The sequence below is a fragment of the Paramormyrops kingsleyae genome, chromosome 17 (assembly GCF_048594095.1).
Source record: "Paramormyrops kingsleyae isolate MSU_618 chromosome 17, PKINGS_0.4, whole genome shotgun sequence".
Lineage (NCBI taxonomy): Eukaryota > Metazoa > Chordata > Actinopteri > Osteoglossiformes > Mormyridae > Paramormyrops > Paramormyrops kingsleyae.
Window position 1 is genome coordinate 13,547,850 of NC_132813.1, and position 70,166 is coordinate 13,618,015.

Sequence of the window (70,166 nt, forward strand, 5' to 3'; positions counted from 1 at the left end):
GCCCCCTCCACCAGAGGGCGCACAGACCCATTAGCAATCGGAGAGGGGGCTCTATCAGAAGGCACTTTATGTTGATGTTGTTATAGCCCCTGCCACCAGTGGCACACTGCTCTGCTAACACTCGCAGAGAGAGCACTCTGCCTCATGATGCTTTTGAACTCTGGTGGTACAAAAACAGCGCTCCAGGTCATCATACGAGACTTGTGTAAATAGACACTTCTGTGGGTGGGTGGGGGGGGGGGGGACTGTCAAAGACCCCTCTGCTACTTCACAGTCACCAACCTCTTTGCCCCGTTGAAGAGCCTGGTGAGGGTGAGAATCCATGACAGCAATTTCAGTTGAATTCTGACTGACATGTGGGGGACAGAGTGTAGAAAAAGGCTATCTGAGACCCCTCCCTCTGCACGGTGTCTTCAGGGATGTCACAACACTGACCTCTAGTGGATAGTTAGCACACTGCATTTTTCCTATATTTTTACCCCGCTTCCCAAATCGATGGGTATGACTGCATTCTGTTAAAAAACATTGGGGGACTGGGGGGGGGGGGGGTCATTGCTTGTTTAACCCTACAAACTGCGAAAAATCCTGCACATATCTGAGAAGGTGTTTTCGAAGAGCATCTTCTAAAGGCTGCCACGGATGAGGCATGCTGGGATTTGCACTGCAGTCTCGAGCAGCGCTAGCCACAGCCTGGAGCTCAGACCTCAGTTTCAGTTAGAATCGCGTCCGGCGGGGACTGTGGCCAGCAGATCTGAACAGGCTGAACATAATTGGAGCTATGCAGCCGCGGAAGACCAGGGATATCTGCCGGGGCTTCTATAAGTGGCCCCCTAGCAGCCCTGTGGGGCTGTCAGCAGACACCACCAGTGCTTGATGAGGTCATGTGACCCACGCTTTGTAAAGACAGTCGTCTCTCGGTCGCTAAACAAGGCTTTGGGTGCAATTATCCCACTGTCAATCAGTAGATAGTTTAACTTGACTCCCACGGGCAGCATTACTAGTTCTTGTTGGGTTATGCTAGGCAGAGATGGGTAACGCGTGGCATTCCCAGCCACAACGCCTTACCATACACCTCCTCTGACATTACGGGAGGAACGGGGGCGGAGAGCTGGCAGCAAAACGAGGATGGGAACTGGACACACCTTGGAGACCAAAACAATCACTACTGAGCTGAAACTCCAGAAAGAAAGCGAGCCACACAAGGGTCCAGAGGTGCTCTCCATGTGTTCACCCGACCAACATGCATCCAACCTTGGCAGACCCCCTTCTGGAAGCCAGAACCTCTCATGACCACAGTGTGACCTGCTATGCCAGCACAGAGGACAGAGTCTCTAACCGTCTCCCTGCGACAAGCTTGAAGCTGCCCTTTTGCCTGGAGGATGTAGGGCCTTGATTGTGGGTATTAGCACAACATAAACAGATAAAGAAGCAAGCAATCCAGAGCGAGACTGAATCAGAAGCAGGGGAAATCTCAGGCCCATGTTTCCTGTGTAAAGATCGGCAGATAGGTGGGAACTCAGATAAAATTGGAAGGGGTTTGCAAGGCTGCTCGTGTTAGCTTTGCGGGAGAGTTACTGGGAAGTCAGCCAGGAGTTTGTCGTGGGGTGTGCCTGACTGTGACATCATTGCCGTGTTCACTTTTCTGGTCGGAATATGTCCCAGTTCATCAACAGACAGCCATGACTCCCTAAGGAAGGCTGCCCACATCAGGGTCCAGAGGTTTTCTCTGTGTTCACCCCACCCACATGCATCCAACCTTGGCAGACCCCCTTCTAGAAGCCAGCACCCCCAGCTCCGGATTGAGCTACGCGTCTGATCGTCCCACTTCCCCGGGCTGGGGGTCCATCCCCATTCGATGAAGCGAAAAAGCAGCAGATGCCCAAACATGTACAGAGAGCATCTTGAGACGTCCAGTCACGTTCTCAGGCATAGTCAGCGGAAGATGATTAATCCCACCGTTATAAAGGAAGCAAACGCAGAAGCAGTGACGTAGGCGCGTTGGGATAAACGGGTCGACGCTGCTTTTATAATACAGCTTGTTCTTTGAGGTTTACTCGGTAAGTGCGTACTCCGAGCCAGATAATAACCCCCCCCCCCCATAGTGGTCCTTTTTAGCTTTGTGGCCCCCAGCAGTCAGAATACAGCCTATCCCAGGATGTGTGTGACATTCACAGACAGCGGGAGGGCTTGACCCTCACTTGCGGCAACAGCAGGCGTCTCTGCTAAAAATCCCCAACGATTTTGCTACTGTTTTCTGGTCTTCACCTTGGATTTTTTACCTCCAGCTTATAAAGGTCTATTTGTTCCATAATCTCTCTTAAAATAAAATTATAATGCAGTGTATGTTTGCTTTCTGCTTTTTACAGAGTTTTATTTATTCATGCTCCAAACTGTGCCCATCCCATAATATTACATCAACCAGCAGCTTTCACTGACCTGCTAGTTATACGGGTGCAGTGGTTGAATGAATTCAGGTGATACAACAGACCCGTGACATCATTGTTAGGCAGGGAAGCCATGGACTCACCACTCTGTGCTCGTTTAGTCATGCTTCACAATCAGTATTGGGGAAGTTACTCACAAAAATCCATTTAAGACTTCAAGTAGAAATCTAAGGTTTTGTTTCAACCCACCAGTTGAGCATGAAGAATCACAGTCACGGAGAACTCGACCAGCTGGTTGAAACAAAACCCTGGTCTGGATTTGTACTTTCTGGAACTTTTTAGCAAAAACAGGTCCATACCACAAAGGACCAGCAGTGTCCTTCACATCCAAACCCCATCAGAAGCACACAGAATCTCACTCGCACTCTCCAACCACACATCCATCTTAATTAAACAAAGGCCACTTACGTTCATTATGAATCCTGTCCTGCAATAAACCATCATGAAGAGTTCCTTTTCAGGCAGTAATTAATAACAGGTCCAAACACGCCTGTGAGCGGAGACTGACATTCGATGCGCAGCTTGCGCAGGGAGAGAAATTACAGTGGGCTTCATTTTATAAGGATCCCACAGAACTCAGGTAAAATATCAGAGATAAAATTGATGAGAAATGCATTATTTTACAGCCAAAGCACACAATGAAAATTAGAATAAAGATCACAGTGGCTGTTTATATGGAACAAGAAGGACACTAGCCTCTTAATTTTATATAGGACCAACTTCAGAGATGAATATACTGTTTTGGACAAAGTGCCTATTATATAGTAAGTGAATGTCAATCTTCTGTGAATTAAATGCCAGTTTTCTTTGTTAATTTGCAGTGTGGTATGTAATTGGCATTGAAATCCAAGCCTGATCCCGGGCGCAAAGCAAAGGCGGACTTTCAGCTTCCGTTATCTTTAGATATTACTGTTCTTTCAGGCAAAGTAAATAAAGAACGAAAGAAAAGCGAGGGGTCAGAGCAGCCCCGCACACTGCGGTCACGGTGACCGGGAACAGCGAGAGCGCCCCCCCTACCCCCCACCCCCTGGGCAGAACAGAGCGTGAAACTCGTCATCTATTTATCAGGACTAAGGTGCATGAAATTGGCTCTTAACCTCACAGTTAGGAGGTTTAATTGGAAATCACGGCTATACAGAGTCGGGGGAGGGGGAGTGTTACCCAAACTGCATGATGAATGAGGGAGGGGCCCAGCAGGATCCTCGGACCAGCCAATGTGAGAACATGGAGGGTGGCTGAATTTATAGCCGGGGGAGGAACAGGCAGCCCCCCCCCCCCCACCCCCATCGCCATCTCTTGGTGTTCTCTGGCACCCCGTTGCGATCTGCCACCAACCAGAGGGCAGGACAGAAACAGAGGAGCTCTGGGCACAGATGGGCCCAGCAGATGGGGGGGGGGGCATCTGATCAATGGATTCGGATGGGAGGGGAACCCGAATGAGTCGGTGGGGTGAGAGGGGCACCCGAATGAGGCAGCGGGGTGGGAGGGGCACCCCAATGAGGCAGCGGGGTGGGAGGGGCACCCGAATGAGGCAGTGGGGTGGGAGGGGCACCTGAATGAGACAGCGGGGTGGGAGGGGCACCCGAATGAGGCAGTGGGGTGGGAGGGGCACCCGAATGAGACAGCGGGGTGGGAGGGGCACCTGAATGAGACAGCGGGGTGGGAGGGGCACCCCAATGAGGCAGCGGGGTGGGAGGGGCACCCCAATGAGGCAGTGGGGTGGGAGGGGCACCCCAATGAGGCAGTGGGGTGGGAGGGGCACCCCAATGAGGCAGTGGGGTGGGAGGGGTACCTGAATGAGCCAGTAGGGTGGGACGGGCACCCGAATGAGGCAGTGGGGTGGGAGGGGCACCTGAATGAGCCAGTAGGGTGGGACGGGCACCCGAATGAGGCAGCGGGGTGGGAGGGGCACCTGAATGAGACAGCGGGGTGGGAGGGGCACCCCAATGAGGCAGTGGGGTGGGAGGGGCACCTGAATGAGCCAGTAGGGTGGGACGGGCACCCGAATGAGGCAGCGGGGTGGGAGGAGCCACTATTTCAAATGCTGCTCGAATCTCTGTTCAGCATCCAATAAATGGAAAGAGGAAGTCGATTCATCCTCTGACAAAGAAGCTTAGGAAGATGCCGGTTCTCGGTTCTCGGTGGCATTCACACTAAAAGCTGACAGACAGAACCCCCTGTGCACCCCACAGACATACCTGGAAATGACTGATCCACCATATTGTTGTTGACATAGAGGACACAGCCTTCAATCACTTACAATGCAAACCTGCGGGGTTGCTATAAGCAGGAGGAAGACCTCGGGGACGGGCAGGCCTGTGATTTTGATATAAATATCTGACCTCCTGTATCTGTCAGCTCTCTAATTACATTAGGATTAATTGGGCCGAGTCTGAGGGACTGATGTAAAGGGAATTGCAATATTAATGTGCGGGCGGCCCTGTTGCAGGAACACTCTGGGGCTCTCTCATACTGCCCCGTTAATTAGGCCTTTATTTAAAAGCAATAAACAAGAGGGGAAGGCCATTAACACACCTGTGCATTAGAGGGCGCTGTTTCCATCCCAAGAAGTGCAGTGTCCCTTTATTGCTACTATACAAATTTGTTATTAACTTTTTGTGCGAAAATCTGCTCCAGTAGCAGTCCGAAGAGATACGCACCAGGGAACGGAAAAAAGCAGCCACATTCGTGATGAGCAGATGACGCCGGCGGTCTCCGCCAGGCGTCGCCATGAACACAGCCTCGGAACTGTGACGCTCTGCTCCCCGTACTGCGCCATTAGCCGGATATCTCCGTAATCACAGCAGGTGGTCCTCAGATATCGGCCCCTGTGGATCTGTTTTCTGCAGAGCGTCGCCGGACCGCCCTTTCCTTTATTAATCTGCGTGTGACATAAACGCTGGAAGCGCTGGGCGTGCTGCGTTCCATTTGTCCCTTATTGGAGCAGTGGGTCTGTCTGTTAGGATAACAGCAGCCCGGGAAGCGGCGATGGGCAGCAATTTCCCCGGCGCCGTAAACAAGTCACAAGTAATCTGAGACTTGGGCGGCTTGCAGATATTTCAGCCGGAGGAGGAAGAGGAGGCAAGTGGCAGTGGGAGAAAGGGCATCCAGAATGCACCTGGCAGAACCCTTGCTAATACACCGACCCTTAAATCACTGCATCACAGGATTTTAAAATATTATTACTTGCGTTCAAAGCAGTAAATGGTCTCAGGCCTAAATACATTTCAGATTCATTTGAATGTTATCATGCATCCAGACCCCTGAGGTCAGCTGGCAAAGGTTTACTCCGTTTTCCCAGAATCCAGACCATGCAAAATGAAGCAGTGTTTAGTTTGCATGCCGCCATCTGTCCCGTATTATACAGGATACAGCATGTCCCAGTACGGAATCGTCCCATATCATAAGGGACGGATGGCAACACTGAGGTCCTGCTGAAACTGTCAGCTCCTTTGATTCAGGGCTTAAAACTTTACTGTTTGCTGCACATTTTCAATAAATTAAGTCATTTTAGTCAAAAACTGTCAACAATGTAACTTGTTTTAACTATTTATTTCATTGTGCAGCTTTTAGGTTTTTTTGTCTTTTAAATGTGATTTTAATGTCTTATTTTATGTATCCTTGTACCTTTGTAAAGTACATTGCTTTGCATCTGACTTGTGCTATATAAATCAACTTGCTTTGCCTTGCAAACTCACAGCATGAGCAGCGACTCTGCCGGTGCCTTTAGGGATGTGGTGGACCTCAGGTCTGTGTCCCTACACCATACAGCCTTACCTTTAACTCCTCTGGTCTTCGTCTTTAATACTGAGAGATACTACGAGGTTCTGCCATAAAATACCATGACTCTGGTGTTCTGACCACGTCGTATTTACCCATCTTACTGCAGCATTAATCTGTGTGTATTGGGTGACATGGACCTGTGATATTTATACAACTGATCTTTATCCCAGGTTAAGGTCGACAGTGAAAACCATTGTGGTCATGTGACACATTTGGGTGATTTTATAGGCAGTGTGGTGAAGATATACACAATGGAGATGTGTTTCTGCTTTCAGACTGTGACCGACCTGCAGATCAACACCAACAATATTAAAAAGGAAAACTTGTCAAGTAAAGAATCAAAAACAGAACCACCCTTTTTGCTGGAATGCAGTCTAAATAAAGCAGATTACTTCTGAGGTCTGATTCTTGGTTGGTATTTGACGGAAGAGTGAGCAATTTTTAACAGAGAATATTCTAGAGACTCTGGGGCCCCTAGGCGGGGAAAAAGAACTCTATGGGGCCCTCCAAATCACCTTCCCACGACATAGTAAAATTTAGTAGCATTACTTTAACGTGAATTCTAAACTAATATCAACAAAGAATTTAATAAACACTAGTCCTATGTTTTAACTTTGATGAACAGCAGAATACATAATTAAAGCAGATTTGTTGCTGCGGTGTGCTGTGTAATCCCCTCCCAGTAGTGTTAACGTTGACAGCATATTTTGATTTAGTTTTAGTCTAAGTCCTTTAACGAAAATGCAACTTAGTTCTAGACATAGACATCCGATTTTTTTTTTGTTGTTTTAGTTTATTTTTATTTTATTTTTTTAGTTTCACAGGATATTTAGTCGGCTAAACCTACTTTAGATTTAGTCGACTGAATCTAAAGTGCATGCAGTCAAATGAAACTGACAGGTTTAGCTGTAGTCTAATACATACATGTACATACGCTCATGCACAGGTTGGCCTACATCTATCCACTTTAGCTTCCTGACGGAAGCATCTATAGATCTGTCATTATAGCGTGCCAGTAGGTTTCATCGTGCTATATTTAAGGACATAGATTTAACTATTGAAATGTGAAACTGTGTAATTCTTTGCAATGTTAAACTGGCTTTATATGAATTTCATTTATCATTAAATGAAGTGTAATTAAAACCAAAATTTAGTCTCAAACAAAATACTTGCATTAACAAATCTTCATTCATATTATATAAAAAAAACTTGTGTCCTCTCTCAAAAACATTATCAAGTATCAGACTGTCACGAAATAGGGGATGAAGGGTGAGGGAGAAGGAGATGGGGCAAGCAAATGGGGTTTTATTCAACTAATACACCAAAACAGAAAGGAACAGGATCACGGCAGGGCTGCCAACTCTGGTCAGTTGGCTGGTGTGCATTGCAAGAGTTCCACACATTGCATGTAAGAGTTTTATTACCTTGTAAATAGGCTCTGGGGTTAGGAAACTACCCCAATGCTTTAGATATAGGTAATTTGAAGTTTATAATGGAATAATATAGATTTGCCGTAATATTTCTTGCGTGAGAGTGAGAAAGCGCGAGTGTTACGCCAGATGACAGCCCTAGATCATGGAAGATCAAAACCAGGAGCATGGAACCCTATGAACGGGCTGGGCCACACACAGGATCGATCTTAATGCCAGGACTGGGGAGAACTTTAATACAAGGACTAACAAGGGAGCAAGACGAGAGGCAGCTGGAGTGAATCACACAGGGGCAGGAACAAGAGGTAAGACAAACGCATAACAGTCAGAATCATGCTGACACAGCGGAGAAGAACAGAGCAAGATTTTGCCTTGATGATTTCCTGACGTGTCAAAACTAGTGTTATCCATTTACAAGCATGCATACAATTGGCGGACCATGTCATGTGTAATAGAAATGTGCACAGAGCATCACATCACTCATTGTCCAGTTGTCTGTTTGTAACATTTTCGTTTGGTTTCTTTTTCATCAACAATGATTTTAAAAACATTCATCTTTATTAATCATTAAAGGCGCTTTTTTTAGTTTTTGTTCCATCTTCATCACAGAAAAAATGTCGTTGGTGAGTATTTTTCGTCTTAGTTTTTATCAATAACCAGCTCCCAGCTCAGGGGCCCCCTCCCAGCTCAGGGGCCCCCTCCCAGCTTGGGACCCCAGGAAATTGCCTGCCTTGCCTGTTCTGCCGCTGTTCCTATGACTCTGAAGCTAAGAGGAGGGTATTTCATGCCATAAGGGACCTGCTGCGAGGAGCCCGTACTGCCAGATTGACTGCCTGTTGAGTTTACACCCCATTTACACATTATATGAGCACTTCACGGCATCTAAACCCAGCCTTTTGCTTTCAACGTCGTCTGGAGGACAAAGAGCATCGCGATGGTGCCTCTCAGCACGATTCCGATTCATTTCCTGCTAAGAGAACCTCTCAGGATGCATGGCCCCCAAAAGCCACAGCCTGTCCAACCATGTGATGTTCTTTACCAGCACATCAGATCGGGAAATGCTCTGTTATTGTGAGGAATGCGATTATAGAAAAAAAACAACCTCACATAGCTTAACGGAAATTATTCACTATCGAGATGTATCACTGGCTGAAATAAGTTACCAGGGTACTTTCTATTGCTGCACTTGTAACAATTCCAAAGAGTTACTGCGTAACATTAAATTAGGGACTGAGCTGCTAATAGAAGTCAACGTGGCCAGAATAGAGAGCAGGAAAACCCGTACAGGAAACTGGCACCAGGGCGAGACGGACCTCAGGAGGATGGCCCAAAGCACCCAGCTGGGACAGTGAGGATCCCAGGAAGGGATGGTCACGGGCCAGAGTTTGCAGGAGGAGGTGACAAAAAGCAGGCCGGGAATCTGCCGTCAAGTGGCCCCAATCCTGAGGTCCCCCAACGCTCAACCCGTGCCTGGTCTGCAGTGCCATCCAAACAAAGCTGGGCCTCTTGGCTATCGGCACCCATCTCTACAGTCTCTAGATCAACGGGGAGGGTTGTGGTTGTGCAGAAACTCAAAAGCAGAGTCCACAGTCTTGCAGTGCTGGGAATGTATCAATGGAAATGGGCCAATGAAGGGTGTGCAGACCAAGGTGGGGTCCTGCTCAATCGAGCCCCCGCCACTGAGCACATCTTCCCACTGTCTGGCCTTTAATTTAACGAGCGACGGGGCACAGCCAAATAACAAAAAAGAGTTCAGCTGAATTACGACGACGTTATCTTCCAAAAAGGGTGGATCTGGGCACTGTGGGAACATTTGACGGAACCGGATAAGAATGAATATGGAAATCCTGAAAAATGGGTCTGGCAAATAGCTCCATCAGACTCTAACTGCAATCACCACATCTTCTTCGTTGTCGTTTTAACGGAATCTCTGTGGTACAGGAGGGCGCAGCAGCCCTCTTCAGGGCCGAAGGGCAGGAAAGTCGAGGGGCCGTCTGCTCTCAGCCACACGCGGCACTCAGACACCAACACGCATACACACATGTACATGCAAGGGACGCACACGCAAGCGAAATCGTCTCTGATGAAAACAGCACTTTCCCTGAACCCGTCCTGAATTATTCATCAGTGCGGATAATGTTGGTAAATTATTCTTATATTGCAGGAAAAGATTCATCTCTTGAGCGGGCCTTGGTAGGAGGCGGACGGTAATATATTTATTATGCTAAAATAATGGCTGGAAATGGAGGGCGAGGTGGCCGTTTGCTGTGTGTTTGTAATTTAAAACTCCCCGGAGGGAGCAACGAACGAGCCGGGGGGGACGGCGTCTGGTGACTCGCCAGATCCCAGAAGCTGATAAATGGAGCCCATCCACCTGAAGAGGAAATTGGGCAGCCCCTCCCCCAGTAGCGAAGGAAGGTGTATCCCCATCCCTAAACAGCTTTCCCAGGTCCACAGATCAGGCGTGACTCCCCAGGACTGATTTCTTTATGCTAAAGGATGGTGTCAGAGGCTGGAATTAACCACCTCCCCCCCCCCCCCAACCAGAGCACAGGTTGATTTATAGACTGCCTCGATTCACACTCAGGCTTCTGCATACATTGAATTAGCGGACTGGTTCTCTGAGGTCTGTCACTCTCAGTCAGCATTATCCAATCCAGAGCCCCCCCCCCCCCCGGCCAGCCAGCCATGGCCCCCCAGCCTGTGTTTCAGCTCTGTGGCCTCTGCCGATGGCCCTCATTGAGAACTCGACTGAAGGGGAGTGCTAACGAGCGCTATCAGGCTAATTTGAGAGGGATGCACTTATTCAGTCTTAAATTCCTAAGTTGCGGCTCACACCTTGAAGGAGCCGCAGGGAAGCACAGGCTCGGCAGAACAGCGCCTCGTGTGAAATGAGAGGGAACCATGCTGCACGTTTCTGTTTGCTACGAATTACGGCGTTTTTTTCCCCCCACAATTCTACCAGTATGAAGGTCTCACCCCTGAAGCCTCTCCTTCACAGTTATTATTTGTGCTGATTTTTAATATAAATACTGCAGCTTTAGGCTACAGATTAAGATAAATTTACTACTATTTTTATGGTTTTAAAAGGTCATACAAACCCAGTCCATGGTAAACAAGACTCAGAAAGCATACAGTTTACCCATAACAAACACACAGCTCAACACCAAGAGCACAGCTACAGTTCAGACTGTATGGACAGCACTGTTCAAGCTGGAATCTGATGGAGTCATGATATCCATGACCCTCTGGAAACTTCCAACAATACATGCTTGAATTCCACACAGAGAGCATCAGTGTTCCTCATGTCTTCACACACATAGCACACATATCCACACAGACCACAGGATGGGCTGCCCTATTGGTCACAGTGTCCCTGTCACTGCACTGGGGCACTGGGATCCACACAGACCACAGGATGGGCTTCCCTATTGGTCACAGTGTCCCCGTCACTGCACTGGGGCACTGGGATCCACACAGACCACAGGATGGGCTGCCCTATTGGTCACAGTGTCCCCGTCACTGCACTGGGATCCACACAGACCACAGGATGGGCTGCCCTATTGGTCACAGTGTCCCCGTCACTGCACTGGGGTACTGGGATCCACACAGACCACAGGATGGGCTGCCCTATTGGTCACAGTGTCCCCGTCACTGCACTGGGGCACTGGGATCCACACAGACCACAGGATGGGCTGCCCTATTGGTCACAGAGTCCCCGTCACTGCACAAACTCTACACACCTAGTCATTATACTTTTATCTGCTGTATTAAACATGGGGAGGGCCAAAGGGGCACTGGCCCCAGCTTAAGATTGGCCCCCACAGAGGCCCTTCCCCGTCACTCACTGACTGAAAATTTACCATTGACTAATAAGATTGGCCTTCCTGTATGAATTAGATCCTAGACCGGGGTTATTCAAATCACGGTCCTCAAAGTCCGAGCACTGCTGATTTTCCAGCCTTCCTTTACCTGGGAGTGAGACTCTGACCAATCAGAATCAGTAATTATTAAACTAATTTCCTGGGAGATCTGAAAACAAGGCCTGGATTTGGAATCGAGGGCCAGATTTGAAGATCCATGGCTTAGATTCTTCACTGGTATCAAAACTTAGCAAAGGTTAACTCACTTCTAAGAAAAGACAGGGAACTTAAATCAGAACCGTAACTCGGCTGATGACAGTGACCAAGTTCCTAGGGCCTCCAGCTGCTCACACTGGAGTTTGTTCCACAAACTGCCACGTTGAAATCATTTATGGACAATTAATGCCAGGTTGTGCTGTGCTGGCTACCTGCAACATGGCTAATGTAAGGAGACAGCAGGATGCTTTTTATGGGCCATTCCAGACATTGGAGTGCCTTCCCAGCCACATCTGATCCAACGTTTCGTACTTCCACATTTTAAAATATCTCACAGCTGTCAGAAGTTCCGTCTCACAGACAGAGATAGCGTACACAGCGAGATGGCTAACCCTTAAGTGAGCACACAGCCTGGGCGCCCCGCTTGATGTCCTCCGACATTTTTCTTATGGACGTATTTCTCACAAAATATTTGCATATATATTGATATTTTATCCACACCTAAGCAAGCGGAAGTAACCGAATAGGCACAAGCTCAATTTACTGCGGCGGAGCGGGACACTGTATCTGGGGGAGGGGTCTTTCGTCGGCTGGAATAACAAGACGTAGCGTGGCCTCGAAATGGCAGATCAAATTACTCCAGTGGGGCGAGGGATCGGGGGATCAGAGGGCAGGATGAGAGTGGAGGAGGGACATGGAATCAGGAGCCATAGCCCCACACCACCAGCCACCTCCACCTGGCTTTAGTAAACCGACCACCAGCTTAAAAACATTCTTATACATTCATACCAGTGAGTTTCTGAAGCAGACTGGATCATTAGGCGCCACGCCCCCTGCTGTCTGAGCAGACTCATTACAGCCAAAATTGGGTGTCTAATAGAAAGAGACCACAGCTGCTGCTCCTAGTAACTAAAAGGCAGTGTCTGAGCCAAAGGAAGGCCGATGCTCAGATGTGCTAATGCTGATTAATGTTGACGCGAAATAAAAGCAATTTCCCTCCATGTAATTAGAGTTTGGTTCACGCTCCCACTTTTATATAAACCCTTTCATTGCTCAACAAACACAGCATTCTAATTAGATTGTTTTTTTTTCCCAAATGGATCCACAGCGTACCACAGAAAAAGGGGGGGGGGGGAGCCAGGATCATTACCCCTGGCTGGTTCACAGGACCAGTCCTGTAGAACACAGCATACTTCCCTGGAAGTCAGGTACGATGCAGCGGACCAGGTCTCCACGCAGACGGGGTGCTGAAGAGAGGACGACGGAAGTCTGTGACCACTGTACGCTCCACGATCGGCAAACCCTGGCTAATTTAGACAGAGTCAAACAGGTCTTTTCCACTGGCATACAGGAACCAGGCTGTACCCGACCCGTACCACGAAGACTATTTGCAGCGCGGCTCCATGCTTGTTTTGCTTCTCCACTGCAGAAGGGTCGGCTCGGTAAAGGCGCTGCAGAATTTGGAGTTGCGTAAAACTGCAGAGACAATTAATTACTGTTCATACGATGTACAATCGGTACATCATGATTTACTATGTACAGTTATATATTTTTTCTTTTACTGTGTGCTAATTTCCGCCAGTATGTCTGTGAGAATTGCCTTCTTATTTTAGCATCAATCGCTAGAGGAATTAGCATCCGCTTGCGTAAATTTGCATTACGAGTCCATTCTATTCAGCTGTTCTGTAGTACTTTAAGTAGAAGGTTGGAAATGTACAAGATCCATGCTATTGGAAATGCATAAATACATTGCGATGTGTGATACTACTAACGATGAATAATCTATAAAATATACGCTTTTTCCTACAGATAACCCATGCGCGGTACACTAGTATTTCAATGCTTTTCGTCCAATCAGATGGCGGTGACGCCACCAGCTCAGTTCGGTCAAGCTTTCGGCCCAGCTAAGTACTGTACTAGTATGGCTCGGGTACGGAAAACCGCCAGTTTGCAGTAGAGCTCAGTTCTCGATAGCAGTGGAAAAGCACCAAAAGGAAGACACATCCTCAGCCCTAACAAAAAAAAACTGACGTGTGGGATCCGTGTTGAACGTTCCTGAAAGGCTGACCAGCTCTTAAAGACACAGGACAGGAATAAGATGAGTGTCACTGTCCTCCCCTGCAGTTGGCACATAAAAAAATGAAGCAGAGAGCTTTTAAAACTTAGTCCTACTCTAATAGATGGGGTCACCTGGCTGTTTCCCGGGACACACCAGGACACCCCTTAGCAGAGCTGTGCAGGTGCTCGAGGGACACGGGAAGCCAGAACACAGGGAGAGGAGAGTCAGCGGGCAGCCATGTGAGGTCACCACACACACAGACTCTCACACACACAGGAGAGCCAACGGTCTGAAGGAGAATTTGCTAAAAATAAGACGATGCCTTAATCAAACCTTTCTGCAAGCAGAATACCATCGAAGAAACCAAACAAAAGTATCAGCTGTTGAATTTACCAGGCGTAAAATACATTAATCGTTTTATACATTTTGTAATGCAGTTACCAAGACACCCAGTGAGCGTGGTGGGAGTAACTGTGCGGTGAAATGTGGTCCCAGTTCTGTGCTGAGAGAGACAGAGCCGGAATTCAACTGGACATACCAGAAGCCGAAAATGGCCTAAAATGTCCTCCACTGATAATCACAGTCCGTCATGGAAGCAGAAGCTCCTGGGGAAGCAGCAATCCTGTCACATTCTTCTAAAACACACACGTGCACACACACTTACAGACACAGGCGCGCACAGACACGTGCGCACACACACATACAGACACACATGTAGGGCATACATATCCTTATGGGGACCACTCATTCATTTCAATGGGAAAAATGCTAACGCTAACTATGACAACCTTAACCCCTACCCTGCCCTAACCATAACCATATGTAACCTAACAAAATACAAGAGTTTTTGCATTTTTAGTTTTTTCATAGCAGTCACCGATTTTTATAAAATAGAGTTTTCCCTTATGGGGACCAGGAAACCGGTCCCCATAAGGGAAAAAAAACACATATTTATCATGTTATGGGGACATTATGTAAACCCGCTCTCACACACACACACACACACAGCTAAGAGGAAGAAGCTATGCTGCACGACTTTCACCTGTCCCAGAAGCTCAGCCACCATTTTGCTTGCGGGAACTTTCCAAAACCATCACGCCTGCCGTTAAGCCACAGAACAATCAGTTGCTCCCAGTTCCAAACCAGGAACAGTCCAGTTTCCTCACTTTGCTGTTTAAGTGACACCCCCACCTCCCCAATAAGGATCGACGCTGACTGATTTGTATAGAGAACTGATTCTAATGTTCAAATACCAATTAAAAGACATTAGGATGGACCCCGCCTCTGGGAAGATGGAGCGATAAATTCACCGGCGTTGGTGTTATTTGGTAAAGGATCGAAAAGAAAATCAATGGTATGGCCTACCGCCCCCCCCCCCAGAACTCTGAACTCAACCCAAACCCCACCCTCCCAGCTGAATAACCCTTTAATTGAGAATGATTAGCAGGAGCAGGCCAGGCCATTAGCGCCTCACACGGACGTGAAACTCGCCTCCAAGCTGCGGCTTTAAGAGGCTCATTTTTCTGCTGCTCAGCTGACAGACGATGAAACTCAGTACAGACACACAGGGACTCCGCATTTCTGGCTCCATCTTTGAATCGCCGGCTTCCCTGGCCCCTCTGTGCGCTCCCCGCTCCTGCTCCCCCCACCATGAACTCCTGTCTCCCTCCCTCAGGGACGACTCCATATGCTTCCATCCACCCGGTCCTCCAATACCCTCACATCCTACCCAAAAACTCCCCGGAAGACGATTAATGTTTCACGACCGTCTCGCCGGCCGTCGTCCCCGTTGATGGCCTGGAGATAGCACATTTCCAACTGGCTCCAGAATGATTAATATTTACTGCTGGGGGCGCTCTGGAACATTCTTCCTGACACTCATGTCTCAATGACGTGACTTCGCCCCCCTCCCAGTCTCACCAATGGTGCCATCTACTCGGCTGTGGCAAGGTTGCCCCGCCCCAGGCACCCGTCCTGCAAACAGCCCCACCTCCACGTGACACACGTGTTATGGGCTGCTGTTCACGCCTGAGAGCGGTGCGTGTCATCATTGTCATGTGAAGTGGCCCCCAGTCCCGCCCCCTCACAGCATTACCATGGGCCCCCACGAGGCTTTCCTTGCCTCCAGAGGTTTAAAAAAACAGCGCGGATACAACACAGAAATACGCATCACAGGTGGGACATTCCCATACATTTCAAAACAGTGCAGCATGTTTAACGGAACACCCCCCTTCCAATAAGTGCCTATCAACCGATTATGCCCAGTGTATCAGAGGAAGGCCAAAGGAGGGGTGAATTATTTGAATTACCCCAGCACTGACTGTCATCACCTGGTCAGTCGAGAGAGCCTGTCTCCAAAATATAGTAAACACAGAGCACTGCTGCCACCTAGTGGACAGAAGTGTTACCTGCGGGAGTGATTTCTGAATCTGCTCAACCCCGACAATTCAGATGAATGACGGACAAAGTCCAGCAGGATAAAGTCCACGCGAGGGATGGACTTAATCTCGCACATAATTTCAGCCACTGCATCATACCAGCAGGCAGGTACTTACTCAGAAAACCACATGCGTCTAAGACGAGGAGAAGGGGCTGCTTCAGTCCTGGTATGAGGAACCTAAACTGTAACTAGTACAAGCATCCATATAGCTGCATTTTCCTCATAAGAAATTTACATTTATAGCATTTAGCAGATGCTCTCATCCAGAGTGACTTCCATTTTTCTAAATTCAGGAAGAGTTGGGGTTAAGGGTCTTGCTCAGGGACCCAATGATGGTGCCAGAGGGGTCTGTCTCTGTAGTGCCAGAGGTGGGACTCAAACCTGTGATATCGTGGTCCAGAGGCAAGCGTCCTAACCACTAGATCACCACCATCCTGTGTTTACAAACAAGAGGAGGCCATTTGGCCCATCAAGCTAATTTGGGGAGAACTTAACTAATAGCTGAGTTGTTAAAATTTTATCTAGCTCTGATTTAAAGGAACCCAGGGTTTTAGATTGCGCTTCACTAGCAGGAAGACTATTCCATACTCTAACTATACGCTGTGTAAAGAAGTGCTTCCTCAAATTCATTTTCAAATGTTCTCCCGCTAATTTCCACAAGTTCTAGTTCTAGTGGATCATATCCCCCCTTAGTCTCCTTTGCTCGAGGCTAAACAGATTCAGCTCAGCTAACCTCTCCTCATAACACATTCCTCCAAAGCCAGGAATCATTCTCCTAACCCTACGTTGCACCCTTTCCAAGGCAGCAATGTCCTTCTTAAGGTATGGTGACCAAACCTGCACACAATATTCTAGGTGGGGTCTTACCAAGGAATTATACAATCATAGCATCACCTCTCTTGACTTAAACTTCACAAACCTAGAGATGTAACCCAACATCCTATTGGCCTTTTTTTATTGCTTCCCCACACTGGTGAGAGTGAGACATGGAAGCATCAACATACACACTGAGATCTTTCTCATAGTCAGCTACCTTTATTTCAGTGGAACCCATAAAATATCTGTACTTTATATTTCTGCTCCCTGCATGGATTACTTTACATTTATCTATGTTAAATGTCACCTGCCAGGTATCAGCCCAGTCGCTAATTAAATCAAGATCCCATTGTAGCCTCTATGCTGCTAGATCAGTATCTGCTACACTACCCACCTTGGTGTCATCTGCAAATTTAACCAGTTTATTGTATGTACTGGTGTCAATATCATTAATGTAAATTAGGAACAGTAGTGGTCCTAAAATTGAACCCTGCAGTACCCCACTCTGACCGCAGGCCCTGCTGCTTTGAGCTTAAACAAGAGCCATTTGTGGGGGATAACATTAAAGGCCTTCTGGAATTCTAAGTAGATCACACCATAGGCCTTTTTGTGATCAATTTCTCTTGTAGATTCCTCAAAGAACTCAAGTAAATTAGTTAAACAGGACCTATCTCTCCTAAATCCATGTTGGCTATCCCTCAGAATGTTATCTGAATCCAGGTAATCTGCCATTTTCACTTGGAATATAGCTTTCCATTACATTTCCATTTATGCAAGTTAAACTGATTGGCCTATAGTTTGCTGGATTACATCAATCCCCTTTTTTGAATATGGGCATTATATTAGCATGCTTCCAATCAGAAGGTACCACACCAGCAGATAATTTCTGGAATAGTAAAGGTTGGCTAATAATATCCCTAGTCTCTTTCAAAACTATAGGTAAGATGCCATCAGGGCCCTGCAATTTATTTATTTTCAGCTTAGTTAGGCTTTGTAGCACATCAGCCTCCGTTATACATATATTAGTCATAGACTACGCTGTATTTGTACTAAATGGTGGTAAGTTACTTGTGTTCTCTACTGTGAACACCCGTGTAAAATAATCATTAAACTCATTTACTATATCAATTTATAAGGCCCTTGCTATCCTGCATATTAGTGATTTCAGCATTTAGAGCTCTTTTGGAGTTAAAATATTGGAAGAAACTTTTAATGTCATCCTTAGCCTCGAATGCAGTCTTCCTTTCTACATTCCTCTTGTTATTTTTTTAACTCAACCTGTAGACTTAGATATTCCTGCTTTATTCTGAAATCATTAGTTATTGTCCCCAGGCAATTACAAGCAAGCCTGAAATGCAGAAGAAAATCACACACTAATGGCAGTTTGTGCTACGTCTCTGCAGCTACAGGGCTGGATGAAACAGCCCAGGAGGCTGAAGGATGCCTGGTACAGACAATGAAACACATATGAAGGTCCTGAGCTTCTTTATCTGAAGCAGTGGAAAATATTTACACAGCTGGATCTCCTATTGAAGGGATTGAGGTTAAGATCTTCACCAGAGAGTACAACAGCATTCAAACCGGCAACTCAAAAAGTTGAGTCCACACTCTCAGCCGTCATGTGACCTGTTTCCAGAAACAAGCAAATGAGGAAATTTCTATACATGTCCAATGCATACATTTTCATCTTCTCCCTCTGTGCGGAGGCAGGAAATTCAATAATCAGGAGTCCTGAAGCAGTGAAGTGTTTTTCTAAAGATTGGATTTGATTTCGCAGTCATGCAATGATACTGAATCACAAACACAGTCCTAAGTACCCAGAGAAGCATGATGCACATATAGCCTGCAGAGACAGGAGGGGGGGAGGGGGCAATAACTTCAGATCTGAGAAGCACAGCATTGACACAAACACATGAAGGCCCCTGGCGCCACCCCCCCCCCCCCCTCAACACTACCAGACCCATGACAGCAGGAACCTCACCACACCTGACTCAGATGCCGCAGAGATGCCTCAGGATTAAGGGGATCCAGTTTGCGATTCACTTTGGCAATTTGAAACGCGTCTTGCACACTGCAGAAAATGACTTTTTCTCCCAATCAATATCAGCTCTCAGTGCTGGAGAAGATCATAGCAGGGGCTGTCAGCAGAACCGGGCAACACGGAAGACTTTGGGATGCCGATAAGAAGCTTCCCTGGTGACAGTATCGACGGGCAGCCTTCGCGTCCGGCAAGGTCGGCTGTTCAGACCCATCCTGAGAGGCCACCAGCCACAGGGGGCAGCTGAACGGTCACCACAGGGAGGGGGCAGGTGGAAGAGGGTAGTACAGCTGTGTATGGGTGAGGTATATATAACATTGTGGGGACCAAATATCCACACAATATGGTAAAATCTGTTACCTTTTAGCTTGTAGGGACATTTTTCAGGTACCCACAGTATAAACTTCAATCTTATAAAATATGTGAATGCAATCAAAAAACTAAAAATGTCTAAAATCACGTTTTTGTGTTTGGTTACTTATGGTTAAGGTTAGGGCTGGGTAGGGGTTAAGGTCGTCTTGTTGGGATTAGAGTTTTTTCCCATAGAAGTGAATGGAGAGTCCCCACAAAGAAATAATTACAAGCCTGTGTGTGTGTGTGTGTGCGTGTGTTTTTGGCTGCTCCAATCCATCTGCATGCTGTCACTGCATCCCCACGGTCCAGCCGTATCACCTGGTCACCCGCATCGATTTCACCTTACAGCGCTATTTCTGTGTACCACCATCAGCCTCTGGCACAGAGACCTGGATCGATGCCCCCTTAAGGTCCGATCTGGCATCCAGGGGGAAGACAAATCGGACGAGCAGCCAGTCATTCAGAAAGTACCGCTTGCAGCATTCATGTGGAGCCTAATTGCAATGTATTCATTTTAAATGTGTGTTAGAAGTACAGAGAGATATTCCATCTGGGCTGTTTTCCTCTCACAACAGAGGAACAGGACAGACATCTGCTTGATTTTAGCAGACAAACAGTATTCAGACTGCAACACAAACCATCCTAAATCTATTGGAAAACCTTTAATGCATTCAGGTGGGGGTGGGGGGGTATTACATCCCAAAATCAGTCTTTTGATAGACACTAGTAAGTGGTACACATAATTATTCATGAACTGCACAGTCTGCTATTTGTAAAGATATATTGGACAATTTCAATTAAACCCTTGTGTTCTGAAGGAAACATACAGGTTGGATTACCGTAAAGGAACAGGCTGAAACTGAACCGCAAATTGAGCTTTTGTTAAATGAAACCATTTGTAAAAAACAATTAAATAAAATTACATAACTAAGATTGCATAAATGGAGATGAATTACAAAAAAATCCACATTCACTCGATGTCTGTCTGATTATCTTATTTGTTCTGGATTATCAAAATTCATTAGTATCTCCGATACACTTAAAATTCAGACATTTCTGGACCTCCTTAACAAAATACTTCTTAATAATCATAATGATAATCTTTTAATGGAAGAGGGGAACCCCAGTTAACTTCTCTGTACTGACGTTCCCACATAATCCATACAGTCGGAGCCGAGATGGAGATCGCATCTATTCATAAAGCAAGGTGCTCAGCAAACGAACCTTGCAGAACTCCATTTAAAAGCGCACCGTCACCCAAACACAGAGCTCTATCCATCTTCGGGCGTCTCTTAAAACTTTCTGGACATGTGAGGTCATCGAGAAAAATCGCACTGACGGGTTATAGCAAATCTTTAAATCCTTTATTAAAAATGACAGAAGTCGAGCGGCTCAAATTAAACGTAATGCTCTATTAACTCACCAAAATGGCTGATTAAAGCCGTCAGAAGCGGGCAGCCCCTGGGGGAATGACCTGGAGGTCCCGCCCCACGATTCTGTCTGGCAGAAGCTCACATCGCCATTACCAAGGTCACAAAGAAGAGCCCCAAGGAGATGGAAGGCCTCAAAGAAGGACTTCCAGAGAGCCTGTCACCATAGCGATCCAGCAGCTGCAGAGCCACGCCATTGGTCCATCCAAAACCCAGCTGCAGGAGACCGAGAGGGAGGTAAGGACCTCCACAGAACCACAGCAGCACACGGAACGGGAATGGAATGAACCTTCACCTTACTAACAGGTGCGACCAGACAGTGATAAAATAACAAAGCGTACCACTCTTAATCAGGGACCACAGAGAGTCGTAGTGTATGTTACCCAACCCGGTCCACGGGGACCCCCAAACACTCCACATTTTTGCTCCCTCCCCAGCTCCTGGTAAGGAGCAAAAACGTGGAGTGTCTCAGAGTCCCTGATGATCGGGTTGGGAAACACTGGCATACTGTAGTGAGAAATGGAGCAGAAGCAGCACCTACCTGGACCTCGTACTCTCCTCCACCTCCTGGCTGGCCATCTCCATCGATGTTGTACTAGAGGACACATTTACAAGCAGCTGTTCAGCCAAACAAACCTACCACAATGCAGGTGGCAGTGATACAGGGTCACTACCTTTATCAAAGGTACAAAAAGCCCTCCTAGGAAAAGGCAGCTGTCAGGCCATGACCTCAATCACTGTGCCCCCTGCTGTCCAGAGAGAAACCAAACACGCACACATGGCAGAAATATCATCTAACCCCCCGCCCCCACTCACCTTCTCAAACATGGCGTCATACTTCTTGTACACCACCCAGTTAGTCTTTATCCATCTCTGTGCCAGATCAAATGCCAAATCCTGAGCCTTGGATATGTTCATGTTTGACAGCCCTGACATAACAGAAAGGGAGAAAAAGAAAGATGGGAATGGGGAGGAGAGCCGACCACATCAGCCCCGCCGGACTGCCCGAGCACCACCAGCATGCAGGGGTCACACGGCTTAAAGCCCTACCCTCAATGAGCATGTGCTGTAGCGGGGGCCAAGCGTTAGGAAGGTCCCATTGCTGCCCGCTGTCCACCAGGGACGTCGGAACGCCGTTTGGGAAGAGAAGTGCACCGCTCTCCTGGTGAGACGGGGAGAAGAGGACAGGAAATGACAGGGGACCCTGCTGGAATGGAGGAAGAGCTCCCCCTGGCTGCCAGGTGGCAGAATGGCCAGCTGTCCTCTACGAACCATCACAAGAGGAATGAAACCAGCAGAGTGCATAGTCATTTATTAGGAGTTATCAGGGGCCAAAAGTCAGGAGTGACTGAGTCAGATAATGCGGCGACAGCAGCGAAGCAGGCAGATCAGGGGGGAGTGAATGCAGCCGTCAGAGACAACGGCACACCAACCTCCAAATACCGGAGCGCCGCCTCCGCCATGTCGGGCCTGGAGTAGCACCGAGCCCAGAGGGGGGCCAGGCCGCTGGGGTAGAACGCAGGCCGGCGGGTGCCGCTCGGCAGCTCGTAGTCAAACCAGCAGCCCCTCTGCGGGTCCCACAGCAGCGTCTCCATGGCCCCCAGGCGACGCTCTCGGGCCTTGTCGTATTTGCCCGCCGATGCCCCATCGCCTGTGCCGAGCGGCAATGTTACACACTTGCCCCTCCCCTCCCAACTCCGCCCCCCACAGTCCCCGCCCCCTCCAGCCCATACCACCCCTCACCCACAGCCCGGTGGAAGTTGGCCAGGAGCCCCTCGACGCGGCACAGCACGGAGTTCAGGTCCACGGGGATGATGCGGCTGGTGCCGATGTCCCTCAAGGAGGCCTGTCCGGGGCCAGCCAGGTACCAGCGGGACGAGAAGTCCCAGCCCGACTCAGCACCCGAGTTCAGCTCCATGTACAGCTGCTGCTGTGCATCTACGTGTGGAGGAGATGCAGAAGATGGGGGCAGACACACACACACACACACACACACACACACGCACATGTAGGGTAAACATATCCTTATGGGAACCGCTCATTCATTTCAATGGGAAAAATGCTAACGCTAACTATGACAACCTTAACCCCCACCCTGCCCTAACCAGTAACCAAACAAAATACAAGAGTTTTTGCATTTTTAGTTTTTTCATAGCAGTGACCGATTTTTATAAAATAGAGTTTTCCCTTATGGGGACCAGGAAACCGGCCCCCATAAGGGAAAAAAAAACATTTATCACGTTATGGGGACATTGTGTCCCCATAAGGATAGGTATACCCGCTCACTCACTCACACACACACACACACACACACACACACACACACGGGTACAGGTTGCAGACACACACACAGCTACAGGTAGAGGCTCATCCTTGGTTCACTTTGGTTCCTACTGGAACACAATTCAGGACCTTTACAATCATTAACAGCTGAGGGATTTTGCCCTCCCCCTTAATCACATTCAGATATTAATGCTTTACCTGCAGATAAGCCTTTGGCCAGATCTGCGTCATCTGAGTAGGACTCTGGCCTGTAGGAGAGAGATCTCCATCACTTTTAACACACAGAGCGTGCAGAGAGTGTTTCAGAAGGGGGGGGGTGGCGGTGCTTTGTACCTCGGCTGGCCCACCGGCACAGCGTAACGATTCAGGATGTTCAGGTGTCCTTCTGTAGCCACGTCGAGAGACCGGTTACTCATCCAGAACTCATACTCGCGCTCCAGAACTGGCAGAGCGTTCCTAAGTGGATGGACACCCCAATTACCATCAGGCGGTGGCCTTGGCTGAGGTGTCCCACGCACCCGGCGCCGCGGTCGACGTACCTCAGCAGTTCCTCATCGCCCGTGGCCTGATAGTAGCTCTCTACCATGAGCGCGAGGAAGGGTGGCTGGCTGCGTCGCTCATAGTACCGACGGCTACCGTTAGGGACGAAGCCATACCTGATGGAGAAGAGAGGAAGCTACCCTGTTCCAGGTACGGGACCTCACACATTATCCAGAAACAGTTTGTGGGACAAGCAGGAGGAATGAAGTTCAGAAAAATAGATCTGCCAAGAGGTGCTTGGTGGTCTTACCGATCAACCAGGTACAGAAAGTTCTGGATCATCCCTTTAGCCGTGTCCTGCATCTCAGAGAGAAGCAGCCCGTTGATAACCCAGTAGGAGTCCCTGGGACACACGGTCTCATGTGAAGGTTTCATGACTGAGGATGGTGGGGGGGGGGGGGACAGGCAGTTTGGGGCACTACTCACCAGTAGTATATTTCTCGGAAGCGCCCCCCAGGCACGATGAAGGGGTGGGGAGTGTAGATCAGGGAGTACAGCTCGGGGCGGTCCCTCACGTCCAAACGGATCTGCCCGCACACAGAGAGAAGAGAGAGCTCGCCCACCTCCAGCACAAAGCCCATCCATCAGAACCAGGAGGGGTGTTTAAGCAGAAGCTGAGGGATTACCATGGTAACAGTGAAGTAATACCAGACCCGTGGACAGATATGGCCTGTGGTGAGAGGGCCAGGTCAGTACGGGGGCAGCAGACCCTGTAGAGTAAGGAGTGTCTCACCTTCCGGCCCAGAGACTTCCACAGTTGGTGCAGCTTCCCTGCCCAGCTGCGCAGCTCTGCGTCCGCTATCTTAGAGAGGAACTGCGGCCTGCAAAGCAGGAAGAACCCAAGCGAAGAGCTCCGGCGTCAACATGGAATGGCCACCCCCAGGGTCCCATCCGCTCTATGAGGCTCAGTTGTAGGTCGGCCAGCTGAGAGTCCAGTCATCAGTGGCGTTACCAGTATGCCATGCTGGGGTGGACACCAGTGTTCGAACTGCGTCAAAGTTAGCTAAGGGCATAACTTTGGGTTGAGCATTTGGGGGTCCAGGGGGTTGTATTGGCTGGTTTCGATTATTGGAGGGGTTACATATCACCATTCCCCCCGATAATTTATGTCCCAGGTCCATAGCTACACTTCTGCCAGTCAGCTTCAGTTACAGCATAATGCCAGAAAACAACAGCTCAGATGACAATTTTATATATGAGAACTTGGGACGATACAAACTAATCACCCTAATCAAACTTTCAGTCACATGGAGGTAGATCGCCATGCCAGTTATCTGTGGACAGCTTGATACTTACCCGTCATGCCAGTCAGTCGGAGTCCATGGTTCGAACTCCTGCCCCGGAGGCTCAAAGTACTCCATAATAAAATCCCGCAGAACGGCGGGGTGAACAGAGCCACCCGGCGACACGGACGTCAGATTGCGGAAGGCATCCAGAACCTCACCTGGAGGAGACGGCAGAAATGCAGCTGCAGGACGCGCCCCAGCAGAGCGGAGCCCTCAGGAGCCCCGGCAAACCTACCAGGATCCTTCTGCAGCTTCATGTCCACAAAGTGCTTGTCATCGTCAAACAGTCTGGTCATTTGCACCTGCTTTAGGATTTCACCCGTGCAGTATATCTCACTAGATAGATAGAGAAATCTCTAGAAAGCGGTTTTTAAAAAAACACCCACAGAAACATATGGAAACAAATCCGTAAATTTGGAAAACAATAATTTATTCTACATATCAATAGGCTTATATTAGGACTTATTTCTACCATTTATGCCTGCCAAAGATTTGATTGATTTGTTTTTATGGAATAGTTTCGTTCTCCCTAACGTTTACCTAAGAAATGTATATACAAATGGGTGATGCCTGTCCCACTTTTATCGTTTTTCAGCACTTTTACGAGATTTTTTGCAACTATAGGACCTTCATAAACAATCGTTTTCGTATTACCTTGTGTTTCTCCGAATACATGTCGCAAAATAGTTAACAGATTTGATGCAAAACTTTTGCACCAGTATCCCCTGTATACTTCACATAAATGATACAACTCGTGCTCGGTTGGTTCAGAAAAGGGAGGAGCGAATAACGCAAAATGAAAAAATAACAGCAGCGCAGTTTCGGGTTATTTAACGTATTGGAAGTGCAAAGCATGTGATGTCTACCTTAATTGTTACTAGCTTATTATGATTATATATTTATAGATGCATTACTACAACCCCTGTTAACCCTAACCCGCTATACACAAGTTCTGGAATTTGCTACCATTACGTATATTTCTTTAAAATTTCTTTAATCAAAACAGAACCATGGGAGCACTGACGGCCGCGCCAAACCCCACCTGTCACAGGAGCCGTAAAAATCACAGCCGACCGCAGGTATGAATAGGAATAAGCAGCTCCAGAGTAGCGCCATGACATCCGACCCCACGCATGCAGAGAAGCACAGCAGGAACGGGCAGAGGTCCTTTTTATAGCCAGGAAATCATGGCGAGAGCCTCCAAGCTCCACCCACCAGCTATCATGGCCCCCGCCATCCAGGCCGGACCTAGCCGAACGCATGAGCCGACAAAAACTCATTTCCACATTTGTATCTGTTTAAAAACTAAACCCTGATTTCTGCCCAGTCAGACCATGCCGATGGCTGTTTTCATGCACTGCTTCCTCACTGCTGAAACCGGCCGGGGAGAAGAGTCTTGCAGCTAGATTCGGAGCGGCTCCATGGCGGAGGCCTCAGAACCTACCGTGGATGTTCCAGCAGCAGTACATCACTCAGTCATCTAAAGCAGATCTGTGGTTTGTAATTATCAAAAGCTGCAGTACTGCATGTAACCCAGGGTCCAGCCACTGCCTGTAAACAGGGTTTTCTTGTAATGAACAGACAATGATTGTTACTGATGGTTGTGCTCGAGTTGGCCATGCAGAATCCAAGACCTCCTTGGATGTGCGGCGCTGATGTTTCCTTCAGGGTTCTGAGAGCAGGAAGGTCATCCCACTGTTCACAAGCACCAGGCAGTACTTTGTGCAGCTATCAAAATAACAGCAGCAGACAGAATTTCAGTGAGCTTTTATTTTCTTTCAAAACACAAAACTTCCATCCAGTCACTTCAGATGAACCAAATACCACTTTGTCCACAGTACTACTTTGAAGCATCACTGACAAAAATAGCCAATTCAAAAGAAAGAAAGCGAATCTCAAAACGAAACTGGTCACATTTTTCCCCCATGTTAACTTGGGTCCAAATTAAGAAATGTTAACGGGCAAAAATTTACTAATTTAGGTTTCATACCTTCCTTAAGATTGAAGGAACTGACTCAAGGGAGGGGAAAAATTAAAGTAACATCCTCCAGAAACCGGATTCCTAGCATCCTCCTCCCCCCCCCCCCCCCCCCCCCATCCCCCCATCCCCACAAAACAAAAGCCAACCCCAAAATGAAACCAGTGCCTCTATACCAGGAGCTCCCTTGATGACCAGACAGACCGCAGCCATGGGACTCACCCTCACCTCACTCCAGAGGAGCATCCTGGTATAGCAGCACAGAGGCAGCGTGTTCCCAACCCCAAAATGAAACCAGTGCCTCTATACCAGGAGCTCCCTTGATGACCAGACAGACTGCAGCCATGGGACTCACCCTCACCTCACTCCAGAGGAGCGTCCTGGTATAGCAGCACAGAGGCAGCGTGTTCCCAACCCCAAAAAAATCCTTTAGAAGAACGAGATGATCAGTGGGTGAAGCCTGATGTCCAGCACAAGCCAATTTTAAGACTGATCAAGGTAAGATGCTCCTCACCTCATTCTTCAAAAAGGAACCCCCCCCCCCCCCACCAACGGCATGTCAGAGCAACCCACCCGAGCACAGGGGAAGCCGAATGGCACGAAGTGACACCAGTTTCTCCATTACACAGAGGGCTGCTCATCCCACCCGTGTGGCTTAAAACAGTCAGGCAGCTGCCAGAGTACCTGCAATTTAACCCAGTTCCCCCAAGACTAAGGAACACAACACTCCAGTATAAGCCCCCCCCACCCAAAATGTGTCATTCCAATAGGAGTGTTTACATGTACCTGGACCAAGAGACAAGGAGGAACAGGGTCAGGTTTGTCCACCGAGGGGCACCGTTGCATTTCCCCCCATGGCAATACCCCCCCCTCCCCTCATTTTAGTCTCACTGAATGATATCCAACACACCAGCCCCAGGGGTTAGAAGATGCATGGAGGAAATCTCCCAGCATGCCTCAGTGAACAAACCAGACAGAAGGAGCATCTCACATGTACATCAACATGGGGACTCCCTGCAAAGCCAAAAGCAGCCATTTAGGCACTACAGAAGTGGGTAAACAGACACTGGCGCAGGGAGCAGTTACATAATTTCCAGAACGACCCCCCCCCCACCCCACCCCATTTGAAATCCATTCCAAGCTTAATGGCAGCAGAGATATCAAGGGCCATGAAAACCACACCGTGTTCACACCAATTACTACCATTATCCTACAGCAACATGTGCAGAAGATGCCCCGCCCTCCTTAAGAGATCAGGCAAACCCCTGGCACCTCTGCTGCTCTGGTAAAGGGAAAAGTCACCATTTTGGTCATTTCCCCACCGCCCAAAACCCCCAACCCCCCCCCCACCCACACTTCTGTCCCCAAGCGGCTGGTTCAAGTGTGAGGACAGCAGTGCAGTGTATAGTCATCCGACGCCCCCCCACCCCACCCCACCCCCCCAGGCTGCGCTGAAATGCAGCACGAACGCAGTCAGCTCTCTCCTGACCTGTGCAGAGTCTTCTGTAAACAGGTTTCTAAAGCCGGCTGGCTTACGATGCACTAGAATCACACAACCCTGCTAACATATAGGATCAGACAATCAGCCCCCTCCCTGCCGAGATGTTCACTTATAGATGGGAGGGGGGGGAAGAACAAAATAATAATAAACAGCTCAGACAAAGAGCTGCTGCCCACAGCAGTGCGTACAGACCACTGCCCACCAGGCTGCGCCTCAGCAGATCGCTACGTACGCTAATGTCAAAACCAGCTCCTATCCTCACTCCTTATCTGACAAGTGCCTCGTAAGTCAGTGTTACAAGCAAAGGCTGGGGAGGGAAAAAAAAAATAAAAAAAAGTCCACATCGTCTCACATATACAATTAGGCGTACAGGCAGGTCACCAGCAGAGAATAGGAACTGGTCAAAACGCAAGGAGGGAGGGGTACACAACATGTGATTTGCAGAGGTGCTCGGTGAAAGCATCCTTCATCACCAGTCAAAACACTGGATCCCCTACATTCAGCACCAGGAACTGAGTGTCATGTTTTAGTGGTTAAACATCTAATCAATTCCTTTTAACCAGTAATAAATACTCTGTCAGAAGTGACAGTAAAATTTAGCCCCAGTAATACAGTTGAGCCCAAAAAGGCTGATCTGGTTGAAACCTGCGTTGACAAGGTCCTAAACCTCAGGTGCCTTCTGTCTGTGCGATAGCCAGCCTTTTCAACTTGTCTAAAACAATCCTAAAATTAAATGAAGTATTTACAAAAGTTACATCGTGCCAAATGTGTTTCCACAGCACATCTTGGAGAAGGGTGACCAAAACAAAGCATGACTGATGAGAAGGGGGGGGGGGGGAAGCCCCCACCCCCCACCCCACCCTACCCCACATCAGAAGAAATTGTTGTTGCCAGGGGAGATGGCTGCTCAGAATCAGGGTGCAGTCCTAACATCTCAACACTGAAGAGCAGGGAGGGTACAGTTTGGGTCGTTATCAGCAAAACGTTCCTTGACCAAAAAGTGAGACCCAGACCCCTCCTTCCCCCATAGCTGGGACCAGAGAACACAAATCACACTTCCCCAGAACGAAGATCCCATGTGTCATGTGACAGTCTTGAGCAGCAAATGCAGCGCAGATCTATTCCCATCTCGACATCTCCAAATCCTCACTCGCCGTCAGAGGGTGGAGTCTCATTTCATGTGTTCGGACGGGCAGGTTTCCCCCCCCCTCAAAACAAAATATGGACCTCATGAAATCAGGGACGGGACACTGAACGATGAAGTCTGAGAATAAGGAGGTTATTACTCTGAAAAAGTTCAGCTGCTTAAGGCACTTGATAAATTGCTAAAAACCTTAAAACCAAAAACAGCAAGGGGAGGAGGCAGAAATCAAGGGAAAAAAAAAAATAAAAAAAAAATGGTGACAAGTGCTGGCTGAGGGTAGATAGCCATACTGCAGGGAAGAGGCTGGGTGTTGGGTGTCTGCTTTGAGAAGAGCCTCTCTTGGTCCCCTCTGCTCTTTAGGAAGCGGTAGTGCACTTAAAACGTCCTCCTGTCGGTGGAAAAGGCGGCCAATTCGTCCCAACGTCTGTTTGCAACTCACATTCCTTTTCATTTGCTGGCACAAAAGAAATAAATTAAAAAAAAAGAAGGTTTGGAAGATGGAAGGTTTATGCATTTCAAAATATATAAATCCTCCCAAAAAGATATGGGGTGGGGGGAGGAGGGGGGGGAACCTGTGGGGAGAGGAGAGAAAGATCCAGTTAAGGCTGACACACTCCGGCATAAAGTCTAGAACCGCAAGTGGCTACCAATGGCATGAATTCCATGAAAAAACATGAATCAGTCTTCAGCGGCAGTTTGAGCCGGACCCCAAAGGGCTCGTCACATTCAGCTGAGCGACGGAAAACGAGACCTTCAGGGGCTCACCTGTCCTCAGAGTTTCAGCTCCTCCCCGCTCTCGCTGTGATATTCTGCCACATACAGGCTCTTGTCAATGCTGCCTGGAATGGGCTTGATCTCCGTCCCCAACTGCTCCTCGATGCCCTTCAGGTTGAAGCGGTCGTCGTACGTGATCAGGTTGATGGCCAGGCCCAGATGTCCAAAACGTCCTGTTAGGGAATGGAAGCCGGAGTGAGTTTCACACGCAGCAGATGGACCCTGTGCCTTTCTGTAGATAGATGACACTGCTGTAGCATAGGGCATCCCCCTCTGGGGGAGCCAGGTCCCAGGAAGAACATCACGTACCAGACCGGCCAATGCGATGCAGGTACGTTTCTCCCAGCTTGGGAAAATCGAAGTTGATCACCACATTCACAGCTTGAATGTCAATTCCTCTGGTGAAGAGGTCTAAAAATGACAGAAGGCAGATAAGACCAGGGGTGGCAAACAATTTTGAAGCAATCCACAAAAATAAAAACCCCCACACACGCCAATAAAGGTAACTAGCAGCATGTGTCAGCTGTAAGTAGTCTGAAGATCAGCCCTTTGATACGAGTTGAAGGCAATGTGAGGCAGTTGACTGAACTCCAAATAGCCTGTATATGAAATACAGGTGCAGCAGACAAGTTACAGATTTAATGTGTCAAGGGGAACAGTCTCAAACTGACAGCATGTGAGGAACACAAACGGCAAAGGAACAGTGATGACAGACCAAGACACGAACAGCAGTCACTAAACACCATAAGAATAGTGTCAAATCAGCAAACCAGTGACCCACGCAAGAGCAACATGCTGAGAGCTTCCTAAGGCCGGAATTTACGGCAGACCTGCCACTGGGACTCGTACCCAAGGCCGATGCACAAAGCATTGCTTGGTGTCAGCATTCATAAAACCTGCACCTTAACTTTGCGAGGTCTGATTAGTCATTTGTAACCTTTTTGTTACATCAACGTGTTTGTCTGAAGACAAAGGATTCCTTCAACCTACAGTGTTGGCCTGGGCAGTCATCTTGTGGGAGTCGTTAGATCCAATGACAAGCACACCCTACAGAGCAAACACTTCCCACATGCGGTACCCAAATTCTAAGAGGGCTTTTCGACTGCACCAGGTACCATACTTTTGGTACTTCAGTAAAAGTCTAGTATCTCTTTGTTAGCTTTCCACTGGCGTATAAACTGCTACCGCCACTGAATATCACAATGCAAGGTGGGGTATTTTGCAATAAACCACCACTACATTACAGGGGTGGGCGATGCGCGATACTGGTACCATCATTTTATTTTATGCGGATGCAGTTCTACATCACATGGACCGCTAGGTAGAGATCAGGCTTTTTCATACCCACATATTACACAAACATTATAGCATGGGAGGGGGGGTGCTTACAGTTGAAGTACCAAAGTACCTTAAACCTACCCCAGCTGGAGTGGTACTTTGGGTAATGGATTTTTTTTTGTACTTGTACTCGACCGGAAATTAATGGCAAAGGGACCATACAGAAAGTGTCAAAAGTCAGTGGAAAAGTGCCCTTAGATAACAGAACCACACACACACACACACACACACACACACACAGAATTATTTCACCCCAACATTCATGAAGCCAAAACACTTTCCTTTACCTACCCAATCACACAACTGAACCTCACTTTGCTTCACAACAACCCTAATGCTTTCCAAGGTCAGAGCACATCCCACGATGGAGCTACAGCCCAGGCACTATGCTTCCCGCCAAAGCCACGCATTCGCGCATCACCTACCAGTGCAGACGAGATTCCGACAGAGGCCGTTTCTGAAGTCATGGAACACGCGGTTACGGTGCTCCTAAAAGACAAAACATCACACATTGAGAGACGTGAGCGGGCAGAACGGCTGCCTGCCTACTGGAGCAGCGCTCGGGCCACACCTGTCTCATCTTGGCGTGAATATAGAAGCAGGAGTAGCCCAGCTGGGAGATCTTCTTGGCCAGCAACTCAACACGTTGGGATGAGTTGCAGAAGATTATAGACTGATTAATCTGGAGCTGGAGAGGATACAGAGGAGGAAAAAAATAAATAAGCCAGGCACCATGACAGTACGCAACCGCACGGGGGTCTTACAAGTGCTCACCCGGGAGAAGAGCGTGTTAAGGCAGTGGACTTTCTGTCTCTCAGTCACATAGGCGTAATACTGGGTCACTCCCTTCAGAGTCAGCTCCTCCATCAGGTTAATCTCATACGGCTTCTGCAGATGGGAGCCCTGCAGGGGAGGGAGTAGAACATCATCCAAGGACATCAGAGTGCCAGCACTGCGGCTGGGGGCTTTGCGGGAGCCCCAAAGAGCACGGAAACAGGCCTCTTTCACCTCAAATTAGTGTGGCGTGTCATGCCTGCAATTTTTTTATTTTATTTTTTTTTTTTTAATTACAGGACAGTTCAATTACCCTTCCAGTAAGAAAGGACCTCCCTGTAGGCAAACACCAATCGACATCACAGCTGCACAAGGTAAACAGCATCGTCTTAACTAAACCATTATTGCTAGCAGACTGCCAACTGACGTTTTTGACATGAGTGAGGTCGCGAGTAATCAACTACTAGCCAAGTAACAAGACGAATGAAGGAGCCAAGAGCTGCCAGAGAACTTACCATGAATTTCTGCACGCTAAGTGGAAACGTGGCTGAATACAGCAAGATCTGCCTCTGTTTCGACAAGAAACTCAGAATCTCCTCCATCATCTGCACAAAGTCCTGGGACAGGAGCTTGTCCGCCTGTTCAGCAATACGGGAAATTTAGCGGGGGATAAGTGTACTCGTCAGCACAGCATCTTTATCACGAGCCGAAGCGCACACACAACCAAGAGGACTCACCTCATCCAGCACAATCATCTGCACCTGATCCACTTTGGCCACTCCCTTTTTGATGAGATCCAGAATCCTTCCGGGGGTAGCAATGACAACATGCACTGCGTGCAGAGACACACATTCAGTTCTCTCTTCCTGTGCCAATCTACTCCGATGCACAACTCCAGCACCAACTCACCCGTCTCGTCGAGCCTCATGATGTCATCGCGAAGGTTGGTGCCCCCTGTGGTGGCCATGACTTTTACCCCACCCATGTGTTTGCTGACCTGGATGCAGATCTGGCTCACCTGCAGAGCCAGTTCTCTGGTGGGCACAATGACCAGGGCTGCAGGCAAGAGACACAAGAACATTTGCCTCACACAAAAACCACCGATCACACCAGCTCCAGACCCCACCACAAAGGCACATACTACTGAGCAACTGGTTTATAAGAGCTGTGTTACGATAAGCTAGTCAGCCACCATAAATACACAGCTGAAGCCCCAAGGCAGGAGCATTCCGCCATACCCTGTATGCAGTCCTTCTTCAGGTCAATGCGTTCAAGTAAGGGAATGAGGTAGGCGCCACTTTTGCCAGTGCCGTTCTTGGCTCTGGCCAGGATGTCCCTCCCAGACAACGCAATGGGAATGCTTTCCTCCTGGAAAATGATACAGATGCACAAACATTGACACAAGTGTCCACAGGCCCAGATATGCAACGACCTCGTTCCCAGAGCAAATTCCGGTCACGTACCTGGATGGGTGAGGGTTTCTCCCAACCCATCTCAAAGATCCCCATCAGGAGCTCCCTCTTCAGGCAATAATCTTCAAACTCATTGCCTTTTGTGGCCGTCACATCCTGCAAGGTCCCAAAGCAAAAATTGACTCACGAATTACTCTAAGAACAGCAGCAAAGCAATAACAATGAGACAGCACAGATATAACACATGACAAACTAATGCAGGCAAAGAGGAATATCAGTATGTTTGTGATCTGCTGCAGTTGAAACATTACAGGCACCCACATAGAACAGGACACACAACCAAACTGACGGCATTACTGAGTAGCAGTGTCAAGTTCATTTGTTCTTCATTCATGTCAATCTGTGCTTCTTACCGAAGTTTTCATTCTCATATCTTTAGGAGGAAGTTTTAGATTCTTCTTCCAGTCATCTCCAGGCCTGTCAAAGGGAGAATTACTTCATTTAGTCATCAGAAACCATGTTCATTTTACAAGAGGAATGGGACAAAAGGAGCCAATTAGCCAGTTACTTTGCATAGAAAAAGACTTTACTGATATCTGAAGAATAATTATACAGAACAATGTTTATTTCAAAGAACTTTAAGGATAACCAAGAGCAGTCAGTAATAATAAAAAAAAGCATCCCAACAAAATCTGTCCCCCCTCCCCAAGTCACTAAGGGGAGAGGGGAAGTATAAAAAGAAACATTTCAAAAGTCAATTTTGTACAACTCCAGACAACGTTGGTTGTTGAGGATATGAACGGAAGTAGCAGCAGGACGGAACAACATGAGCCCATGGCTCTGGCTACAGATCTGCAACTGACCGGAGCATTTACACTTGGACTTCACGGCTCTATAGGAGGGACTTACTTGATGACTGTGTTGGCTGTGGGCATGGGCTGGGAGCTGCCGTTGTTGATTGTGCTGGATGACTTTACCTGACTGGTCGGCTGCAGCTGGGCCCCACCCCCGCCACCACTGGGGCCCCCTGCTGGCTTCACTGATCCTCGTAGCTGACCATTCTGACTGGACAATCCCAGGATCACTGGGTTCTCTGTTCTAGCGGTGCTCATGGCTACTCAGTTCAACAAATATTTCAAATCAATCCAAGTCTTAATATAGAGAATCGTCTCTTCTCAAATGTTTGAGAGAATCCGAAAAATCCCGGACTCAGTCTCTGGTTAATAGAAAGAGCTTCTTCCTTGAGTCAGTCTTTTTCATCAATATTTTAATCCTTCGTTTAATGTTTTTATGTCTTGCTCAGTAAATGAGTCAATATTGCAAAGCATGAGACACTGGCACAGTGCTGCCACACCCCACCTCTGTGGTTCGGGTCCCCTAAGACAATCCAGTGGTCAACAAGCCAGTGTCAGTCATTTTATTACTGTGATTTTCTTCTCTTTTTTTAAATCCACTCTTGCTCCAATTTATCTTCAATATGTTTACTTCATTTCCTCAGGTGCTTCCTGTGGCACAAATAAGAGGCGTATAAGAAACGGTTCAGTTTAAGAGTGTTTGAGAGATTAAACAGGCATCAGCGTGGATGCAGAACGTGGACAGACGTTCAGGAGCTAGTGGCAGGAGGCCCAGAGTAAGGCTGTGTACAGCAGTAGTACACGTTATAGTAGCAAGTAACCAATAATCAGCCCCAAAGCGAACCTCCTACACTTGAGTAGATCAACAGCAACACGCAACAGTTTAACTCGGGCAAAGTGAAAGTCTCTACCGTCCGAGCCGGTTATGTGGCATTTCAACCAGCCCAGCTGGGGAAGAAAGCGGGCGGCTGGCCAAAGGCCCGGACAAATCCAACCTTCGTAAGAACACTTCACATCTAATTGGTTAACAATAGGACTGGATCAAACATTTCACAGCTGGCTCTACTAAGCCGGACCTTACTAACAAGGCACGGGGGCTGATAACCGCGACTAGTTAATCGACTGCGGCCCAAACCCCACTCAGTAGCTCCTAACTTCTAACTAGTTCCCTAGACGGTCACTAACCAGGGGTAAAGTTAGTTATGGCGTCAAACCGTGATAAAACAGCCAGGTGGAGAGCCTCTGGGCCGGACACGTATGCTAACGATTACCAGTCGGCCAGTAGGTTAACTTGCACTGCTGAACCGAAACCGAATATCCCGAAGGCCGTCACCTCGACAACTAACCAAAACCATAACCGGTTAACCCCAGACGGACTGGACTTTTAGTGACGTTAGCGACGAAACGTCCACACATTCGACTGCAAGCTAAGCTGCTAACTAGCACCCTGTGGCTAACAGGCTAGCTGAACAGGGCAAAAGCGTAGATATTTGAAATAATTAAATGGCGTTAAATATACCAAAATATATCATTTGCAATAACCGCCCAGGCTACGTCGAAAGTAACTTAATTTCTTAACGGGTTAAATGTGACAAAAAGTCTTAGTCGTTAAAAACGTCACAAGCATAAACAAAAAATAATAATCATAAACCAACAAATTATCGAAGGAGGCTTTGAAATACTAGCCTGTTAACGGAAAAGGACAAAGCAGAAGTTCGCAAGCAGTGAAGCCGAGGCGTATTTACCGCGGATGGCGGAGATTACCGCTACGCTTTTGGCTGTATGTCTTATTTGGTCTGCTGTAGCTCGTCAGCTTTACTCTCTTTAAGCAGAAGCTCTAAGATGGCTTCCCTTCTTCTTAAACCCTGCCCATCTCGTCAGCTGACGGAGACCGACAATTAACGGAGTCGGTCGGACACACTCGTAAACGTTCGAGTATATGCGGAACTGTTCGGACTCACTCGGTCAAGCTCGGGAATATTCGTACATACTCGGTCTTCCTCGGGTTGATGTTTTCGCGTGAGTGGGTTGCCGCATGTTATTGTGAGGAGGATTGCTTGTTCTGAAGTCGCTTCGGGACGAATGTCGCTCAAGATGTTTTCTCCATTTAAAAAAAAAAACGTGGTCTGACCAATGGCTTGTTCTCTGATGATTCGTGTTTGTCAAATTTATATGCACATTTAATTAATATTGTAATAATGTATATCTAGTGCTAGCTCATTTGAGCCAAGTGGCCATATTGTCGCTTTCATTGTGCTTGTTTTTAAATGTCATTTCATTAGTGTGACTTTTCATAAGAACTTTTCCTAAGATGTTCAGACTGCCTTTTTTTTATTACAGTGGACATCTTTTAAATTTTAAAGTCACTAACCTTTTGTTCAAATCTAGCTCTTCCCCCTCCATCTCTCCTAACATAGGGTGGCTTTTTCTTCAAAAAATTCAAGGTGGTTACAAATATTTGAGGGAAAAAAGTGATCAAAATGTTTGACACGGTCCAAAAGGTGTCACATTATGCAGTGACACGAGAAATTCTGTATGTGGTTATAAAATATAATTAGCCTGACATCTAATTATCATTTCATACATGTTAATCAATGTGAACTGTGCTTCAGTGCAAGGGAACAGGAATCGTATCACACCAAGAGGGCATTTCTGAACGTGGCAGTGCTTGCTTTGAGGATTAACCTGACAGGGCTGTCGACATTCCATGGCCATTAAAAGACTCAATATACGGAAAGCAAGGTGTTGCCAGATGTGTAAACTGTACACCAGGACAAAGCTCAGCAGCAGTAGTGAAACGTAACCACTGTTTGCCGTAATGTGTATTCATGTGACACTGGGTAGGCTGTTTTGTCATAACAAAACATGGGGCACGTGTGTGTGCACGCCCACACACACACACACACACACACACGCACGCACGCACGCACGCGCACACACGCACGCACGCACACACACACACACACACAAACTCACACGGCGTCAATGAGCAGAGGACAAAAACTGCTTTAACAGCCTTTTCTCCCCCCTCCCCAGATTTTTAGGCTTCTATTAAAACACAGTTATACAGAACAGTTGCAAACAACCACAAATTGCATCATATATACAGCACCGATATATATATTTATGTATTCTCATTCACAACAGTTTGGTAGCCAGAGGAAAAAATCCAAATAAAGTGAAAATAGATAAAAATTACTATCTGCAGCCCTCTCCTAACTAGCTTCCCCACCAAATTTACTGATCTGTGAAATGTACATATTTTACAGGTATAAAAATGGCTTCACAATGATCTGATTTATTGTTTAGTACCATGTCAAAGGCAATCTTCGATATTACAAATTTTTTTTCTTTTTTAAACTTTTTTTTTTTTTTTTAAGATGACCCATTTAAGATGAACCATTTTTTTTCAGTTTTTATCCAAATTAAAAGAGCATTTAAGGACAGCAATACTAATGACACAAGTTGCCATAGTAACATTGATAATACCATAAGGACATAATAGAGAGCAGTTTTTACAGATTGGGGGAGGTGATTCAGAAGGGCATGTTGGCCATGCCACCGTGCCCGTAGCCCAAGGGACTGTCCAGGGACATGCCGCGCTGTCTCAGGGGCTGGGGCCCCATCATCACGGGGCCCTGGGGGGACATCAGCAGCCCCTGGGGTCCATAAGGGTCTCCGGGGACGGACAAGGCTCGCTGCTTGGCCTGCATCATCATGAGGCTCTGCTGATGCTGCTGGGGCGACATCACGCCAGGGTGGGGATGTGGCGCTTGGTGCAGGATGCTGTCGGCCATCATGGCCTGCTGCTGATGGTGGTGATGGTGCTGTTGTGGCTGGGGCATCATGGCTGTCCTGCCCATGCCGTGCCCAGGATGACAGGCAGGGCCCATGCCCGGCCCTGGCGCCAGGCCCCGCGGCCCACCGGGGGGCATGCCCATGCCCATGCGCATGGCTGGGTGTGACGGGTGGGGCGGCTGCAGTTGCTGCTCTGCCATCATATTCTGCAGGCTGGCGATGTGGGGGTTGGACGAGGGGGCGCCGGCCAACGCAGGGCCGCCCGGGGGGTGCGGCTTCAGGAGCTGGGGGCCCGGGACTGGCCCCTGGTGTGACTGGGCCTCGCTCTTGGGGAAGTACTGCAGGGTGCTGCTGGGCTTGTCGGCCGGGATTATGCGCGACAGGTCGAACTCGGGGATCCCTGTGGGAGTCGGCCGGATGACGTCGCTCAGGTCGGGGCTGTCCCCCGCTGGCACGGGGTGGAAGGCATCCACGGGGTGCGGGGGCCTCTGCTGGGGCAGCCCCTTTCCCAGTAGCTGCAGCTGGTGGTGGGGAAGCACCTCGTCTGGTGGCTGAGGGTACTGCTGAGGCATGCCGGGCCCGGGGGAGTGCAGTGGCCCCTGGGGGGGCGGCTGCATGCGGGAGAAGCCCCCCATGAGGTTCTGCTGGAGCATTGGTGAGACGCTGCAGGGCTCCATCCCATCTGGGGGGCCCCCCATCATGCCCGGGGTCATGCCAGGCATGCCCATGGCGCCCGGCGAGTGAAGCAGCGGCCCGGGGGGTTCGTGGGACAGTGGGGGCTGTCCCTGCAGGACCATTCCCATGGGACTCTGGGCTCCACTGGAGGGGCCCATGGAGCTCTGGGAGGCGAGCATCATCTGGGAGGACTGGTGGCTTCCCATGTTTCCTGGGGGGGGAGGGGGGTGCAGGAGAGCTTGAATGCACTGAGCAGCCATCTACTCACAGCCAACGATTACAGTGTTTCAGGGGAGGACAACACAGGCTGATAATAAAACACGTCATATTTAGAATCCTCTTTTCTAGTGTGGCGTGTGAAAAAAAAAACTACTTTTTGGAATGTGTGATTGGCATACCTGTCATGTTGACGCCAGGCATTAGGGGGCGATCCGGAAGCATCTCGTCATCGGAGGTGGCGATGGTCTTGATGGCGTCATGGTAAAGTGGCGTGGAGCTGGGCATCGCATACTTAGACATCTGGGACATGAGGGACAGGGGATTTTGGGAAGTGGGCACCCCATCAGGGGAAGAGGTGAACGGCATGCTGGGATTCATGGAGCCGGGCTGACTGATGGGGGTGGAACTGGTGCTTCTGGGAGGGAGGGAAGGCCCTGCGAGACAGGAGGACGCACAGTGTCACAAACGGCAGCGTTCTCTCACAGAAGATCGATTAACCCTTGGGGCGTTTGGTGCCCGGTCACATCTGACCCCCACGGGGTCCTTACCGGTTTCGGTCGAGCTGCTCCCTCCATTTCCAATGCCCTTGCCACTGGGCGGCCCCCCTGGGCTGGGCATCGTCGTCTTGGGGGAGGCCACCCAAGCGGGGGAGGCCACGGGCATGGCTGGTGATTTCAGACGGCCGGGGGAGCCGGTGGGGGAGCGCAGGCCCAAAGAGGAGGGGCCCATCACCTGGGGGGACTTCATGGAGGAAGACGGGGTTCCCACTCCACTCGTAGCTGGCAGCGGTGGAGGAGGGGGCCCTGTGGCGGACATCTGAGGGGGGGAAGACTTCAGGCTGGGGGCAGAGGGGGAGGGCATGAGAGGAGAGGCCTCCTGGCTGAGGGAGGGCGATTTCAGCTGATGGGGCAGAGGAGTGGCCGGGGAGCCCATGGGATTGGCGCCGATGGAAAGGTCCGAGGGGTGGCGCTGGCCAAGCTCAGGGCCCCGGGGGCCTGAATTCATGGGCATGTGGCTGAGCCTGGAGCCCCCCATGAGAGGCGGACCCTGGTGCTCGGACCCAAACATGTCTGGACCCGCTTCCTGGTGGAGGTATCCGCCTGCCCCCGGGCCACCTGGGAAGGGCCCCTGATTGGGGTACTGAAGGGGCCCCCCTCTCCCAGGGGCCATGCCTTTGTTAGCCTGCATGCCGCTGCCCAGCTCCCGGCCGTTCTGTGCTGCTCTGATTCGGGACATTTCCTCCGAGCTCAGCATCTCCCCCAGGGTACCGGGACCAGGTCCGGGACCGGCCCGCAGCTTCTGCGCCAGGATCATCTGCTGTATCTGGGGGTTCATGTTCACACTGCCCATCGGTGCATCCACCAAGTCTCTGAGGGGGGGCCCCCCTCCGGCACCTGCACCGCCACCCCCCAAGGGAGAGCCCAACATTGCCCTTGAGCTGGCAAAGTCCATGGGGTCGCCTCGAGGGGCCGGGCCCCCACCCATGCCAGGACCCGGGAAACCCCCCCCACCCATGCTGTCCAGTATTCTGGGCCCCCCCAGGCCTACCTGCTGCTTGCCCAGCCTCTCCAACTCCATCCTATGCAGCCCTTGCAGCTGCCTCTTCTCCAGCATGCGAAACATCTCCTCCCGGGTCAAGAACCGCTCCGAATTGACCTGGAGGTGGGGCGGAGGCCCACTGAGGCCCCCGGGGGGGTAGCACCCTGGGAAAGGGCCCCCAGCTCCCACGTTGGGGGGCATGTCTTCGGTCCAGCCCATGCCTGGCCTGGAAGGCCTCTGGTGCCCAATTGCCTCGATAGGCAGCACTCCTCCAGCACCACCTGGGTAGACACCACCACCCCCACCAGCAGGTGGTGCTCTGTGCATCTGCCCCAGGAAGCGCTGTGCCCTCGGCCCTTCCTGGTGCATGTCCATCATGCGGCCGCCGCCTCCCGGCCCCATCCCGCCTCCCGGTCCAATCCCGCCTCCCGGCCCCATCCCGCCTCCCGGCCCCATCCCGCCTCCCGGCCCCATCCCGCCTCCCATCATGGCCGCCGGTGGCCACTGCTGTTCCCCCGGCTTGCTGTGATAGGGCGGCGGGGGCCCTCGCATCATGGGCCCACCCATCCCCGCTTCAGGTATCATCCTGTAGTGGTGGGGGTGCATCTCCTGCTGCCTCCGCTTCTCCTGATAGTACTCCTCTTGCAGCTTCCTCCAGGCCACCTGCTCGGGGGTGAGGCCGTCAGGGCCCAGCAGGCCGCCCACGTCCATGCCAGTGGGCGAGGGGGCCTGGTGATGCAGGGACAGCAGGCCGGCGTGGGGTCCCATGGGCGGCTCGTCCAGGCCAGAGGGCTCCAGGCTCTGCGTCTGCGAGATGATGGACTGCAGGGGCTCCTCATACTTGCGCAGGGGCCCTAGGGGAGGCAGGCCGCCGTTATTGCTGCTGCAGTTAGCGGGGTTGTTAGCGCCATCGTTGGGCCCACCGGGGGCGTCGCCGGTGTTTCCATCCGGCCCCGAGGGCTCCCCCGGGCCAGCCCCACTGCGCAGGAGCAGCCGCTCGATGTCACGCAGCGTCTGCAGTGACCGCTCGCGATGCTCCAGCTGCTCTTTGGAGAGCCTGTCAGCGCCACCAGGCACCCCCACCAGGCCCGGCTCCCGCTGCAGGAGGGACGCCACCGGACTGGGCGAAGGGGAGACACCAGTGGCAGCGTGGGGCAGCAGGGCCGGCCCTTCGGGGTCCCCGGGCCTGGGGGTAGCAGCGGCACCCGGCCCTGGCTGGTGTGCCCCCGGGCCACCGTAGACGCCGGCAGGCCGGCCCTGAGGGAGGTCCTCCTCAGCATTGCCAGAGGAGGTGGGGGTGCTCCCTGACAGCAGGTGACCCCCCGCTCCCCCTCCCACGGAGGCCGGCCGGGGCGTGCCGCTCTGCGATTTGGGCGTGCCGGTCGGGGGGGTGCTGGAGTTCATCTGCTCCGGGAGGGTGGGGAGCTTCACAGGTGGGGGACACTGAGAGAGAGTGAGAAAGAGAAAAAGGAGGGAGGGAAAGCAAGGGGAATGGAGAAGGAGGGACAGAGAAAGAGGGAGAGAGAAAGAGTGGGGGAGGGAGGAAGGGAGAGAGAGAGAGAGAGAGAGTGAGAGGGTGGGCAGGGCCGCCATTAGTACTGGTTTGTGTGTTCATGCATGATTACCATGTACCTGCTCCATAGTGGGACTCACCTTGTCCAGCTTGGCGTGCGGGACGTTCTGCTGGTGAAACGTAACGATGGAGTCGACGTGGCCGTGCATGACGGCGTCCGCCGCACTGAGGGACACAGAGCCACACGGTGACCACAGGACAGAGGGGCCAGCGTCGGCTCTTCCTGAGAGAGCGTTCTTACCTGTTAGCCAGGCTGGTGGTGAAAACATACACCACCTGCTGGGCGGGTCCTGTCCCCAGTCCCCGCCCCAAAGCAGAGCACCCTGATTCGCTGATGGAGCCCATTGGGGGGGGTCCAGTCATGGAATGAGTGGGGCCTGCCACTGAAGGCTCTCCTGGAAAAAAAAGTTTTAAAGTAATTATATTCACTCTACATATACTACACTTTCAGTAAAACACAGGCTTGATGACATCACTTTCCCTCTCAATAGACTGCATTAAATATTTTAATTTAATATTTTAACTCTCATATTTATTTTGCTCTACAAACCAGCTTTTAACTCAATGTTCAGCTTGATTTATGGCTCTGATTACGCATTTCCATAACTCGCCACTAGATGGAGCCAAAACCCATAAAAGTAGACAATTTCTATTTGATCTGTTTTGACTAATGAAAAGGGGGCTAGTTAATGAGAATTAACAGCCCAAACTCTGTTTACACTGCCATGGATAATCCTGTCATTAACCTTGCGGTTATATCCGGTGGTTCCCTCCACAGGAGCCCCCTACAGCTGAATTGCAAGGGAAGCCCCCGTGAGATTAGAGAGCTGAATGGTGAGAATCCACTCTGCTGTCATCTCTGTCACGCTGTCACCGAGTCTGGCAGCTTCACATGTCGCAAATGCGTTACGATTGGCTGGCTGTTATAACCACGTGACCATGACATCCATGCAGAGGACTGACGATACAGCACCATGGCTAACGCTAAGAGCAGGAAGACAGCCATCTGGCACGACCAATAGGGGAATGCCGTTGTGGAGAGCCCCCTGGGAGCCTCCACACCATAGGCTTTAAGCATCATGCACCAGCTCAGTCCCCAAAAGCCAGCACTCACGGTGAGCACCAACGAGCGCTTTGTCCTCGTCATCCTCGGTGTCGGGCCCAGAGCACCACTCGTCCCCGCTGTATGGCTGCTTCTTCACCAGGACACACCGCCGCTTGCTGCGCATGGCGCCCTCTACTGGACAGGTTGTTAATGGACAGATATGGCACAAGGTTCATTTACAGATTACAGATATACTGTATTTTTTTTCCCTTTTAAACAAACTTAAGAAGACAGGTGTTACGTTCCAATTTAAACTAGCTATCAACTAAATAAATGAGGTCAGACTAAAGCATTTACAAATAAGCCGAAGCATGACATCACATCACCCTGGACTGAGATTCATTCCATTGGTTTCATGTTGTAATATTTAGTTACAACATGCGCAGAAAAAACAGGAGTGTCCCTTTCCCACCATCCTAGGACTTCAGATCAAGGGGTGAGACACCATATAGAACAGGAGGCCATACCTGAGAAGGCTGACCAGCCGGCAGGAAGCATAGAGATCAGAAGGCATATAACACGTATATAATCACATATGTGAGGTATATATCAGGTACATAATCACATGTGTGTGAGGTATATATCAGGTATATAATCACGTATGTGTGAGGTATATATCAGGTACATAATCACATGTGTGTGAGGTATATATCAGGTACATAATCACGTATGTGTGAGGTATATATCAGGTACATAATCACGTATGTGTGAGGTATATATCAGGTACATAATCACATGTGTGTGAGGTATATATCAGGTATATAATCACGTATGTGTGAGGTATATATCAGGTACATAATCACGTATGTGTGAGGTATATATCAGGTACATAATCACGTATGTGTGAGGTATATATCAGGTATGTAATCACGTATGTGTGAGGTATATATCAGGTACATAATCACATGTGTGTGAGGTATACATCAGGTACATAATCACATGTGTGTGAGGTATATATCAGGTATATAATCACATGTGTGTGAGGTATATATCAGGTATATAATTACGTATGTGTGAGGTATATATCAGGTATATAATCACGTATGTGTGAGGTATATACAACGAGGTATATCCCACGTATGTCCGAGGTATATATCAAGTATATCACACATACATGAGGCATATATCTGATATCCCCATACATCACATACACTATATTGACAAAAGAATTCAATCACTGAATTCAGGTGTTTCATTCAGACCCATTGCCACAGGTGTATAATATCAAGCACCTATAGTATAGAACGAAGAGCATTTCTGAAGAGCTCAGTGAATTCAGGCATGGCACTGTGATAGGATGCCATCTTTGCAATAAGTCAGTTAAATTTCTTCCTTGCTAAATATTCCATGGTCAACTGTAAGTGGTTTATTGCAAAGTGGAAGCGTTTAGGAACAACCATGAGGTGGCAGACCATGTAAAGTATCACCGTGGGGTCGCTGAGTGCAGGGGAGCATAGTGCGTAAAAGTCGCCAACGCTCTGTTGACTCAATAACTGCAGAGTTCCAAACTTCCTCTGGCATTAACCCCAGCATAAAAACTGTGCACTGGGAGCCTCATGGAATGAGATTCCTTGGCTGAGCAGCTGCATGCAAGCCTCACATCACTAAGTGTAATGCCAAGCGTTGGATGGAATGGTGTAAAGCACGCCGCCACTGGACTCTGGCAGTCTGATGGACGAGTCTGGGTTTGGCAAATGGCAGGAGAACTGTACCTGCCTGACTGCAATGTGCCCACTGGAAAGTTTGGTGGGGGATTGCAATGGGGTAAGCAATGTTGGATATTTCAGATCCAGTTGCTCAACTGGTTGGAAGAAACAAAATCTTGGTCTGGATTTGTAGCTTCTGGACCTGAAATGCCCAACACTGGGTGTAGGGTTGTTTTTCAAGCCCCCTAGTACCAGTGAAGGCAACTCTTAATGCTTCAGCATACCAAGTCATTTTGGACCATTCTATGCTTCCAGCTTTGTGGGAACAGTTTGGGGAAGGTCCTTTTGTGTTCCAGCATGACTGTGTCCCAGTGCACAGATCCAGGTCCATAAAGACATGGTTGGATGAGTTTGGTGTGAAAGAACTTGACTGGTCCACACAGAGCTCTGACCTCAACCCCATGAAACATCTTCGGGATGAACTAGAATGGAGATTGTGAGCCAGGCCTTCACATCCAGCATCAGTGCCTGAGCTCATGAATGCTGTTCTACATGAATGGGCAAAAATTCCCACACTCCAAAAGACACACTCCAAAATCTTGTGGAAAGCCTCCCCAGAAGAGTGGCAGCTGTTATGGCTGCAAGGGGGGGGGGTGGGGGGGGTGGGCAGCTCCATATTGACGTCTATGGATTTAGGATGGGATGTCATACAAATTCCTGTAGGTGCAATGGGCAGGTGTCCATATAATGTATGCATGAAGTATATATCAGGTATATACCAGAGGGGTCTGGATTTCCCTCTCTCCATTTGTGAAGGGGTGTTAATCTGGGGGGGGGGGCTGTTTTTCATCTTGGTGTGTGTAACCCATCAATACAGATGATTTAGGGGAAAACACCATTTTCACTCTCTGTGTATACATAACCACCATGTTTCTATGTATCTGTCCATCTATAACGGGAAGACCTGTGCGCCTCCTTCAGACGTCCTGTGTGTTTACGAGTGTAGGCAGCAGAAACTGGGTGGCAGTGTGGGGGGGGGGGGGGGGGGGGCTACAGGAAGCCCATGATGAGTCAGGTTCGCCAAACTCACAATGTCCGCCAGCGGTGTTTGAGGGGGGGGGGCGGCAGCGACGACGTGTGCGATGGCAGCCACCCCACGCACGCACATCAAGCCTCTCAGCAAAAACCCCGTTTCGGCGTCTGATTTGACACCCCCTCGTCAGGGAGGAGCCGCGGGCGCGGAGGGGCACGGCACGGGCGCTCACCTTTGGCGTCAGGTTCCAGGATGGGCGTCAGGCCGTCTCTCTGCTCCCCCGAGTCCATACACATGCTTCTGTCACGTTTAGCCTTGCCCTTTGCAGCCCCCCCTGCGCCGGCACTCTTCAGCCCAGAATTCCCCGGGGAGATCTGACTGGCCTTGGCTCCATGGCCCCCCGCCGCCACGCCCTTTGACCCCAGAGCCCCGGCAGGCTGCTGCTGCTGCTGATTTACATTGGGGATCAGGGGCTGGGCACTGCTGTTCACCTGCTTGCCATGATTGGTCAACTTATTGTCGGGGTGCATCTGATTGGCCGGGACCAAGAGTCAAGCCGGTGGCTGCAGGGGTTGTGGAGGGCTGAGCCCCGCTGTGTGGCTTTTTCTGCTTAGGGACGCAGCTGAGAAAGCAAACACAGGGCAGAGGGAGTTACGGGGGGGGGGGGGGGGGGCTGCTACACTGCAGCATGTCCGTCCGCTATAGCATAGGCCTCATCTTTCTCTCCCTCCGGCGATGAGAAAATCTTCGGGGGGAAAAAACGCCACCCGACCAGTCGCCGTGAGACGCATATAAACACGGGCCGCAAGGAAAGCTCACTATGCTTCCTCTCTCGTGAGCAACCGCGCAGTGTGGCCTGTCCCCGCCCCCACCCCCCAGCCTCAGCGAAAGGTCAAAGGTCATGGCTATTAATACAATCCCCCAGACAGGGAGGCAGATGACAGTGGTGACATTTCCAGCAGAAAGTCCCACAGCAGACATCTTCCCCTTTCTGAGTCTCGTCAGAAGGCCTGGCAAGCTCTCCACGATTACAAATAAACTTCATTAGCTAATTATTGATTAAAGCTTCAGTTCTTCTTCTTTATTAAATGTGACTCAAAAAGAAAAAGTTAGGTTATCATATCAAAATATGGAGGCATAATGAAGTTTCTCCAAGACTCCTTTTTACCTGTAAATAAGTCAGCGCTGCTTCGGTCACAGCCTTAGTGAAGCAGTCTCACCTCAGTCAGACGCCTCGCTGAGACAGAGCCAGGGAGCCAGCAGACATGCTGTCCATGGAGTCTTCATGCAACATGGGCCTTTCCTGTGTGGCAGGAGGAGGAGCCGTCAGGGGGGAGACATGGTCAGGGGGGAGAGGTGGCCAACAGGAGCACCATCAGGGGGGGAGGCATGGTCAGGGGGGAGGCATGGTCAGGGGGGAGGCATGGTCAACAGGAGCACCATCGGGGGGGGAGGCATGGTCAGGGGGGAGGCATGGTCAACAGGAGCACCATCGGGGGGGGAGGCACGGTCAGGGGGGAGATGTAGTCCACAGGAGCACCATCGCGGGGGGGGGGGGGGTGTCACAGTCAGGGGGGAGACATGGTTGGGGAAAAAGGTGGTCAACAGAAGCACCATTAGGTTGAGAGACACACAGTTAGGAGAGAGGCACAGACGAGGGGGAGGCATAGTCTGAAGACAGGCACGGTCAGGGGGAGAGGCACGGTCAGGGGGAGAGGCACGGTCAGGGGGAGAGGCACGGTCAGGGGGAGAGGCACGGTCAGGGGGGAAACAGAGTCGGGGAGGGAGATAGCAACACAGAGTGAATGCAAAGTGTACTAAACATGATTAAAATTGCAAAATGAGAAGAGCTCTCTCTCTCCACATGTTAAAGCACTGAGGTTAAGGCTGCATGAAATCTATTACCGATACTAAAAACAAAAAAATCAAAACGTCATGGGATGGAGGCCCCATGATCGGTGGGACCCAAAAAGTACAGAAAGGCCCGTCTCATAGAAGCCTTCATCAGCGCACCGTTTTAACCACAGCAGGAGGCATTTCGGCTGCAGGGGTGGGGGTGCCATGGGGAGGGGGCGCACATCCGTCCAGGCATGCGAAGACAACAGTCAAACGTTTCATTCTAATGCTGAGACCATGAAGAATAAACTGCAAAAGTGCAAAGTGGCTTCGATAAAGGCGACACAGGCAAAACCAGGTAAGCCATAAACGCAGGGATCCCCTACCCAGCAGCACTGTGAAGGCGTCGGCGGACGCCTGCTTATGAGTTTCAACACGACGCAGAGACAAAGCATGACATGTGAAACTCCAGCAATGACACAATCAGCAAGCTGCCAGTTCAAACAGGCCCCCCTTCCAGCACAGGCTGGAAATTCCTCTGGTATTAAACGGCACCTCTTGCAAAATCGAGCAGGACCCCGAGGCGATTTTTATCTTGCATGGTGACGCACAGGCTGAGAAACGCCCCCGCTGCCCGTCTCATCTGCGACGACACCGACCGGGCCGCTCACCTCGTTGAGTGATAACGAGTGAACAGCTATCAGTCTCCATGATTGAACAGCTATCAGTCATTAACCTGGGCTGTACAGCTCTCTGCCCGCTTCCTGTATAATCACTCACTGAAAAAGGGAGAGAGAGAGAGAAAGACTGGAAGAAACAGAGAGGAAGAGTGCAAAAGCATCAAAGAGATGGTGCTCGTCCACCTCACAAAGCCAGCCGCCGGGTGAGTGGGCCGTGGCCTTCACCAATGAAACACATGAAACATGTGCTGCCAGGCCTTGTGCTTGCCAGAAAACAAAACGGTCCATTCCAGACCAAAACAAAAAGATAAAGAAATAGCAAAGTCACTGGAATAAACTCAACATGCAGTGACCAACGTCTGCCAAAACCCAGAAATAGGACTGCATTGTTACTATAAGGACAACGAAAAAATAATTCCAAAAGCAGGATCCTTCACAGAAAAGAAGAAAGAGGATCATATCATTGCCACATGGACCAACCAGAATCATTCGCACAAAAACCAGAAAGATGATCACATCATTATCACAGAGATCAAAACCAGAATCACTAACTAAAAAAAGAGAAAGAGGGTCACATTATTACTATGGTGACAAAAAGCAGAATCCTTCACAGGAAAAACGGGTAAAAGATTGCATCATTACCACAGAGACCAAAATCGGAATCATTCACACAAAAAACAGAAATACGATCACATCGTTACCATAGGGACCACAAGCAGAATCATTCACACAAAACCCATAAATAGGATCATAGCATCACAGGGACCAAAACTGGAATCCTTCACACAAAAAGCAAAAAGAGGATCACAATATTACCACGAGAAACAAAAGCAGGATCCTTCACAGAAAAAAGAGGATTATATCATTACCACAGGGACCAAAAGCAGAATCATTCACACAAAAACCAGAAAGAGGATCACATTGCTACCACAGGGACCAAAACCTCAATTTAAACGTGAATAAATAACACCGTGGACCACTGCGTTATAAGCATGTTGTTTATTTTATATAGATAATGCTAACTAGTCAAGTAGTTTATGTGGACCACATGTTTGCATGCACGTTTCAAAAGCAGCTTCCTCATATGACCTGGTCTTACAGCTGGGCATTTTGTTTAAGCCCCATAGATGGCCCGCACCACATCCTTCACCACTATACCAGGTTAAACTGCTAGCTCAAGGGCAGCACAGTGGAGTTTCTCCTGGGATCTGAGCCAGCAACCTTGAGGTCCACGTCCTTCACACTACACACTACCAGCCTTCTACAGAAACTAAACGTTGACAAAGCAGGAGCCTTATAACAGGGCTCACTTTCCACCTCGCTTTCAGTCTGTAATCTGTTGCTTCTGCCCGCTTTCCTTTTCTGTCATGGATAAAGTGATCAAAAGGTCACTACGGGTGAGCCTGCCTCTCTCGGTTTGCCAGACCGTGAGCCAGCAGGAGGTGTCGATGTGCAAAATCTAAATGAAACTGCAAATGAAGGCATCTCAGGGTCACATGCTCCCCAGCTCAGGAACATGCACACCGGGATGCCCAGATGCACCTATCAGAGTCGTGCTCCCTGGAACAACAACCCTTTAAATGTTTTAATATGACGAGCATATGACACACACGCAGGTATTTCTCTGCTAACAGTAAAATCGTGAACAGTGTGCATTACAGCCATCTGTCCTCGCGGTGGTACCGTGCAGCATGAGGCTCGCAGCCTGTCAATTGGCGGAGACAGATGTGGTGGGGGGGGGGGGAGGACTCACAAGTTTCTGAGCAAATAGAAAAAGAGGGTCAGGGGCCTGTGAATAGCAGAGAGGCTGGGGGGGGGGGCTGCGGAGAAAATGAAGAAGCAGGATAAAGTCACGTTACGGGGGCACAGAGGCAGAACAGTGCCCGTCTGCGTCACGGACCAACACCGAGGAAGACAATGAGATATATCTGCGCATTCTAGGGTTTAAAGAGTTGGGGGGGTAGGGAGACCAGCTAAAGAAGAACGAAAAAGAACAGTGCACAAAGAGGAAAGGGCAACCAGCCAGGACAGAGACAACGGGTTAGAGCGACAGGGCCCTTTTAATGGGACTGTCATTATATCTGAGAGAGCTGAGAGTGTGCGTGGCTGTATGGGTGTGCAGCCTGAGGCGCGAGCAGGGCCCCCGCTGACCGACACGCCATTTAACACTGCAGATCTGTGGGGGGGGGGGGGGGGGGGTGGCGTTTCCATGGGGGAAGAGCGGGTTATTTTTAAAAGAAAGAGACAGACAGAGACAGAGAGGTGGGAGCATGGAAGACAGAGCCAGAGAGAGAGAGAGAGAGAGAGAGAGAGAGAGAGAGAGAGACAGGGTAATGGCATGGGGGGGGGGGGCAGGAGGGCCAGAGAGAGACAGAGAGAGTGACAGGGATGAGCGAGACAAAGAAAGGGGGAGAGGAATAAAGAGGCACCCTTAAGCTGCTAAACAGAGACAAAAAGACAGGGTGTGTGAGCTCAGTGAAAATACCCCCCAACAGCGAACCCCCCCCCACACACACACACACATCCAGACAGGGGAGCTCTGAACTAGCTTCACTGAACTGGGGGGCGGGGGTGGGTCACGGGGTTGTACCTCACCCAACACATTTCTGGGAAAACAGCCAAAGTGAGAAAGTGAGCGAGGAAAGGAAAGTAAGAAACTGCAACCACAGAGCAAGAAGTCAGGAGACAGGGGGCAGAAGAAAAGAGAAAAGGGTGTGGGAGAGGAGAAAGAGTATAAGAGAGAGAGGAAGGCAGAGAGAGCGAGCGAGAGAAGACAGGGAAGGAGGGTGAGACACCTCACAATGCAGAGAGGGGTGGCAATAGGAGAGGGTGAGAGAGAGAAGGTTAGGGCAAGAGAGGCAATGAAACGGAGAGACGACCAGGGGGGGGACAGAGGAGGACAGCATGGCTGACATTCCAGAGAGAGACACGGGCAAGAGCATGAGAAGGGGAGAGACAGGGACAGGAGGGAGGGAGAGACAGGGACAGGAGGGAGGGAGAGACAGGGACAGGAGGGAGGGAGAGACAGAGACAGGAGGGAGGGAGAGACAGAGACAGGAGGGGGGGAGAGACAGAGACAGGAGGGAGGGAGAGACAGAGACAGGAGGGGGGGAGAGACAGAGACAGGAGGGAGGGAGAGACAGGGACAGGAGGGAGGGAGAGACAGGGACAGGAGGGGGGGAGAGACAGGGACAGGAGGGAGGGAGAGACAGAGACAGGAGGGAGGGAGAGACAGGGACAGGAGGGGGGGAGAGACAGGGACAGGAGGGGGGGAGAGACAGGGACAGGAGGGGGGGAGAGACAGGGACAGGAGGGAGGGAGAGACAGAGACAGGAGGGAGGGAGAGACAGGGACAGGAGGGAGGGAGAGACAGGGACAGGAGGGAGGGAGAGACAGAGAGCTGTAAGGGGAAAAAACAAAGAAGTGAAAGACAGAAGCGTGGTGGAAACATGGTTAATTCAACCCCCCCCCTCCCCCTCCCCGTCACTGACTCGGGATCTGTGTCTGCCTCCCAGGCTAAAGGTTCTCAGTATCAAATGATTCTTTAATAGCCTACCCCCACAGCACAGCTCACAACACGCCCAGGAGCTCTCAGATCACCAGCAGGATCATGGGGGAGGCCGTGCTCACAGGCCGGGGTGGGGTCCCGTCCTAAAGATCACCGGCAGGATCACAGGGGAGGCCATGCTCACAGGTAGGGGTGGGGTCTCGTCCCAAAGATCACCAGCAGGATCACGGGGGAGGCCGTGCTCACAGGTCAGAGTGGGGTCCCGTCCTAAAGATCACCAGCAGGATCACAGGGGAGGCCATGCTCACAGGTAGGGGTGGGGTCTCGTCCCAAAGATCACCAGCAGGATCACGGGGGAGGCCGTGCTCACAGGTCAGAGTGGGGTCCCATCCTAAAAATCACCAGCAGGATCACGGGGGAGGCCGTGCTCACAGGTCAGGATGGAGTCGCATCCTAGAGATCACAACTGGGAATATAAGGGACGCCGTGCTTAGAGCTTGCAGTGGGGTCCCATAGTAATGATCGCCAGTGAGATCACGGGGGACCCCATGCTTAGAGCTTGCAGTGGGGTCCCATAGTAATGATCGCCAGTGAGATCACGGGGGACCCCATGCTTAGAGCTTGCAGTGGGGTCCCATAGTAATGATCGCCAGTGAGATCACGGGGGACCCCATGCTTAGAGCTTGCAGTGGGGTCCCATAGTAATGATCGCCAGTGAGATCACGGGGGATGCCGTGCTTAGAGCTTGCAGTGGGGTCCCATAGTAATGATCGCCAGTGAGATCACGGGGGACGCCGTGCTTAGAGCTTGCAGTGGGGTCCCATCCTAATGATTGCCAGTGAGATCACAGGGGACCCCATGCTTAGAGCTCACAGTGGGGTCCCGTCCTAATGATCGCCAGTGAGATCACGGGGGATGCCGTGCTTAGAGCTCGCAGTGGGGTCCCATCCTAATGATCGCCAGTGAGAACATGAGGGACGCTGTGCTTAGAGCTCGCAGTGGGGTCCCATCCTAATGATAGCCAGTGAGAACATGAGGGACGCTGTGCTTAGAGCTCACAGTGGGGTCCCATCCTAATGATAGCCAGTGAGATCACAGGGGACGCCGTGCTTAGAGCTCGCAGTGGGACGCCATCCTAATGATAGCCAGTGAGATCACGGGGGACGCCGTGCTTAGAGCTTGCAGTGGGGTCCCATCCTAATGATTGCCAGTGAGATCACGGGGGACACTGTGCTTAGAGCAGTGGGATCCCATCTTGAATGCAGCGTGTGGCTCAGTGGGCTATGCCTCTGTGCCTGTGATCAGAAGGTCGCTTGTTCAAGCTGTGGGTCCTTGAGCAAGACCCTTAACCCCCAGCTAATTATTATTATTATTATTATTATTATTATTATTATTATTATTAAAGATCACCAGTGGGATCACGGATGATATTGTGCTGACAGCTCACAGTGGAGTCCCATCCTAAAGATCACCAGTGGGATCACGGATGATATTTTGCTGACAGCTCACAGTGGGGTCCCAATCTAAAGATGACCAGCGGGATGACAGGTGCCGCCATGCTTACAGGCCACAGTGGGGTCCCATCCTAAAGATCACCAGTGGGATCAGGGGGGATGTCGTGCTCACAGGCTGGGGTGGGCTCCCATCCTAAAGATCAGCAGTGGGATAACGGAGGACATTGTGCTCACAGTCCACAGTGGGGTCTCGTCCTAAAGATCACACTACAGGAACGCCGCAACACAAAATAAAGATGTGAAGCCAGCATCTGTGAGAAAGTCAGGGTAGTTTCTGTTTATATGCTCGATATACACATATTTCAAAATAAAGTGATAACTTAATATAACAACTTTTTAAACAACAGATTTTGGAATAAAGAGATTAACCAGGTAAGCTTGTCTGCTACCCTAAGCCCATCAGGAGCTGCTTTTCGATCCCTGATGATGTCACTTTAAGCCCATTACCATACAGACGTGTATCGCATGCATACAGGAGCACAACATGCGGGTGTTCCATATGGCGGTCGCCGGGGTGACTCGGTCCAGGAGAGGCAGCCAAACAGGTCACCGTCACTGGGGACAATTAGGAGCCTCTCTCTGGCAGGATCGGGTTCCAAGCCCAACTCGGCACTAAAAATAAACACACAGGCCTGTCTGGGGTGTAGACTGTGGTGCCGAGGGTGGTCCACACAGTGCAGGTGGTCTGGGGGCAGTCTGGGCACCCATCACCCAGAGAGGTACCCTAAAGCCCAGATCGACAGAAGCCAAGAAGTACGGGAAACTTTTACAGTGGTAAATGATCTGCTTGTTTGCTGACATTCTCAAGTGCTTATGGGTAATATTGTGGGAAACAGAAGCATGATTTGCATGTAGTGTGGACACCCCCTCTGTTTGGTGGTGAGACAGCCTGACAAGGCTATGTGCAAGCTGCAAGAGGTGACTAAGATCAGGACTCGCGGTTCTCTCCCCTAGTTCTTCCTAAACAACTCAAATCGAGAGCAGGTCAGCCCTTGCAGACCCCAGCTAGCAGCAATTGCCTTCCCCCTTAGTCAATCCACGTTAATTATCCAACTTACACAGTGCTTTATGCAACAGAGAAACACAAGAGCCGAGAAGTGATCCTGGTCCACAAATTTACACATGGCCGAGTCTATGCATTTGTGCATTTACATGCATTGCGTCTGCGTTTTCATCTGTCTCTAGTCTTTAGTAACTACTACGTAAAAAAGTTAGCTATATTGGTTAAAAGTTAGTAACTAACAACTAACAAGATTTTAGCATCATATTTCCTCCATCGCAACAATGGCTACTATTTTAAAGACAACAGGGCCGAAGGCAGGGCTGACGAAACAGAACCCAGCGAGACTGCTATCAGCGCATTTTCTGCACTGCTGCTACACTGCTGGTGGACAGGCATAACATGGGGCATGTCAACCTGCACTTAAAGCCTTAAGTACTGGCCGTGAAACATAAAACACGAAGCTTTACCTTCAAAATACAAACTTAACTCCCAACCTCCGAACCGAATTTTCCTTTTAATTCTACAATAACTGAGAGGCAGTCTAGATTCAGAATGTTCAAAAGCATCTTTGTAAAGCAGTTTCATGCGTTCTCCCCAAAGGACACGGGCACAGACTTTCCGCAAACTAGTCCAAATAGCCGCCCCCTGCACGACCTGGGCATCGGCCTTTCAGCTCACCTGAGTCGCAGATGACGACCGTGAACGACCGCGCTGGGACCGCCCCAGAAAGAGATGATCAGATTCCTATTGGCTGTCGGTCGCGTCAGTTTGTCCCACCCCAGCCAAGGCGGGCGCTGATTGGCCAATCCGCGAAGGGTAAAGGCCGCCGTTGTAACGCAACCGGACCACGGATACGGACCGCGGACGGTCCTATGTCGCCCTTCTTGCGCTGACCTGTGCGTCACACTCCCTAATGAAAACCCACCTGCGGTGTCACCCGCTACGCCCCGTGTTTACGGTGCTTTAACGTCCCAAATGTTGCACAGTGCAGAGCTCCGTGCGGCTAGCGAGCGGAAACCAGGCGAACCGGGCCGTAGTCCGCAGACCTCGGTTCACACTAACGCCAGCCGCCGCTCTCAGCACCTTCCCAGTTCTGCCCCGGTAGACCGGCTGGTTTCGGCACTTCCAAATCTCTCCCCCCCCCCACCCCCCCTTTCATGTCGGCCGGAGCGCCGCGTTAGCCTAGCCGCCGGTGTCGGGGGAGGGGGACCGGGACCACGCACGGCCCAGCTAGCTGGAGCACCCCCCGACCTACCCCCCCCGGGAGTGGATGGTAACCTGTCAGGGCGCACACGCTGGCCAACATGACCGCTACCCGGAGATCGGCGGAGTGTCGGGGGGGGTCACATGGAGAAAGGCCCAATATAGCATCAGTGTAACGATCACCCCCTCCCCGGTGCACAGCGTCCCGCGATTCACCCTCTTTACTGTCTATTTACCCCGAGTATGGAAATGCACCCATGCACACACCCGGACACATGAGTGTTTACCGCGGCGGCGTGCCGAGCGGATTGCGGCCGTGTACGAGAAACCAGTCCCGGCGTCTTCCTACCTCGTTACGCGGGTCCGGCGAGGCCGACGTCCCCTCTGGCTCCCGATCGGTAATAAAAACACACTAAAGGAAAAAGAGCGCACCGAGCTCTGGCTATGAGAGCTATTCCGCCGCAGATGAGAGCGGAAGACGAGACGACGAGAGTCCGTGGATGGGGACGGGCGCAGGATACGCCGGTCACGGAGAGTCCGCCGCACTCTTCCGGGGGAGGGCAGGGCGCAGTGTCCGCCGATCACGGAGAGTCCGCCGCACAGCGCCGGGGGAGGGCAGGGCGCAGGGTCCGCTGGGCACGGAGAGTCAGCCGCTTTCCGCCGACTGCCGCTGGTCCTACTGCGGCTCAGCCTGCCTCCCCAGCTCACTTGCGCTCATGACACGGCTGTCAATATTTCCCTGCAAATTTCCGGGGAGAGTCAAAAACGCACAAGCATACGCACGCATACCCTAACATGCACACGCAAACGATGTACCACCAATATCAGATTATCAGGGTACAGTACGAGAAAGCGACAGGTACAGTGGCAGAGGCATTAAACGCGCTGCATGTGCAGTATCCGTACGGGGGTCCACACGGGCTTCCTTTTGCGTGCTTTTACTGCCAGCGCACCCTTGTTCATGTCGGTAATGTGACAGATGCCCGCATTTACATGGACTGCGTGTAAAGGTGCATTAGAGTGCTGGCCAAGGACGCGGCTCATTACGGGCTCAGGGTGAAGATGGTGCTCCCCGCAAAGGGCGCATTTCTGTCGGCCGTGGCGAAATGGGAGCCGTATATTGAGTTTCCACGATAACAGAAACGTCGCCCGCTTTCGGGTGTGATGCTTTTAACGGCAAGTTAGCAGGCGGAAGGGACAACCATGTGGTACAATGTCATTCGAAGAAAAAAAATACTTTTTCTAGAATCACTTTCCTGTGTGACATTTTATAATTTACTGAGAAAATTGCTTGGGGCGGTTAAACTATGTGAATTTTATCGGAGCCCTCTCAGGGGATTATTACAAGAGTGTGTCGGTGTTTTATAAAGCAAGGGTGTGCATGACATCAACAGTAGCTCGCTTCCAGTTTGGCGAGATTTGTGAATAGGTATAACACTTATTACACAAGACAAGACCCTATTTCCTCTGGACACAAGCAGTCGATAATCAAAATGTAGCTGCTATACCTACCGGGACGTAGTGCACAAACCATATCTTCACGGATTAAGTCTTTATTTATTTCCGATATAAAGTGCATGGAGTAAATCTATTTAGCTCGCCTAGAGAGGGGGTAAACAACAACCGAAAAGCAGGTGTAGGTTCATATACATGCGCATTCCCTGCCTGGAATGCTTTTCTGTTCTGGCTCTTTGATGTGACCTGTGTAATTAACACCTACTTAACAAGGATAAAACATAAAGGACAGACAGGGGATAATTTACACATAATACAACACAGCTCTCTGTCTCTCTCTCTCTCTCTCACTCTCTGTGTCTGTCTTTCAGATGTAAGAACATTGCATCCACATGATCTGCACGCTGGCATTGTACAGTATAGTGTGCAGATGAGTAGAAGATCAATAGGACCTCTTGGTTTTTGAGGAAGACCTCCACTGAAGTTGAACTCAGTCTCTGTTTCCTAGTATGTCTGACATTGCTGGAACGTGGTGCTTTGCATCACACCGGTGGTGAACCTGGCTAGAATGAAAAAGTAGCTGTGCTTGGGCCGGATAGGTGTACTGGGCCAGATAGGTATACTGGGCCGGATAGGTGTACTGGGCCGGATAGGTGTACTGGGCTGGACAGGTGTACTCGTGACATAGAGGCATCAGACTGTGGTGCGACAGCTCAAAGATCTGCTGATGGTCAGTCCCGACAGCTCATGTAAGCACAAAGCTGGGAATCTTAAACACCAGGGTTTGGCCCATATATCGTGGATCCCAAAACAATTTCTGAGGGTAGGACCCCCCCTGCTGGCATAGCCCAAGCCAAAATCTGACCTTTTGGAAGCTCTCCTTTTCCCGGTGGCAGGCCCACACATACGCCATAAACACTGATATATCAGGGAAATAAATAAACAGATGGCTTCTTGGTTGGAGACACACAAAGACAGACATCAAGCGGCCGGTTTCACTTCAGCCGCAGAAGTGGTGTTTACACTTTCAGGACGTTCATTAGACTCCCCATAGCATGATGTAACCAAGTGAAACCAATAACGAGTAAATGGAATTAGATGCAAGAGAGAGAGAGAGATTATTTTATTGAGGTAATGAGCCTTGTTTTTTAAAAAAAAAAAAAATTATCCATTTCTAACAGGAAAGCTGAGTCAAATATTCACTGAAGTCACTGCAAGCACGAAAACAAAATAGTTTTTTTTTTTCTGGAATAACTTGTAGAATATATTAAAAGTTGTTGCATCATTAATTAAAACTCCAGATACCCCACACTTAATGTTCTGCACTATAGTGTAAAGAGTGTCCCATTTCTTACAACAAATCCTGTCTTTTCCATTAAATGCCCATTGTTTCACATTGTATGCAAAGCTGGTTTGATAACGAACAATGCGAAAAAGAGAGAAAAATGTAGGAAAATCCAGTGACAGAAAGAGACGGCTGCCAGGCACCTGTGGCACTATCTGGCTGTGTCTCCACGAGTCTCCACCTTTGCCTGGCTGTTGTGTTACTCATTACCGCCCAGTCGCGCCAGTTTGCATTTTGCTTCGGGAAGGACAGTTGGACGGATACTGGACACAGACATGCTATCATCGGCTATCCCTGGGCTTAAGATCTCAGAATCTTAATTTTGCCCCACCTTGGATCGATTAGAGGAGTACAACGGAGCAGAAGGTGCCGGAAATCATTCAAAAGAAAGAAAATATGGCGGAGGAGGGGGTCAACGGGAGAGGAGCACTAAAGACGAGTGAATAAAAGAGACATAGAGGGAGAGACGGAAGGAGAGATGGAGAAAGCAGGGTTGTCATGGCAACTGGAAAGGGTTTGAAGGCCAAAACAAGAATGTAAATTGGTTTACCCTCGGAGAGAGTGTGACGGAATTTGATAACTACGCAGACAGAGAGGAAGGTGAGGGGTGTGAATGCATCCGGGGAGCGAGACCGGCAGAACCCCATCCTGCACCTTCTGACTTTTGGAGCAAACGAGTAAATCTTAAGTAAGCACCTTTAAAATCATTGCAGAGCCAGATGATTCCTGCAGGAATGCCGCTAAGTGCCAAGCCAAAGCTGGGCTTTCCACGCCTGCCCGATTAAAAAGGGAGTCCAGTTAGAGCAGAGACACTGCCCCCCAATGCTCAAACCATAGTTATGCCCTTGCATGACAGCATCATGCCTGTCTGCTGGAATCATTCTATCCAATACACAGGAGCTCTGCACAGCCTCTCAACACAGCCCTTTAGCACAGCCTTCCAGCACAGCCTCTCAGCACAGCCCTTTAGCATAGCCTCCCAGCACAGTCAGCTGGCAAACACACAAGCAGACGCCTCCTTGCTTGTTCCACATGCGGCTCACGTTCCCACCCCAGCACACGCGTCCCTTTGCCCTGTGCTCTGCTCTTGCTCGTTCTCGTGACCTGTTGTCAGAGATTCTCCGCTTCCCTTCAGCAGTGGCTTCCCGTCTCTATCCTGTCCTGCCGCCCCGTCCCTGGATTCTCTTATGCTGATTAACATGCAAACGCCGTCATGTTTGACCACTACATGTCGTCCACACAAACACACGCTGCTTTAAAAACCACTGCACAAAAGAAGGAAGTTAAACAGGAAATAAAATGTGTGTTTTATTTAAGAAGGAAATGTCATATTTATTTGTTGTCGCTGATTGCATTGTTTTATTGTACTGTAATGTTTTATCTCTGCATACAATAAAAAAAAAATCAGCATCTGTGTCCCTTGCCCTGGGTTACGGGCTTGTTTGGAAATGTGCCTGTTTCTCGCAAGGTAATTATGGGAGCGTAAGTATAGACACCAGCCAGGCATCGGCTGATCTGCTCTCTTTATACCTTATATATCCTGGCAGCTCCCTCTAGGTAGGTTATTAAACCGCCCGTAATGCTCGCGACTCGCTACCCACTGCACTGAGAGTAAAAGCCCATGAATCACATCTCTCCATTGAAGCTTCATAAACACGGAGACTCTTGCAGGTGAAAGGATTAAATAAAATAATCACACAGACCCCTTCCAGAATGGGGGTCTGGGGGCTAAATGAGGATAACAGAGAGACGCCATGATCTCATCTGTTTCATTTTATATATAACAAACTCTTTCTCACGGCTCCACCTTCCCAATTTCCTGGGCCACTCTTCCACATCCTGATATTCCGTTTAATATGTGTCTCACGCCCCCCCCCCCCACTCCCCCCCACCTCCTACTAACAAGTCCTTCACTAGACTGTCATACGGTAACACTGCGAGATGTCTGAATCCCATAATTAGATGCGACTCATAGACTGCTGCAGATGATGGGCCGGTTGCCTGGAAACTAATGGTTTCCATAGTGACGGCAATATTCAGCCATTGGTTGAGTAAGTGAGGAGTCGGTCCAATATGAGGCCACCGGCGGATGTCATGCAGGCTCAGAACAGACACGCAAACGCTCACATGAAGCTGCTGCTCGCCATGCTCGCCATGGCTTGGGCACGTATTTCCCAGATACTCCCACAGCCCTGCCTGTAAGAAAAAGAAGCATTTAGAGACATTCCTCAGCTACCCAGTAGTTAATAACACCAGATCCAGCCTCAGCAGAGGGCTCTCCTATAGGGATCCTCCAGGAGTGCATTTCACACTGTCTCTCTTGCACACCGTGTTCGATAAGCACAGTGACCTGCCATGATGCTTTGTCACTGAACAAAGCACTTACAGATACATATAAAGGAGATGCCAGCTTTATAAATAAAGATTAAGGGCTGACTATAGGGGGCGACATGCTGCGACATTGCGGTGGTTAGCACTGTTGCCTCGCACCTCTGGGACCGGGGTTCAAGTCTCTGCCAGAGTTCTGTGTGTGTGGAGGTTGTATGTTCTCCCCATGTCGTTGTGGGGTTTCCTCTGAATACTCCTGTTCTCCCCCCCACCACAGTCCAGAAACATGCTGAGATTAATTGGAGTTACCAAATTGTGTGTGTGTGTGTGTGTGTGTGTGCAGTAGGAGAAGCAGTTAGATAAAATGGATGGATGGATGGATGGATGGATGGAGTGACCCTAGATTTCCCATGGTTATGCAATGCGAGCATAGAATTAGCATAGAGTTTTATTCCGTAGGACAGCAAAGAGCTTGATGGATGGGGGCCACTTAACAAGGAGCATTGGAACAGGAGGGAATGAGCAATGGATGTGTTCTCTGCACCCCTGCAGAAACACAGCAGAATAAACACACAAACAAGCCCATTCACTGCGGTGTGTTGGTGCCCGCCCAGGGTTGGTTCCCGCCTGCGCCCGTTGTACCCGGGATAGGCTCTGGGCCCCCCGCAACCCCAGTGGGGATTAAGCGGTCGGTCACGATAATGGGTGGATGGGTGGACAAGCCTATTTAACGGCTAGCACTGGAAGAACAAATCCATGTTATAACATCAGTGATAAGTCTTTGTCTGCAGCCTGAAGTAATTGTGAATAAGATTTTATAATTAAATTCAAATGGCCAAATCAGCGACGTCATCGTAGAGAAGGTGGCCTTGGGAATGGGCAGGGGCTCCTAGTGAACGTTAAGCAGGGTTGCTTCTGACTCTCATTGGCTGAAGCTTTTCTGTTGTCTTGGAGGAGCATGTTTGTGTGCCTTGGACGTCTTTATCTGTGTTTACACAGTGCCACAAACTGGTGGATCTCTTTGCTGATCTTAGTTATCTTCGAGTTCTCTCGCCAATCTTGGCACAGATTGCTTCCGCGAATGAAAATAATCAGAGGCCTAAAGTAATCTCAAACAGCTGGGGGTTTGAGCTTCGTCTTCCATGGAGGCACTGTGGCTGCGACTTAACTGCATCGCATCTCAAATATGTACAGATTGAGCCATATGAGCTCCCAAGTATATTTGCTGCTTGAAATGAGTGCATTAATGAATGTGAGCACTAGGGGGCAGGATTGTGTAGCTGAGGGGTTTGCGTCCATTAACTATTCAGGGGTTTAATTTCTTTATTGATTTCTTTATAGCGATGGGGGGCTCAGCGGGCAGCGCTGCTTTCTCATGCATCTAGAGTTGGGGGTTTGAATCGCGTGACTGTGTGTGGAGTTTTCATGTCGGGACCCTTTCACAGGGCGGAAATGCACAATAGGTTGGCACCCAGTTGAGGGTGTGACACAGCCTGGGAAAAGACCCCCTGTGAGCAGCATAAGCAGTTATAAGATGTCCCTCTCTGAGCTGTAATGTGTTCCGTCTTCATTTCACTGTGTTTCATTTCCTGGGAATGTCTAGACATGTTCAAACAATGTGACCTTATGTAGCCTGTCATAAAGTCCCGAGCTGTGCAATGATTGTGTTCATGTACGTTATTATTTGCCGATCATTATCAGTTATAAATTGTGTTTGGCAGCCCTGCGGGAGTAATGAGCTTTAGCGGAAATGGTGCAGCGTGCGGCGCTGGGACGAGAGCCGAGGTCCGGGGGCTGTGTTCTCAGAAGCGCCCTGCTCTTTCCTCGTTCCATTAGAACAGCGGTTCTCAACCAGTTCATCCCCAGGACCCATTAAGGACTCATTAGGTCATTAAGTCACGACCCAAATTTTTAAGAATTTGAACCAAATTTATTTTACAAAACACAGTGCGGTAATAGTAAATAGGGTATCAGGCGTCCCCGCTCAAGCATTTTCATTTTTGGGAGGTGAATGAGGACACCCCCACCACAAAATGAACCCTAAAGAAAAACAACACATGCATAAACAGGGCGGGGGCCGGGTGCTGCTGGTAATTTTTTTCAATGACATACTCCACAACTCACTGAATATGGTCCCAGTTGAGTAACAGTGCTTTAAAACATTCAAAGTTTTAAGGTAGTTCGTATTGAGTTTGCGTCACGCCCTGCATACGGCCAGCTAACAGAAACCTGTGTGCTTCCGCAGCCACATGCAGAGTGACTGGGTCGGCTGCATTTCGTACCGAGCGCAGCCTCTCCTCTCAGACGGCGTGTGTCCTTCTGGATGTGCCACAGTCTTTACACAAGCCTGCTGCCACATGTGTGGCCGAGTAACTGCTATTTTACTGACCCTTCCATTGACTCCCTGAAACCCACAAGACGGGGCTTCCCTCCTAAAGTACCCCCGTCTGGAAGTCCCATCAGCGACCCGCTGGAGCAGAATACCCCGGGCCGCTGTGCGCAACGCCAACGTGGGCAGATGCTGTATACCGCGGTTTACCAGCCACAGATCACAGCACCGAGTTTGTTTTCAGGGGTGGGATTATGCGTGTTTGTGCCTGTGTTTGTTTACAGAACCGTCTCCAAGCGCGAGTCAAGCACACGGCGCAGACCCTCCCAGCTCAGACTCCCCTCAAAGAATCCCATTCCTGTAATTGGTTCCAGACAGGATCGTGGGCTCGCCAGGAGCAATCTGTATCATTTTTATCTCTCAGTCAAGCTCAGTACCGCTTCCAGATGGAGGAAACAGTTCAGGGCTCGAGTTTGTCTCGAAAAATGTGATGTCATGATGTCCGGCCGCAGCCGGGCAGAATGTGGCATGGCAAAGGCGGGTTTTTTTTCGGCATGGGCGAGCAGATATGCGCGTGTGTGAGAGGTGTGAAATTGGATAAACAGGACCCCCCCCCCAGTCATCTATTTGATTTTATGCCTGTGGGTTAATGTTCATCATATTCATCTGGTTGAGGATGATTTCAAATAACTGTAATTACAGTTGTCTCTTTTTGATTAAGATTTTTTTTTCCATCTAAAGGTACAACAGGCTTTCCTTCCTCTGCCTTTAGAGATTTCCTGTTGACATGTGGATTCTCACAGTCTTTAGTAGTATAGAACAGTATTGTAGTACTTAATTAATCCCCATGGGGAAATTCTCTCTTTGCCTACCCCATCTTGCTCTCCATGAGACACACATACAGGTGAGAGCAACTTTGGGGGTCACAGTACAGGGTCAGCCAATGCGCTGCATCCCCAAAAGCTGAGGGTAATGGCCTTGCTCAACGGTCCACAGACATGTGACTACTCTGCCATGGCTCGAACCGATGACCTTCCTACCCCAGACCCAGAGGTGGGTAATTCTGGTCCAGAGAGTAAAAGTCCAGACCAAGATTTTGTTTTAACCAATCAGCTGACCATAAATAGTCACAGTCACAAAGTACTCAGTTGATTTTTTTAAATAAAATCTTGATCTGGACTTTTAATCTAGATCCGGATTACTCACCTCTGGTGCTGTAAGACCCCTTTAAACAAAGGTGCTCTCCAGGCAGTCTCTATGCTATGGGGTCACCCACAGAAGCACATTGCAGTATTTCCACCAGAACATTCTCATCCTTCAAAAGGCTGCACACCAAGCTTCCAAAGCACGACAGGTCAGACCTTTGCAGACTCCAATGAGAGTAATGAACGTCCTTAAGCAATGTGCAGATGACTCCATCCAATACAAAATGTGTAATATGTTCCCTAAACCATAGTGAGGAGCCAGTTTTCTAGGCTCTATAAGGAGCAGGTAGAGCACTGCATTGCCCAAACTCTCGCCGCATCACACCCACCCCGAAATAAATACGCAGACTTTCCCACACAAAAGCTGGCCCACATTCTTCTGGAAGCGCTGGGGACAGCCATCAGCCAGGCACAATCGTGGGGAAATGGCCAGTGTTCCCACTGAAAGGCTCCAGATCTCTTGCAGATTTCAGACAGAAGCAGAACGGTCGCCTCCATGTCCCAGTGCTGTTTATCTAGGGAATCAGTGGGATCAGAGCAAAATTTCAGGGATAATTACCCACAATTTTGAACTGGCTGGGACATCAGCGGTGCCAGAGTATGCAGCTGGGTGTGTGGAACCGGAACGGGGGAATTGGTGCGGATCCTGTCCGTGGGCAGTTCTTGGGCTTCTCCCACGTCCACGTTAAAGGCCTCAGTGTGGCTCAGCATCCCACACCGCCGGTCACCCTGCGCTGAAACAGCAACCACGGCACCGGCCATGCGCCTGCTCAGCGAAGGCCGTGATTTTCTCACCGCTCTGGAACTAGGGGACGGTTCTCAAAAACAAAAAAGGGTTCTCAGAGAGGAAACATTTCCTCCTGAGAACCATGTAGGATTTAGCTTCTCTTTTCTTTTGTGGACTCAGGAGAAGCTGATACCTAGGTGAAACAGCACACCCTGATTCAAAGCCTTCTCAACCCTCACTGTCTTGAATGCCTTGATGTCCTACAGTGTAGATTTTCGGATCTGGGAAATATTAAAACGCAAAAATAATGAGCATTTAAAAAGTAGACCAAAAGGGGGCATAGTGGAGGCCAGGAGCCTCTGAACTGGAGGGTCCTTTTGGACATAACTCCCCCCACCCCCCCACCACGTGTGGTAGAAACAGGTCTGTCTGGGTCATGGCATGTGGTCGGTAGGTCCAGACCGTTTCCAGGCAAAAGGCAAAATCAGCACCCAGGGGCGTGACAGAGTCAAATCGTGTCAGCAGCACTGTAAACCTGATCCTGTCACTAATGTCCATCGGACCTGAAACTCCACAGCAGGGCTGGAGTACCCCACAGGGTCCGGAGTATCCAGCAGCACCCGGAGTACCCCACAGGGTCCGGAGTATCCAGCAGCACCCGGAGTACCCCACAGGGTCCGGAGTATCCAGCAGCACCCGGAGTACCCCACAGGGGCCGGAGTACCCAGCAGGGCCCGGAGTACCCCACAGGGTCCGGAGTATCCAGCAGCACCCGGAGTACCCCACAGGGGCCGGAGTATCCAGCAGCACCCGGAGTACCCCACAGGGTCCGGAGTATCCAGCAGCACCCAGAGTACCCCACAGGGTCCGGAGTACCCCACAGGGTCCGGAGTATCCAGCAGCACCCGAAGTACACCACAGGGGCCGGAGTACCCAGCAGGGCCCGGAGTATCCAGCAGGGCCCGGAATACCCCACAGGGGCCGGAGTACCCAGCAGGGTCCGGAGTATCCAGCAGCACCCGGAGTACCCCACAGGGCCCGGAGTATCCAGCAGCGCCCAGAGTACCCCACGGGGCCCAGAGTACCCAGCAGGGCCCAGAGTACCCCTCAGAGCCCAGAGTACCCAGCAGGGCCCAGAGTACCCCTCAGAGCCCGGAGTATCCAGCAGCAGGCTGGCCGCCACACCGCCACTAACGTGCTATTTATACGCGGCTCAGCCAGTCTGGCTCGCTCTGCAGCGTCTGTAGCGCAGGGCTTCTCTGCGACCGGCAGAGACGCTTTCAGGGGTCTGGGCAACACGGAACACATTTCTGTGTGTTTATGTTTACTGTGTATTCGTGAGGTGGGGGGGTGTTGGCGGAGTAATTTGAGAGATTCATGATTCTTTTATGGCTCCGGTTCTCTCTCTCTTTTTGGCCGTGGCACGTCTGCGGTGGGGGTGGAACCCAACGAAGCAGGACGCTGTCATGACAGGCCCTCTTTAATTATTCAGAGGCCGCTAGGCACAAGACTCCGCTCTGGTGGCATCTAAGTCCGTCTGTGTTTGTCTTCCTCGTCGTGTCTTTGCTTTAGAGTCACAGGGCTTCTGTTTACATTCGGTTTAGTGCCGGGAAATCCTCTCCTGGTCGCTGCTGGTCTCTGGCAGCCCATACAAGCCGCCTTTCCCAGGACAAATGGCGTCACTCTCTGTGGGGTGATGGGCTCTCCCTCCTCGGAAGCGGTCAGTGGCCACCAGGGCATGGAGCGGCTTTCGGGGGGAAGGTCAGGCTGAGGGGACAGGGGCTGTGTGACAGAGTGAGGGGGGGGGGGTACTGAAGATTTGGTCTGCGATGAGCAGTAAGAGAGAGCAGAAATAACCAGGGGGACTGTTTCAGAATATCTCTGCAGGCCCATTGGCCCCTCCTACGCCCACCCCCGGCCCTCCACCCCACCCCCTACAATCTCGCTGTGTGGTCTGCGACAGAACCACCAACTGAAGCTGGATCAGGGTGCGGGGGGGGGGGGGGGGGGAGCTGGGAGTCCACAGCTGCAGCCAGCGTGAGGTCTGGCAGCACGGGGAGCTCCACCCACATGCTTACCCATGATGCAGTGCAGCGAGCCACACTGAGAAACACTCCACAGAGCAGCAAGGCCCCCGACACTCACACCAAAGCAGTCACACTGAAGTCTACGTGGAGGACTGCCCTGCCGCCGCTTCTAGGTCATGGGGGTGGGAACCTTTTCCCACTGAGGTACAGGGGGGGGGGGGGGCAGACTTTGCTATCTGGTCCCTGAAGCTCTGATGTCCTGCCAGCACCAGGTGGGCCAGGCCTGGACCTCCAGGTCCACACCACACATGAAAGTTCTTACAGAGACGAGTGTGATAACCTCCCTCTCCGCCCCGACCCATCAGAAACATCAAAAACATCCTCACTCAAACTTTCCGACCCCCCCTGGCACCACCTCTCACCCCCCTCCGTGCAGATGTGATTACTCCCCTGAACAGCGACCCCCCCCCATCCCCCAAACATCAGATGGTTTCAATAAAGGATGTATTTCTCTGTGAAGGACTTTAGGCTGCCGAGTCGGTCTGGCCTTCAGCTAATTACAAAAGGCGTTTCCCCCCCCCTCTTTGGGTCCGGCACCGTGTGGGTCGGTTCGCAGGACGAAGGGAGGCTCCCAGGCTGAGCGGGGTCCAAGGGTCACCCCCACCTTCTTTGCTTCTCTGCTGTTAGGTATTTGAAACGTAGTGTTGTTTATTAGTTTCGCCTCACTAAATGCCCATCTTTTGTTTAGTTTTTGTGTGATAAAGTGGATTTCTCAAATGAAGCATAGTGAGATTTCTCAAGCGGGGAGCTGCAGCCTTTAAACATGCCTTTCAGCATTCACAGCACCCAGAAAGTATTTAGCCCACTCCCTGTAAACAAGCAAACAAATACCTTAAGCAAACACATTCGTGAACCAAAAAAAATGTGGTCAGATGCTATTAGGAATTTTTGTTTTCTTGCTACCCCGAGATCACTTGGCAAATTTTTGGATCCCAACCCCGCCTTGATCCGTCACTCACAAACCATGTTGTTTAGATTAGTTGTTTGCTGGATCTGTCACTCCTGCTGTGAGGGGACATAAATATAATGTCAGACAAACTCGCTAACGAGGGCCTTCATTTGGATCCACCAACCGGGGGGGGGATGAGCTTTCTGGTTGAGCCCCTCCTTGGTATGAAAAGGGGAATGGCAGGCGGGAATGTGCCGTTGAGTGTTGAAGGTGTGCATGGTACTGGTGGATCAGAGTCAATAATGAATTATAGAGTGATATTTTACACGGATATTCTATACCCTGTTTCCAAGGTCACCAATAAAACATTCAGAACCTCAGCCTTCTGCAGCGGCTGCTCCAAGGACGCGCTTTGGACCAGAGGCAGGGGCTCGCCACTCTGATACTTTCCAACTGCACTGTCACTTCCAAATTTTGTTATTTTTTTATTTTTTACAGAACCCTTAAGAGTTTCCTGCATCTCAACAGGCCATGGGAACTGGACTGGAGAGAAGGACCCGTTTGTGGCTGATTGTCTGCCTGATTCCTGTCCTCCTGCATGGTGAGAGGAAGAACATGTCGTTCTGAAGTGTGATAGAGGCCTCGTTTCGGTAAAGCTGGGGGAGCCCCACCTCCTCCATTAGGATCGAGCTTCAGAATAGGCTTTGCCTCTCTCAGAGTGTGCTGTTCACGGGCTGATCCTGCTCATTTCTTAACCACCTCTAGGCTTTGAAATCCCTGAGCCAGAGGAGGTGAAATACTTCTGGTCCAAGACCAAAGGCGTGGTGGGCCGATCGGTGGTGCTGGGTTGTGGCTCCACCCTCCCAGATGTCTACATCTGGGGCTATACCAGGCCAGGAACGAAGAGCAACCGAGCCGTGGTCTACAACTACGGCCAGGGCCCCAAGGTACAACCACTGGCTGACGACCTCGGGGAGCTGAGTATCACCCCCAACACCTCATCCCTGACCATCAAGGGTCTGCCCCAGAAGGCACAAGGGCTCTACACCTGCCAGGCCCTGTACGACACAGACAAGGGACCCAAGGTGAGCTTCTACTCTGTCCAGCTGGACGTTCTGAATGAGACAGAGGCTCAATGAGGCGAGGAAATCCAACACATCCCCATGGACCAGACCATCCACCAGAGATGACTTGACTTGAAGAACAAGACTAACTTCCAACATGTCCAGATACACTGCCCAAGGTGGTGCCCACGAGGAGAGCATTTCTTGGGTAGCCCAAGAAACGGGGCAGATAATGAAATCTCGAACGTTACCTGCTCTGGTTTCAGACGTCCTACGGGTCGTCAGCGAAAGCCGAGGCTACGGGACTTTCCCGTTATTAAAACGATCTGTGTGGCTTCATATTCATGCCTGTCTGCTTCCATTTACACAACCCTCTTCTCCTTTGCTTTATTTGACATTTGCAGGCTATGAATCTTCAGTGCTTCAGTTATCCTGATGACTTTTACCATAAAAAAACAAAAATAAAAGCCGCAAGTTCTCAAACGCGTCTGGAACCCATTAAAGAAGCTACGAGTTTGGGTTGTCCATTGTGTTGCGATGATACAGCCTCGTATTACAATAGTTTCAGCATTGACCACATCTTTCCTCTCCTCACCTTGGACTGTTTCCATCAGAGAACAAACACATTTGTCGGCCGTAGCCATATCA

At 50.1% G+C, this 70,166-nt stretch overlaps 3 protein-coding genes across 8 annotated transcripts; all 3 read right to left on the reverse strand.

Moving 5' to 3' along the window:
* Window positions 1-20,090: 20,090 nt before the first annotated feature.
* Window positions 20,091-26,174, reverse strand: treh (trehalase (brush-border membrane glycoprotein)). 2 transcript variants are annotated; one of them, XM_023807320.2, is made up of 15 exons: window positions 26,025-26,174; window positions 25,218-25,318; window positions 24,993-25,140; window positions 24,430-24,517; window positions 24,123-24,223; window positions 23,947-24,039; window positions 23,696-23,812; window positions 23,490-23,612; window positions 23,355-23,404; window positions 22,617-22,811; window positions 22,307-22,524; window positions 21,924-22,035; window positions 21,690-21,802; window positions 21,415-21,468; window positions 20,091-21,089 (listed from the first exon to the last, which is right to left on the reverse strand). In XM_023807320.2, the coding sequence occupies exons 1-15, from the start codon at window positions 26,096-26,098 to the stop codon at window positions 20,955-20,957; spliced, it is 1,722 nt and encodes a 573-aa protein (XP_023663088.1). In that variant the 5' UTR covers window positions 26,099-26,174; the 3' UTR covers window positions 20,091-20,954. The 2 variants fall into 2 exon arrangements, with proteins under 2 accessions (XP_023663088.1, XP_023663089.1); XM_023807321.2 differs by lacking the exon at window positions 25,218-25,318 and having other exon boundaries at window positions 26,025-26,120.
* A 2,032-nt stretch (window positions 26,175-28,206) lies between these two features.
* ddx6 (DEAD (Asp-Glu-Ala-Asp) box helicase 6) lies at window positions 28,207-36,660 on the reverse strand. Of its 2 annotated transcripts, none has more exons than XM_023807116.2 (14): window positions 36,503-36,660; window positions 34,813-35,408; window positions 34,317-34,380; window positions 33,955-34,059; window positions 33,730-33,859; window positions 33,401-33,547; window positions 33,229-33,323; window positions 33,007-33,129; window positions 32,492-32,620; window positions 32,289-32,405; window positions 32,143-32,206; window positions 30,689-30,790; window positions 30,371-30,552; window positions 28,207-30,177 (listed from the first exon to the last, which is right to left on the reverse strand). In XM_023807116.2, exons 2-13 carry the CDS (start codon window positions 35,013-35,015, stop codon window positions 30,377-30,379), a joined length of 1,455 nt encoding a protein of 484 aa, XP_023662884.1. In that variant the 5' UTR covers window positions 35,016-35,408; window positions 36,503-36,660; the 3' UTR covers window positions 28,207-30,177; window positions 30,371-30,376. The 2 variants fall into 2 exon arrangements, with proteins under 2 accessions (XP_023662884.1, XP_072557457.1); XM_072701356.1 differs by having other exon boundaries at window positions 36,444-36,643.
* A 1,086-nt stretch (window positions 36,661-37,746) lies between these two features.
* bcl9l (bcl9 like) lies at window positions 37,747-57,169 on the reverse strand. 4 transcript variants are annotated; one of them, XM_023807115.2, is made up of 9 exons: window positions 56,439-57,169; window positions 47,566-47,648; window positions 46,578-46,967; window positions 43,676-43,798; window positions 42,803-42,956; window positions 42,642-42,726; window positions 39,998-42,431; window positions 39,629-39,883; window positions 37,747-39,441 (listed from the first exon to the last, which is right to left on the reverse strand). In XM_023807115.2, the coding sequence occupies exons 3-9, from the start codon at window positions 46,873-46,875 to the stop codon at window positions 38,294-38,296; spliced, it is 4,497 nt and encodes a 1,498-aa protein (XP_023662883.1). In that variant the 5' UTR covers window positions 46,876-46,967; window positions 47,566-47,648; window positions 56,439-57,169; the 3' UTR covers window positions 37,747-38,293. The 4 variants fall into 4 exon arrangements, with proteins under 4 accessions (XP_023662883.1, XP_023662882.1, XP_023662881.1 ...); XM_023807114.2 differs by having other exon boundaries at window positions 43,676-43,801; XM_023807113.2 differs by having other exon boundaries at window positions 43,676-43,801; window positions 47,514-47,648.
* Between the last annotated feature and the right edge of the window lie 12,997 nt (window positions 57,170-70,166).

What these genes read in the sequence shown, in the direction of transcription:
- ddx6 (XM_023807116.2), bottom strand. Translation starts at nt 35,015, where the DNA reads ATGAGCACCGCTAGAACAGAGAACCCAGTGATCCTGGGATTGTCCAGT. An exon ending in TTAGCGTGCAGAAATTCATG is followed by an intron (nt 32,621 to 33,006) that starts GTAAGTTCTCTG and finishes CCTCCCCTGCAG; the next exon opens with GGCTCCCATCTGCAGAAGCC. An exon ending in TTAACACGCTCTTCTCCCGG is followed by an intron (nt 32,406 to 32,491) that starts GTGAGCACTTGT and finishes TATCCTCTCCAG; the next exon opens with CTCCAGATTAATCAGTCTAT.
- bcl9l (XM_023807114.2), bottom strand. Translation starts at nt 46,875, where the DNA reads ATGCACCCCGACAATAAGTTGACCAATCATGGCAAGCAGGTGAACAGC. An exon ending in GAGCAGCTCGACCGAAACCG is followed by an intron (nt 39,884 to 39,997) that starts GTAAGGACCCCG and finishes CCTGTCTCGCAG; the next exon opens with GGCCTTCCCTCCCTCCCAGA. An exon ending in GCCTGGCGTCAACATGACAG is followed by an intron (nt 39,442 to 39,628) that starts GTATGCCAATCA and finishes CTCCCCCCCCAG; the next exon opens with GAAACATGGGAAGCCACCAG.
- treh (XM_023807320.2), bottom strand. Translation starts at nt 26,098, where the DNA reads ATGGCGCTACTCTGGAGCTGCTTATTCCTATTCATACCTGCGGTCGGC. An exon ending in TTCCGAGAAATATACTACTG is followed by an intron (nt 24,040 to 24,122) that starts GTGAGTAGTGCC and finishes CGTGTGTCCCAG; the next exon opens with GGACTCCTACTGGGTTATCA. An exon ending in ACAGCACATGCTCATTGAGG is followed by an intron (nt 21,803 to 21,923) that starts GTAGGGCTTTAA and finishes CTGTTATGTCAG; the next exon opens with GGCTGTCAAACATGAACATA.